Genomic DNA, 72,089 nt, shown 5'->3' on the forward strand with positions numbered 1-72,089 from the left:
TTTGTAATGTAAACAAACCATTTTTTGGATGCAAAAAGCACAAAATTTTTTTTAATATACTACATAAAAACTGGATCACAGTTTTGATTTTTGCAGCCTGGCACATGTCAGTGATTAACAGCAACAGTGGTTAACCCTTTCATGCATAGTGGTCACTACAGTGGACAGTTATTCAAAGCTGTTTTTTGGTATGTTCATGGATTTTATTGTTTTAGTTCCATATCAGCCAACACAGTGGATCATCTCATACACTGACATTCACACCATTACTGTAACTTTCCTGTTCTTGATGAACCTCATCTTCACTAACATGTTTTAGTGTAAATTAATTGCTTGTTGTTATTATTATTAGACTGTATTTAACAGGTTTTTTTTAAACTAAAAGTTGTTTTTTTGCGTATTATCTCCATAAAGTGATTAATAACTAGTATTAGAGTATGTTAAAATGTGACATCCGAAAACATCAGATTAGCAGCATTTTTTAAAAAATTGTTCATAGTTTTCACACAGTATGCCAGTAAATACATGTTTCTTTGCTTCAAAAATTAAACCTGTGGTGTCCAGCTGAGTACACATTTTTGCAACTCCATGAAAAATAGGTTCAAAACAAAACGCTCAATTGCATTGTTTTTTTTCATGCCTAAACAGGAATAAAAACACTTAGGAAAAAAATCTTGATTAGGTTCTCATAATTCATGCATGAAAGGGTTAATTTGTATTATTATTTTTGGCGCTAGTTCAAATATACAAAAATACTAGCATCTGTCACCAAGTGTTCCAAAAAGGCACACCTATAAATCAAACTATTAAATATTATATATTGATTTATTTTTCTGATCTAATTTGATATTATTTTTGTAAATCGAGGTCAGCCCAAATCATACATATCAAATGGAAGAAATAGTGCGTTTTAGGCACACTTGGGAGACAGATGCTAGTCTTGTAATTTTCTTTTGTTTACAATGTGCACATTTTAGTTGGTGGCCAGAATTTTAAAGATCATGCAAAAATTAACAACTTTTGAATTCTAACCCTATTTAAATTGTGAAAAATAATATGAAGTTTTTTAACACAAAGTGCAAAGTGTGCCTAAAAGACGCACCCAGATACCAGAGGGTTAACTCGGTCCAAGTAGAGGCAGTGTTTTCATTCAACCTCTGGCCCAGTCTGTGGTTGTTTTCTTGAATCCGTTGTTACTCATTACACAAATGTGCACAGCCCTTATTGGATGGTTTCCCAGTGTCTCTGCCCTCCTGGTACAATATCAAGCCTACCTTTTATTTATGCACTGTAATCCTATGTAATTCACACTTTCGATAAGATCACTTAATCTTGACAGAACTTGTTTGAGCACATTCACCTTTATAACACAGATGTAAAGGACACACCTGATAGTCTGCATGCTTTCAAAGCCAGCGGAAACCTTTTCTGCTCACTTTATTTCATGCCACTATGTTGGTTCCACTAGTACTGCTATGGCTTTGCCTCTGCTTCATTTTCTTTCAACTCAAAACCAGGAGGCCCAAGAACTTTCCTCCTGGACCGACTGGACTGCCACTGGTGGGGAGTCTGCTGAGCCTGAACCTGGAGAACCCTCTGCAGGACTTTGACAGGGTAAGAAAACCTCTGTTGTTTTGAGTATTTGATCTGGAAAAATCTAAAAAAAAAAAAAAAAATGCATAAAGTGTATTTAAATAAACAATATTTTTGAGAATATGTGAACGGTTACTGACACTAAGCAGTAGGTATATAACACACCTGCTGGATAAAAGTTACTCCCAGTGTTTCCATTTGGATGTTTACTGTTACTCATTTACTGTACAGAGTTGACGGGGCCTGTGAACTTAGCACTGGTGTTACTCAATCGCTGTTTCAATCAGTAAATACTTATCGTACTTTTTATCAACAGGTAACCTCTCTTCCAGTTCCCACAGGAGAAGAAGCCACTTATAAAACTAAACAGTTGTCTCATAAAAGTCCTAAAAATAAAAGGTCACCTCCCTGTTAAAAGAGGCTTCATTCCCATGAAATTTGCTCAGATACTATTTGAATTTTGCAGCTTTCGGTCCTGTTTTTTTTTTTTTTTCTGCCATTCCCAGATCTCTAGGTCCTATTTGTAGCTAAAAAAAAAAAAAAAAGATTGTCAGTTTAAGTGTATTGTCACCACTTTTAGTCCTTTCAAACTGACAGCTGAAGCCTTGAAGGTAAATTTAGTGGAAAAATATGATAGCAAAGGTTTATTTTTGTATTGTAGCTTTGCTTTGATCTAACCCTCCTCACCCTTACAAAGTTGTCTTCATGCTAAATACTTAACTATCCGTGGCTATAGCAGTGTCACAGCCTAAATCAAAGAACTATGCAGTGTTTTTGACATTATCAGTGATATTATGTGTCGGGAAAGTACATGCATTTTCGTCCTAATTGCATGCAACGGTACATATGTTGGAAGTGCAGCTGCAAGTAAAGAAGTATGCATTTTGGAGCTTCAGTGTGACATGGAGGACAGCTGCGATGGAGGCAGTGGAGGTGTTAGTCCTCAGAAGTATGCAGGGTGACACTCGGGGTGAGATGGAAGCTGATTTCAGAAGTGTGTGTTTATGAGGCTGGGCTCCATGTGATGTCTTTGTTCTTGTTGTTTTGTCTGTGGGTCAGTTCAGGACTAAGACTGGTTCACAATGGAACTGCATGGAACGATAAGATAAGATAAGACACAGGTGTCAAACATGCGGCCCGGGGGCCAAAACCGGCCCGCCAAAGGTTCCAATCCGGCCTGTGGGATGAATTTACAAAATGCAAGTTAGGGCATCGAACTCAAAAATAATATCATAATAACCTATAAATAATGACAACACCGATTTTTTGTCTTTGATTTAGTGCAAAAAACATTAAATTATGAAAATGTTTACATTAACAAACTATCCTTTAAAATGTGAATAACTTGAACAAATATGAACAACCTGAAATACGTGAAGAAAATTAAGTGCAATTTTACCAATATTCTGCCTGTTACTAAATGTTTTGTGCCTTTGTAGAACTGACCTATAATGCATATGGGTCAAGTCACGCGCCTGTTGACTTTGAATCAAAAAATTAGAATTGAGATAATGATTTCAAACTTTTTGTAGTTCAATAGTATAACATCTTAAGTTTCTAAATGCATTAAAATTTTTGCCAATAAAGGATTTTCAAGAAAATTACGGAACTTTTTATACAAACTAAATTCAGTCCCTCGGAAAGTTTTCTAAGAATGAATAATAACACAACTTATCACTGCTATAATTTGAAATCTCAATCATATATTTCTGTTTTCAATATAGTTTTATGACCTTTTACGCATCCTTTTATCATTATAAACATCATTTTGTCTGAAAAATTGGTGTGAATTGCTTTTTTAAGCATTTTAATTTCAGATGGTGCCGGTTATGTAGGGAATTTCACTTTTCTCAAAAAACATGTTTTTTTAAAATTACTCATTAATCAAATGAGCTAAACCAATGGAAATTTCTGAAAGAAAGCCTTTAGCCCTCTGTTTAAGCATGGCTTCATTGGAATTTAAGATTATTTTGTCACTAATCTAAAAAAAAGATTTATTTTTTTCCCTACATAACCAAAAATAGGTCTTGACATGAAATAGCTAGCTTGTGAAGGATTTTTTTCTTTCACTTTCCATAGATTCAACTTTTCAGATCAATAATTATGATATTCTATTGTCTTCATATGGATTTGGTATACATGAATATTACATTCTCTGGAAAATATTTCCTCTTAATTGAGATCAAAGGGTAGTTATCACAGGATATTGATGGGACTCAACTTGAGCAGTCTGTCAGCTGGTCTGAATGGAGCCACAGCTAAGTTACTCAAGACTGGAACAGTCTCAGAGCTCCTCTCAGCTTAAGCCACCAGCATCCCTTACTTCAAGATGTGTTATTCATGTCTCTAGCTTAAATACTTTTTGAATTAGAGTATAAAATGTAGTCGGGCACTCCCTACATAACCGTGTGACTTGACCCATATGTGTAAATGATAAGTCGAGGCATTCATTCATTCATTCATTCATTTTCTGAACCCTCTTTATCCTCACTAGGGTCACGGGGGTCGCTTGGAGCCTATCCCAGCTACATAGGGGCGAAGGCGGGGTACACCCTGGACAAGTCGCCAGTTCATCGCAGGGTTAAGTCGAGGCATAATATTGATAAAATTTTATTTATATTTCTTAACAAATTCCTTTTTTTTTTTAGGTTATTCACATCCTTTTTGTTTGGATAGTTTGTAAATGTAAATATTGGCATAATTGAATGTTATTTTTTGCACTAAAACATTTTGGAGTTGTCATTATTTATTGGCTGTCATGCTGTTATTTTACTGGTCCGACCCACTTTAGATTAAATTGGACTGAATGTGACCCCCGGAAGAAAATGAGTTTGACACCCCTGAGATAAGACAAGACTTTGGGTTAGTCCATCTCAGTTCACCCAATGAGTTAAACCCCACCTCCTTCACTATTGATGACATTTGGTGTATGGGTAATGGGAAAACCCCTCCTATTTTTTTTATTTATATGTTATAATTGACACACAGGCCATTTTTCAAAATGGTGAGCTGGGGAGAGAAAGGTTTTCTTTGCACTGTTCATGGAAACCTGCAGCTTTGCTGGGAAAAGCATGGAGTAATCTGCCCCGATTCCTCTGAGCCGCTGCTTTGCTTCATTAAAGTCCTTTCACCGTCAAAGCACCGCAGCAGACAAGTCGTGACAGAAGGATATTCTTTTCCCCTCGTAGATGATGTTGCCGTTTGCTGTCCTACACCTTACTGCAGCCTTCACCCTCTCTTTTTCGGGAAATGCGTGGAAACAGATGATGACCGGGTGCGGTTGCTGATCAGAACCAGGCTTGGGTGCTAGTGAGCGGTGAGCCCTTTCCAGCTAGATATGGCCACCTTCGCTTCCATGCCAAGAAAAGAAGGGAGCCATTTCTCAAAAAAGATCAGACTGTTGCTTCCCTCTGTATTTTCCAGAAGGTTAAAGATGCGTATATTTTTTTTCGCTGCCCTCTGTTTTTTTGCTCGCCAATGTGTTCAGTTATAGATTCAACTTTTTTTTTCCGTTGTTGAGATCTTAGCCACTTCCCAGATAGCAAATATTTTGGCAGTATTACGGCATACATTTGGCATTTTTATCTTTCTTTTGGTATTATGAAAATCTTTAGGCTTAACTGTGGTATGATTAAGGTTATCCATAATAGATATGGAGGCACCAGCAATATGTTGCTGAGTTATGGCATATGTGTGGTTAACCAAAAGACTGGGCAAAGAGCGGGATCAAGTATAGGGATGGTATGGCATGTTTTGGCTACTTTTTGGCTGGATTATGGGGATTTGGGGCTTTTCTGGGACAATTATGGTTATATTTTGGAAGGCCGCAATTAGTTTTGGGTGAATTTTGGCTTCCTTCTGGTTTGAGTTTGGCTTGCCTATTTTGGGCCATTTAGGGCCCATACATCCGCCCAGAACTTTGCCAAATGGCATGCCAGTTTTGGGCCAGATTTAAGCCATAATGATTTTGCTATCTGGGTTAAGGCTTGTTAGCAGTTTCTAGCTGCAGCCTCATCTAAGTGGTGGTTAGTCTCAAGTAGCTCTTTGGAGTGTGAGAGAATTGTCTCAGCCGGAGGATTGAGTTTGTTTTTGATAGCAGCCATTAATCTGCTGATCATCAGTTCGAAAGCTTTAGTAAGACCACGTTCAAGCTCCATGTCATGGTCGTCTTCCACCTGTTCGCAGCCGCGTTGGACTGGTGGTTGGGCTAACGTTGCTGTAGAATTAGCATAGCTGGTTTGTTGTACCGTCTTTGCCTGGAATCTTATCTTCGACAATGGCATAGTTTGGCATTATTTCGTTGAGTGTTGTTTAAGGAACATATTATTGCACAGATAGCAGTAAGAAGGTCCGTGATTAAAGTGAGATTGTTAAAACAAATTTTGAGATGCTCACAGAGCTTCCCCAAAGTCGAAGTCTCCTAAGCCGCCATCATGTGACCTCCCATATTTGCTTTTTCTTTAGATTCAGCAAGCTGTAAATTAGCAGATATTGTCTTGTGGTGTTTCTGAATTGTCCTTTCAAATGATTTCCAGCATCTGTAATTTAAAACAGCTATCAATGTACTGTGTTTTCCATCAGCTGAGAAGGACTCATGGAAACGTGTTCAGTGTGTACTTCGGTTCTGAGCCAGTTGTCTTCCTCAACGGGATGCAGACCATTAAGGAGGCTCTGGTGACCAAGGCTGCGGATTTTTCTGGACGACCTCAAGACAAGCTTTTCAATATAGCGACTGGGAATAAGGGTACGACAGACATGAGCTTAAAGAAGTTAATTTGAAATGTTGGCCTAAGACTTTTAAGCTGCTTTCATAGATAAACAAGATCACATTAGTCAAAAATATTTCCGATTGGTTTTGAGGATTTTGGAGACTTAATTGTAATTTGCATGTGCTGTTTTTAATGTTCCAGGGGTGATTCTGTCAGATTATGGCCCTTCCTGGAAGGAGCATCGCCGCTTTGCTCTGATGACCTTGAGGAACTTTGGTTTGGGAAAGAAGTCCATGGAGGAGAGAATTCTGGGAGAAATCCAGTACACAATCAAAACTGTGGAAAACAGTATTGGTATGTGTTCTGTAGGTCCACGTAGACCTTCTGTAGTAGACCACAGAAACACAGTTATTTTTATTAAGGCGTACAATGTGTAGAATGTAACTTCAAGTACTTTTAGATAAAGAGTGTATTAAAGAACAAATTAAATACTTGTACTATACTTGAGTATTTCCATTTTATGTAACTGTACTTCAGCTCTACTACATCTGACTCCTGGCTTTGCCTCCTTGTCTCATTTTAGAAACTCTAGAAAGCACAAGTAAACCTACAAAGTGCTCTGTTTGGTGTGGTGTTTTTTTTTGTTTTTTGTTTTTTTTTATCTCTAAATGTGCAAAGGTGTTTGTAAGAAATGAAACAAATATTATAACTGACAGGATGATGCACTGTAGATTAACCCTCATAGACCTAACCTGCCACAAATGGTGTAAAATGTTTAATAACTTTTGAATGCTCAAAAGTTGCTCACTGTCTTGCAATGTATGCGGAAATTACCAAGAAATAGTCACTTGCCCAATAAAGGGTTAAGAAAGGTTAAATGCAGAGAAACGTTAACATGAAAGTTGCTCCAAAAATAGTTGTAGGTCTTTAAGGGTTAAACTACCAACAGTTTATGAAATAGTTCAACTGTATCCGTGCCTTAAACCTATAACCAAGGCAGATTAAACTGTGCTGTACAAACTGTTTCTCAAATGTCGTTTTTCTCTGTTGTCTTTAACTCTTTTACAGGTAAACTTTTGAGTCCTCAAGTGATGTTTCACAACGCAGCCTCCAACATAATCTGCCAGGTTCTGTTTGGTACACGCTACGACTACGACGATGAGCTAATCAGAGTGATTGTGAATTGTTTCACTGAGAACCTGAAGATCGCCAACGGACCGTGGCAGACAGTGAGTTTCAACATGTTCTCAATTATGTAAACACTGGCACAAAAAAAAAGAAGAGAAAATTGCTCTAATTCCTTATACAGTGCCAGTAGATCTTCGATGTGTTCTAAAACTTGTTTTTTATTGCTGTGCTGTAATTCTAGAGTGCACCATTTTAATAATTTTTGCAACATTTGATTGTTGTATTATGATATTTTTACTATTTTAAGTGCTTTGTACTTTTTTATATTATTTTTCTAATTTTATTGTTCAGGTGTTTTGTTTTTTATTGTCCTTTTCTTGTTTATTAATGCTCACACACCTACCTTTGCATACCATTAGCCTCATAGCATAATTGCCTAAGTCATATTTTTGGCCAAATTGTGATATCTGTGTAACTTTACTTTCCTGACGCTGCTTCATTTTGTGCAGATATCACAATTTGGCCAAAAAATATGATTTAGGCAATTATCCTATGAGGCTAAGGATATGGAACTGGCTTGAAGTAGCCTAACCTAAAGTTGAGTCCATCAACCATTCAACACACTGATCTTTTCTTACAGCTCTATGACTCCATTCCCATGATTCGTAACTTGCCGCTGCCTTTCCAGAAGGCCTTTGAGAACATTAAGGTGCGTTTTCTCTTCCTGGAGGACTTTATCATAATTAATAGTTATTAAAGCTTCAATGTAAAAGATTTACTTGTTCTCACAATCTTGTGAAATTTGTTTAGGAATGTGTGTTTGTGCATAGTGATGGTGGGCTCTTGATTTAGTACACAAATCTAGTACTAAGAGGAGCAGAGGAGATGCACTGAAAAACATGACAGCGAGTACGAGGATTTTCACAGACAGACAACCAAAAGAACTGGTGTGGGAGAGCAATTTCTCTTATACCAGTGTTTTTCAACCTTAGGGTTGGGACCCCATGTGGGGTCGTCTGGAATTCAAATGGGGTCGCCTGAAATTTCTAGTAATTGATGAAAATTAAAAAAATAAATAAATAAAAAAAATAGATGTATATATGGTGAGTTGACAGAGACAATCCCAATCCATAAAAGACATGACAAGCTGAAGCTGAAGCTGAAGCTGAAACTGAAGCACTGTGGTACTGTTTATCTTTCAAATGTTCATTGTGGTCGGTTTCAGATGCTGCAGCTCTGTCATAATTCATAGTTTGAGTTCTTGTTTGTTCAGTATTAATTGTCAGCCTTGGAAATCCAAGCTGGACTGACTGTACATATCCTGACCAAGGAAAATCAAATTCTCACTTTGTGCAGTAATCTACACCTGGCTTTTCTGCCTCCATCCATAATAATGTACATTGTATAGACTAAATGTTGTCTAAAATTAATATTTATTTGCAAAAACAAATTAATTTTAGCAAAAAAAAAAAAAAAAAAAAGTCTGTCTGTCTGAAATTTGTCAAAATGGGGTCACGAGCCAAAACAGGTTGGGAACCACTGTCTTATACTGTTTTGCAGCACCATGTTGCTCCAATAGTTCCAAATGATCTTTTTTTATTCCACTTCAAGACAATATTACGGTGCGTTCCCATCACCAGTACTTTTCGAGGACCAGAGTTATCCCCTAAACCAGGGTTTCTCAACCTATTTTGAATCCAGCCCCACTAACAGCATCATGACCCTACTCACACCCCGCTACGCCTAAAAACATTTGTGAGACGGCGGGATGTAATTCTTCAAGTGACGTGACGGACCTTATGTGGAGGCCGTGGTGGCTTATATAGCTCTGTAAAGAGTATGTGATCTATAATGTTGGGATGTACAACAGTAATCGCTAATGCATCCGCACGCACGTTACATTTAGACAGGTAACGTTATATAAACTAAAGTTTAGGGCTAGTACTAGCTAGCTAATGTTAGCTGCTGACGCTAGCCTACACTAAGCTGTATTGTTCATTTGAGATCCAACTGACCATATCAGCTTCAGCCATCTTCTCTTCTTTTCGTTGGAGGAAAGCGGCAATAAGAGAATGTTTTATTTACAGCATTTCTGTTGATGTAACATGGGACACAACACTGCACCATTTTACAATGTTTTGAATATTCCGCGATTGGACACAGAAGTCCGGCAACCGACTACTGCGACACAGCCGGTCAGACTCCTAGACAACTACCTAGCAACATCCAGGCATATCTGCAGATAAAGGTAGAAGTGAAGATCCCCGGGGAGCTCCGGAACCTTTGCCACCTTCACATGAGGGGAAAAAGCATTGTTAGGCAGTTGTGTATGACTGTGTTGAAGTAGTCGGTTGCTGGCCGTCTGTGCACGTATTTGCCAGAGCTGTCAGTGTCTGTGCAGAAGCTAACAAATTATGATATCACTGTTTCAGATAAATTGTTTGCTGACATCAGTACAAGCTGGGCAGTGCCTGCAGCAGTTTAATCTTCTGGTAGCCAAATTAAACAGGAAATACATCAGTAAACAAAATAAAACAGAAAATACACCAGTAAACAAAATAAAACAGAAAATACACCAGTAAACAAAATAAAACAGAAAATACACCAGTAAACAAAATAAAACAGAAAATACACCAGTAAACAAAATAAAACAGGAAATACGCCTATAAACAAAATAAAACAGGAAATACGCCTATAAACAAAATAAAACAGGAAATACAGCAGTAAACAAAATAAAACTGGGGGGAAAAATCTTCTGGCTCCTGCTTCTCCAGCTGCCGGTTCAAGGGAAATGACTTCCTGTTCAAGTAAAACATTTATGTTTGAGATAGTATTTCACATGTGTGTGCATTTCATATATGTGTGTGAATGGTAATTCTGAATAATGTCCCACACGGCCCCTCATAGATATGTGTCTGTGAAAAGGAAATAGAATATGTAAATGACTACATATTTTTATTGTTGTTCGCGTTTCTCAGACTTGTGAAAATATTACTCTTCGTTTGATAAATGAGCACAAGAAGACCAGGGTTCCAGGACAACCACGACACTTTGTGGACTGTTATCTGGATGAACTGGATAAGGTCTGTAAGAGACTCAAATAATGTCCTGCACTGTTTTTGGACTCATAGACTGTTTGGATTTATACACATTTTAACAAACCTTAATTTTTTTTTCCTTTTTCTAGAGAGGTAATGATGGTTCGTCCTTTTCCGAAGATCGACTTGTGATGTATGCTCTAGATCTTCACGTCGCTGGGACCGACACTACGTCCAACACCCTGCTGACTGGTTTCCTCTACCTCTCGACCCACCCACACATACAGGGTATGGAAACCTTTCATATTTATCCTCCACAGCTCATCTTTATGTGGCTGGGACGTTTGTTTGTCTACGGTCATCCTCTGCAGATAAGGCTTGTGGAATCAGTGACATCTTTTAAATCACTTCTTAAAACACATTTTTATAGACTTGCTTTTATGTTTGTCCCTTGTAATTTTGAATGTTTTTTTTTTTTATTTGAATTTTATCCTGTTTGATTATAATTTATATTCTCATACATGATGCTGTTTTATCTCACTCCTTCATTTTTACATTGATTTGACAGCATCATGTTATGTTATCCCTGCCCTCTTTACTCCAATTCACTTAATTTATTCGAAGTGTCATGTTTTTGCATTTGTTGGACACATCTCTCTTATTGGGGCGACACGGTGGTGCAGTGGTTAGCACTCGTGCCTCACAGCAAGAAGGTCCTGGGTTCGATTCCAACACCAGTCGACGGGGGGTGGGACCTTTCTGTGTGGAGTTTGCATGTTCTCCCCGTGTCTGCGTGGGTTCTCTCCGGGTACTCCGGCTTCCTCCCACAATCCAAAAACATGCACTAATAGGTTAATTGGTTAATCTAAATTGCCCATAGGTGTGAATGTGAGAGTGATTGTTTGTCTCTATATGTCAGCCCTGCGATGAACTGGCAACTTGTCCAGGGTGTACCCCGCCTTCGCCCCATGTAGCTGGGATAGGCTCCAAGCGACCCCCGTGACCCTAGTGAGGATAAAGCGGGTTCAGAAAATGAATGAATGAATCTCTCTTATTGTGTTGCTTCTGTTTTAGTGTTTTTACTTGCATCTTGTATCCTGCTGTTGTGCCCTCTGCTTTGTCTGTCAAAAGCACTTTGTAAACTTTGTTTTTAAAAGGTGCTATATAAATAAAGCTATTATTATTATTATTATTATTATTATTATTATTATTATTATTATTATCATCATTATTATTTCTACAGGCTTTGTTTCACTGTAAAATGTGGAAATCAGTGACTGTTTTGTGCAGTCGTACAGTAGTTATTTATCTTTCAGAGCGCTGTCAACAGGAGATCGACCAAGTGCTGGAAGGGAAGGACTGTGTAAGTTACGACGACAGAAACAACATGCCTTATATGCAGGTACTTTATCAGTCTGGTTTATTCATATTATTCATCTCTTATTTTACATGTCAATGCAACTTGTTCTATAAAACTATTATTTTCTTCTTCATAGGTTTAGTGTTCTGCTTTTCTGGTGAAAAGCTGTAATGTGTTTTTCTTTTTTTAATCATAAGATTCTGTGTGTCAACTGATTTTTTTTATCCAGGCTGTGATCCATGAAGTGCAGAGGGTCTCCAACACTGTCCCACTCAGTGTTCCCCACTGCGCAATTAGAGACACAGAGCTCAAGGGATACTTCATTCCTAGGGTAAGAAGCAAGTAGTGTCAAAGATATGGAAGTAAATCTGTGTCATCAGATTTTGAATTATAAAAGACATTGAATTTGTAGCACACTTTTTTTTTTTTTTGCGTTGAAATTAAGTATCTGAATTTTTTGCAACTGAATTTTTTAAATTCTAAATTCATGAATATAGTTGAATTCAGAGACAAACAATTCAGATACTTAATTTCAGTGCAAAAAAATTCAGATACTTAATTTCAGTGCAAAAAAAAATTCAGACACTTGATTTCTGTGCAAAAAAAAATTCACTGCTACAAATTCACTGTCTTTTATAATTCAAAATCTGATGACACAGATTTACTTCCATACAAGACAGCATGTGGAATTTAACATTTACCTTCTCCAAGGACGTTACATGATGACTCAAATCCACTGCGCAACCCAAAATAAAGTCACACATGCAATATTAGACTGCCAAACCTTTGGTTTGGATTACAGGAGACATTCACTATCACATCTTTTTTTCCCATAATGCTTATGTCGTGTCAGAATAAGGTTCATAATATTTTTTCCATCCATAGTTGCATTAATTTTTGATAACTGATCATGGAGAATTGAACTGCTTCATCAGCTGCATCAAGTCTTCATCACATCCCAAACTAGAAGCACTCGGAGAGCGCAGACCTCCGCCAAGGCTGATCAGTGGCCCCCCCCGTGGGCCCCCCCACGCCAAGGAGGTTATGTTTTTGCCAGGGTTTGTTTGTTTGTTTGTCTGTCTGTTTGTCTGTCCGTTAGTGTGCAACATAACTCAAAAAGTTATGGACAGATTTTGATGAAATTTTGTGGTCTGCGCCCCCCCGTGGGCCCCCCCACCCCCGATCACCCCCAAAATTTAATCATTTCTTCCTTATCCCATTTCCAACAAACCCTGACAATTTCATCAAAATCTGTCCATAACTTTTTGAGTTATGTTGCACACTAATGGACAGACAAACAGACAAACAAACAAACAAACAAACAAACCCTGGCAAAAACATAACCTCCTTGGCGGAGGTAATTAGAGTCTGGACTTTATGGAGGCTAATCCATGTGTGGAAATGATGTGTCATTCTCCCTGAACCATTCTGTCACAATGTTTTAACTAAATGTTCAACCCTTTCATGCATGAATTATGAGAACCTTAGTCAATATTTTTTTCTTGAGTGTTTTTATTCCTCTTTAGGCATGAAAAAAAAAGGGCAATTGAATTTTTTTTTTTTTTTTTTAATGAATCTATTTTTCGTGGAGTTACAAAAATGTCCACTCAGCTGGACACCATGTGTTTAATTTTTGAAGCAAAGAAACATGTATTTAAAACTCATCAGAAAGTGATGTATACTGTGTGAAAACTATGAAATAAAAACATTTTTAATGCCACTAATCTGATGTTTTCACACATACTCTAATATTAGTCATTACTCATTTCATGAAGATGATATCCTCCTGAGACCCTGAGGAAATTGACAATTTTAGCTTATTTACATTAAAAAAATTGTCTTGATTGGAAACTGCATAATGCAACGGTTTTTTCAGATACATTTTTAAAATAATTTTTATTTATTGATTGATTTTTTTAATGGAATGTCCTTTGTAATGAACAGCATTTTTTGAGTAAAACTGTCAAACTTTTGTCCCCTACAGAGGACAAAATGCATTGCTGGGTCTCAGGAGGATATGCAAAAAAAAAAAAAAAATAAAATAAATAAATAATTTGTTTCAGAAAACCGTTAATTACAGTCTAATAACAATTAGCAACTAATTTCCACTCAAACATGTTAGTGCAGATCAGGTTAATCATGAGCAGCAAAGTTACAACTAGAAGCACTCGGAGAGCGCAGACCTCCGCCAAGGCTGATCAGTGGCCCCCCCCGTGGGCCCCCCCACGCCAAGGAGGTTATGTTTTTGCCAGGGTTTGTTTGTTTGTTTGTCTGTCTGTTTGTCTGTCCGTTAGTGTGCAACATAACTCAAAAAGTTATGGACAGATTTTGATGAAATGTTCAGGGTTCGTTGGAAATGGGCCCCCCCGTGGGCCCCCCCACCCCCGATCACCCCCAAAATTTAATCATTTCTTCCTTATCCCATTTCCAACAAACCCTGAAAATTTCATCAAAATCTGTCCATAACTTTTTGAGTTATGTTGCACACTAACGGACAGACAAACAAACAAACAAACAAACCCTGGCAAAAACATAATCTCCTTGGCGGAGGTAATAATTGTATGAATTACAGTGTTTGGGATGGTGCATAAGTGTCCACTATGTTGGCTGATATGGAACTAAAACAACAAAACCCATGAATATACAAGAGAACAGCTGGAGAAGAACTGTCCACTGGAGTGACCATTATGCATGAAAGGGTTACGTTAACTACTTGAAGAAAATCCATTTAACAGAATGACAGTAAATTTGGTTTTCTTCCTTTTCTGCTCCATTTGTCCTCAGGGGACCATGATCATCCCTAACCTGACCACAGTGATGAATGAGGAGGGACAGTGGAAATTTCCCAATGAATTCAACCCTGAAAACTTCCTCAATGACCAGGGAGAGTTTGTCAAACCAGAGGCCTTCATGCCGTTCTCTGCCGGTAAAGGAACTTACATCTGAGTTAAATGAATATGTATGAGTCTTTTTCATGCAGTGAATTCACGTCTTTGTGGACTGGCTCATGTCTCAGGTCCTCGCGTTTGTCTCGGAGAGGGTCTGGCTCGCATGGAGCTCTTCCTCATCACGGTGACTCTGCTGAGGAAGTTCAAGTTCACGTGGCCAGAGGATGCAGGAGAGCCGGACTACACCCCTGTTTATGGAGTCACTCTGACCCCCAAACCTTATAAGATGAAAGTCCAGCTCAGAGCTTCATAAAGAAATGAATCATAGATACAAACATGTCATCCTTTTGCTAAAGCTTTGAGTTTTCATCTGAGATTGATGACTTTTGGACCGGTTATTTTTTTCTATGTATGTAACTGAGCACAATTAAAACAAAAATAATAATAACTGGGATGTCTTGTAAAATGCAAATTAAAAGTGAAACCAGTGACATTAAAATATATTTTGACTTCTATTTTGTTTGTTTATTTTTTTATTTTGAATTTAAAACCAAAGTCAACAAAAAAAAAAATGAACAGAAAAATGAATAAATAGATTGGAAAAGGAGCAGAATGAAATGCAACTTATATACCACCCCACCCCCTTAACCATCCTTTTCTACTAGCCTTCAAGTCCCATGGCAGCTCCACAATATCACTTCAAAAATATATAAACACAACATGTTTCATGGGTGGTTTTGTCAGCTTTATTTCATTTGTAAATATAAAGAATGTAGTAAAAAAAAATCATGGGAAGGAATGCTTCCAGGACCAAAAAAGAATTTGTTTGAGGTGCATTTTGGAAAAAGGTATTCATAATAATATGACCCATTTGGACGTTCAGAGGCTCTGTAGTGAACATGGAAACACCGTCATCTTCTACAGCATTAATTCACCAGTAAAACCCATGGAGTTGGATCAATGACAGTGGACAGGAACACTGGGTTTATATTCAATATATGAGATATTTTGTTGAAAAAGTCACTTTTTCTTCAGTTTTCTCTGTTTCTGATGGAAAAAAATGCAACTTTAATCTGAGCTTTTATGAACATGTACATGATCGGAAAATCAAATATAAAAAAATCCATGATTTATACAGAAAAAAAACACAAAATACAGATGATATTATAATATTATAATAAATTGTGATAAATCAGTTAAGAATGATTAAATAGATAGAAAAATTCATTTGGTAAGTGCCACAGAAGAAGCACTGGATCTTTACAGGTTTAACATGTAAAAATACAACACACAAAGAATAAATGAACGGACAATCTTCTTATTTACCCTTCAGAAAAGATAGAAAATCCTTATAGTTTTTGGATAAATGCTAACAAATGGTGATGAAAACAATCTCCTTATTGGTGGTAATAACCAATGTCTGATCTGATAATGTGTTTAATTCTGTCAAACAGGGCCGTTTCAAGATATCTGGGGGCCCTGGGCAAGAAAGTAAACTGAGGCCCCTAATATCCAAAGATGTGGTGGTCAAATCACTCAAGAAGAAAAATAAAATCCAGATGCGATTTCCTGTTTTCTGGTGCATTTAATGAGTCATGAATTACTCTGTATTACGCTACACAGAGAATCCACTAGAGTGTAGTAAAGGACACAGTGTCTTCAAATAGGCATTGGTGATGGGAATGGCACAATTTGGTTATATTAATGTTTATTTTTGTTAACAAGTCAAAAACATGGTAAAACATTATTATTATTATTATTATCATTATTATTATTATTATTATTATTATTATTATTATTATTATTATTATTATTATTATTATTATTATTATTATGATTTTTATTATTATCATCATTCTTAAAAAGAACTATACATGCCAAGACTTTTTTGGAACAAAGTGCTTTTTTCTTGAACTACACCATATATGTGTTAAGAGATGTATTAAAACAGTAAAATAACACACACTGTCTTCAACAACATGATACAACAAGGATTACTGTTAAAGAATAACCATCAAAAATTAAGAGTTTTAGAAACGTTTGCGGACTTTAGCTCGCACAAAAGCAGTGACCAAATCTTCCATGTTCAACGACTTCCTGATGTTGCGCTCTATTGATATAAGTGCCAGCCATATAGATAATTACAGAGTTTAAAATGTAGGATTGTAATTACATGGTTCACAGACACCGCCATCCATTTTCTTTATGTTGTATTTGAATATTCTGAATATTTGACGATTTTGTAAAGTGTTGTAATTTCCTCATTATTCTAATTGTTCCTGAACGCCTCATGTGTTGTTTACGTGTGCCTCCTTGAACGTGAACACAACTCAGTTCCGCAGTGAGGGCACAGAGCTGATGTGAGGGACTGAACTAATGTTGGACTGAAAATCCAAACTTTTGCTGCAGTCCTCCTCTAGTCCTCTTCTGTTCCTAAACCAGCTGACACACAAGGAACAGACGTATGGATGAGACGGACAAACGCAATGGAAAAGGGACATTTTTCTCCTAATGGGATGGACAGATCACCAACGGAAATTGCTAGCTAACCGAAAATGTCCATGGAACTGGATGGATTATTTGTCCAAACTGGATGGGATTCATAGGAGCAGACGATTCTATTTGGAATAAAGTTGTGTGGGTGACCGCAGCAGGAGCAGACAACCGTCCAGAGTAAGTGAAAACACTTCAGTAGGCTTAGCTTTGGCTTTTCAGGACTAAATACTGTTAATGCTGTCGTACTTCGGTCCTCCACATCCAAATTATTTAACTCCAGAGAAGTTTTGGAACGCTGTACAACAATAGAAAAGGGCGATGGAGAAGTTGTGTTTCTTCTCTCCTTAAATTCTTCAACAGAACACAGTTGTGTTGTGTGTATATGATTAGTTGTTGAACTGAATCCTCTCCCTCTCATGCTAACATCTGTCTGTGTTTGGTCACTGATGTGAGGGCTTTTGTTCGCACACTTTCAAACATATCACACAGTTGTAGTCTATTTGGAGAAAACAATGCTTTACTTAATACTTACCGCTGTGTCGTTGGCGTTTTTCCTCTTCTTTCTTTTTTGTCTTTTTTCAAACCCTGAAGGGTAGGAGCTCTTCATCATTGCTGTTCTTTTAAAATGGCTGCCGCCGTGCTCAGTGTGGACAGACCGTTAGTTCCACTGACAGCAAGTGGGGGGTGTGATGGGGGGTGCGCGAGGGCGGAGGTCACTTCTACATGACCCTCATAGTGTTTGTCATTGCATAGGGGGAATCCCTCTAGTTTGGGGGGCCCCAGTCACAAAACAGTACAGAAGAGGGTTAGCGCTGCCTCACTGTGGTGGTTTGTTTACAATGGATGGTTTTAATAAGGTGTACAGATAAATGACCATGCAGCCATTGGGGGCCCTCTTCAGCGAGGGGGCCCTAGGCAGCTGCCTACCTTGCCTACGTCATTCCGACGGCTCTGCTGTCAAACCCACGTATTGTTTAAGTTAAGTTAAGTTAAGTTAAAGAATCTTTTAATGTAAAAATTCTCATTCTGCACCAGATGGAGGAAAGTCAGTCCCACCTGTGTCAGGACTAGCCTTGGAAAAGGTGTGATTGTTGGTTGTGATCATCTGTGGAAGTCGATGAAATTCTGCACAGTTTAGAGCACAGGTGTCAAACATGCAACCCGGGGGCCAAATGTGGCCCGCCAAAGGCTCCATTCTGGCCCGTGGGATGAAAGTGCAAAAATTAACCTGAACAGTCCAGGTTGTCAAAATCATTTTGGTTCAGGTTCCACATACAGACCAATGTGATCTACAGTAAAAAATAACAACACAATAACCCATAAATAATGACAACGACAAATTTTCTTTGTGAAAAATTATGTGGAAAAAATTTAAGTGAAAAAAATAACATTACACTGAAAATATTTACATTTATAAAACTATTCTTTCACAATAAAATGCAAATAAATACAGAAATAAAAACAAAGATGAACAACCCAAAATGTGCAATTTGAACAATATTCTGCCTGTTACTAAATGTTTGGTGCATTTATGGATCCACTGTGATCTGGAGTTGTGTTAATAATAACAGATGGAATATTGTAGAAATTGTTCAAATTTTAGTTCCAAACTCCAAAATTTTAACAATATTCTGCCTGTTACCAAATGTTTATGTAACATTGTGTGTAAATGTACATGTATAAATAATAAGTCAAGGCATATTATTGTCAAAATTGCACTAATTTTTCAAATGAAATTTCTGTTTTTCAGGTTATTCACATCTTTTTTTGTAAAATGTAAATATTTTCATAATTTAATTGGGATTTTTGTACTAAAACAAAAAGAAAAACTTGGATTTGTCATTATTTATAGGTTATTAAGTCATTATTTTACTGGTTCGGCCCACTTCAGATCAAATTTGGCTGAATCTGGCCCCTGAACCAAAATGAGTTTGACACCGGTGGTTTAGAGTCTGAAACCTCAGCTGTGAGTTATCTCTGTTTATGAAGACTTTGACAGTAATTATGAGTAATTGGTTGTTGTTGTTTTTTGTTTGTTTGTTTTTGTTTTTAACTTCATGCCTACATTTTAAACCACCTAACTGCTCTCCACATGGGTCAGTCCTGTATCAACACCTGCAGTTCCTCTGTATGAACACAAGATGGCGCAAATGTTCTTTGCTCCTTAGAAAACAAAACTCACGTCATCTGAAAAGAAAAAAAAAATCATTTTGTTCTACATCTTGTCCTGTAATTTAACATGTAGGAAATTAAGTGCTCCCAAATAGTAACTATGTGCATTTTTTCAGTTTGTTTATGGTTATTTATGTGTTTATTTACACATTGGAATGGATTTCAGACACCACGTTTTAAAAAAAAAAAATAGTGAAGGTCATGATTATAAATCTTATTTACTGGTTGAAAAATATAGCCATAGACTGGAGTCAATGAGAAATTAATGTGTTATTGTTGCAGAGGATTATTTAATGGAGTATTCTGAGTGGATCAGGATTAATACAATAATTTAGGAGTAGAATTGTCATTTCAAAACATCAGTATGCACTTTAATATATAAAAAAAAAAAAAAATTTCATAAAAAAAAAAAGAAAAAAAGAATGGACTTCAAACATGGGTATCTTACCTTTAGAAAATATTTAGGTTCTAATTCTGAGTGTTTAGCTACAGTAAAGTCCATTTTGTGCTGGAAAAGTTAATATATCAGGCCTAAATATTTTCCTGTATAAAAATGCTTCAGATTCCCCTATTTAATAATCACAAGGTGTAACATCAGCCTAATTAATTATAATTAAATGGCATATAAAGATGTAAAATGAATAGATAAATGGGGTAAAATGAAAAACAAGAAGCAGAGCCACTTTTTGTATAAATAAGCAGGTTCATTTATTTGTCATTAGACTCACTCGGTTTTCAGATGTATAAATATAAAGTTTAAGTTTAACATTTCTCACAACAAACAAAAGCACATACAGACAGAAACATTAAATACATAATTAATACTTTCAGTTGGAACAAATCAGCTCTTATTTACATAATATATACAAACAGAAAAATGGTCCTCCGCTGTAAATGTATGAAAATGATGTGAAAATCAAATTTGACTTTTCCCCGACAGAGAAAAAAGAAAAACCACAATATTCCTGTAAATCCTCCTCCTTGTGATATAAATCTGTGATAGTCTGAGGGATCTGGTGTGACGTTTTACAACAGAAATCTACATTCTGTCTAGTATCCCTTTAGATAGAATCTGGGGATGGCTGCAGTTGGTTTTGTCCTGAGGGAATTGAACAGCTGGGGGTTTTAGGACTTCAGATGGATGAAAGTGGAGGAATGTAAATGGATGGTGTTTGGCCTCCGTACTTCACCAAATCGACTACACACAGGAAGAGAAAATCCATCTGAACGACTCAGCTGAGCCTTTAAAATATTTCTATAACTTAAAACTAAATAAAAATACAGCAAGAGCTGAACTGTTTTATAGTTGTCAGAAAACCTGTTGATAAAAATGTCTGCAAAAAAACTCCCAGTATCCACGCTGTTTCTGATCTACATCTACGGGTTTCTCAATTTTACAAGCAAGGATTGTGGGTGTCTATAATATACAGAAGCCCATTTCTGCCAGGAAAATAAATTAACACATGGATAAATTTGAGATTTGTATTTAAAGGTGTTCGTCTAAGCTTCCAACTGCATCTCATGGTCTTTATCAGCTCATTGAGTTTAGTGGACGTATAAAAGTGTATAAAAATTTTGAAGCTTTTATTAAAAAAATAGGTCAAAGTGAGTTGCAGTTGGAAGCATGGACAGTAAATGCACCTTAAGATTTCTCTTTCACATCAAACTTTTCATGATGAGCTTCCATATACCAAATAAAATCATATAAAATAAAAAAGCAATGCAACTTGAGATTGTTCTGGATTAAACTACACAATTTACAAACAGGTTGTGAAAACTCAGTTCAGCCGACATCATATATGACACAGGTGTCAAACATGCGGCCCGGGGGCCAAATCCGGCCCGCCAAAAGGTCCAGTCCGGCCCTTGGGATGAATTTATGAAATGCAAAAATAGATATTAAGAAATTAACAATCATTTTAGCTCAGGTTCCACATGCAGAACAATTCAATCTCCAGTGGGTCAGACCAGTAAAATTCTATCATAATAATCTATAAATACTCACAACTCCACATTTTTCTCTTAGTAAATGTAAATATTTCATGTATTTACACTAAAAACAAAGTATAATTTCACAAAAAATGTGAATAATCTGAAATGTCTTAAGAAAAATAAATGCAGTTTTAACAATATTCTGCCTGTTATTAAATGTGTGTATTTGTAGATCCACTGTGATCTGCACATTATATTGAACATGTGGAAATGATAAACTGAGGCAGAATATAGCTAAAATTACACTTATTCTTTCAGTTTGTTCAAGTAATTCACATTGTTTGAAAGGAAAATTTGTAGATGTAAACATTTTCATTGTTTAATTTGACTTTTTTTACTGTAAAATATAGAAAAAAGTTTGGAGATGACATTATTTCTATATTATTACGTTATTATTTTACTGATTCGGCCCACTTCAGATCAAATGTAGCTGAATGTGGAACTGAACTAACATGAGTTTGACACCCCTGATATATGAGATTATTACTGTCACTTCATGTTTGTGCGATCTGTGTTTCATAACTGGATAAGTTACTGTTTGGATTTTAAGTCCCAGGTGAATAAGTGTGAGAAGTGTGTGAGGGTCTATAGGACTTGGTAGATCAGGTTGGGGTCCTGGCTGGCGGTGGGGGAAGGGACCCGAATGGGCCCTGTGGCTGCCGTCTCACTGGCTGGATCAGCTGGAGGGGACGCCGGGCCCTCAGCGGCCGGCAGCAGGCTGGTGGTGTCGGTGGAGATTCGCTCTACGATGCTGGACAGACAGTCCAGACTGGAGACCACCGAGCTGCGTTCACTCTTCAGACCACCTGGACATGACAGGATGCATTGAATTTATGGTTTAGGATATACATTTTTTTATTTTCTGACCATGATAATCTTCAAAACAACTCTGATTTACTGCAACAGATAGAACTGTTAGAGGCCTCATTTATCTAAATAATCCTAATTCATAATCTCTAACCTAAAATAATCTTCATTAAATTACCAACGTCTCTTTTTTTTTTTTTTTTACATATAAAGACACTGATTTTTGTGTATTTAATTGTATTTCCTGAAGGTTTATTCTAGCAGAGGGGTTGACATTTCATTTTATTGTTTTGTTGGCCTCATTAGTCTGCTTTTATTGCTCCTCTTGTCTGACTTTCTCCACCAGTTCTGTTTTATAACCCAAGGTGAATTGGTTAATTACATGGTCACTGGTCTAATAAACTGCTTCTGTTATTGTAAGCAGTGTCTACTTAAAGGGTTCTTACCGTTTGGAGTCTCGGAGAAATAAGAGCTGTTGTCATAACTTCCTCTTCTTGTTGACTGACAGGTCGGCCCGTTAAAATCCGTCTGTGATAAAAATAAAATAAATAAATAATTTAGAAAACATGTTTTACAACACAAACCAACGAAAACAATCCGGTCACTGTTCCTTTATTTATAACAGACACGTTGGGTAAATGTTTCAGCAGTAGGCCTCTGAAAATAGGACAATAAATTAAGATCAACAAATTTTTTTTTATGTTAAAATAAAATGTTCAGATTTTTTTTTCTTAATAGCTCGTGAAATATTAATGATTAATACATTATTTCGGATAATTGATTACAGGAAATAATCACGAACTATACTGATTCTGGCAGCCAGTTAAAGTCTCAAATCCGCAGATATTTTCCGCTGGTCTCCTTATTTCAGCAACATTTTTTTTCCCCTTTCAGTAATAACAAAAAATGTATTTATTTAAAATTTTGCAGAGAAGAAACATAAACATAAACTGGTTCAGGTAAAATTTATTCATTGCAACAGGTTAAAAAGTGAAAAGGGCTAAGAAAATATTTCAAAGCAAAAAATAAAACAAAACAAACAAACAAATAAAAACAATTCTACACAATGGGATAAACGCAATTCACAGTATAAAAGTAAATTAAATACGGTAAAAAAAAAAACAAACAAACAAAAAAAAACAATTATACACAATGGGACAAACGAATTCACAGTATAAAAGTAAATTAAATACGGTAAGAAAAAAAAAGTAAATTAAATACGGTAAAAAAAAAAAAAAAAAATTATACACAATGGGACAAACGAATTCACAGTATAAAAGTAAATTAAATACGGTAAGAAAAAAAGTAAATTAAATACGGTAAAAAAAAAAAAAAACAAAAACAAAAAAAACGAATGGTTCCTTTTGAGGGACCTATTTCTCCGTGCGTATTTACGCACCGGAGAACCCTATGGACACATTGACACGCTTTCCCAGGATCCCCCCTCTTGTACTCTTTTATTAAACACCTGTCGGTCCGTGAACTCACCATGCCGTCGGAGCAGTTGGAGCGGGGGCTGGAAGCGTCGGAGTCCCCGCTGTAGTGCTCCAACACCGGGTAGTATCCGTCCTCCTGGCCTCCGCGGAGCAGCGCCTGCAGGGACTCTATGTAGCTGATGGCGTTGCGCAGGATCTCCACCTTGGGCAGCCGCTGGTTGGGGTTGGCCGTCGTGCACCTCTTCAAGGTCTCGAAGGCGTCGTTGACCTTGCTGAGCCGCCGGCGCTCCCTCAGCGTGGCCGCTTTCCTCCGGTCCGCGTTGGTGGTCTTCCTCTTGCAGGCCTTGCAGGCCCACAGCAGGCACCGGCCCGCCTGGTGGTGCCCGCTGGGGGCGCGCACATGCTCGTCGTCCTCCACCTCCGCGTGGTGATGGAGGTGCAGGAGGGATGACGGGGAGGAGGAAGAGGAGGAAGGGGAGGATGAGGTGGAAGAGGAGGAGTCGTCCGGCTTCAGCAGGCCCACATGGACCAGCCTCGGGTCCAGGTCCTCGAAGAAGTGCATGTCACTGGTGTTGAAGCAGGGGTCGTCATAGAAATCATCAGCGGCTGGGATGGGGAAAGAGATATCCGACAACTCCATGGTTCAGTCCCAAACACAGCCAAGAGCAAGAAAAAAACAAAAAAATCCAGCAGGAGATCTGAGCCAAAAAACAAACAAACAAAAAAAAAAAACTACAACTCTGGACTGGAGTGGAAATGCGGGTTGTGGGTGAGTTCAGGGGGAATGTAGAGTCCTGTCACAAACTGTTCTGTCCTCAGCTGTTGACCTGGAGCTTCTTATACCTGGGACATCAGCTGGAGGCGGGTCCGGCCTGTGATGGTCCCCCAACTCTGACCAATGGGCTGGCAGCAGGAGGGGTTTACAACTTCACGGTAATTAGTGTACAATTACCCCTAACAGAGCAGTAAGAGCAGGATAATATACTGCAGCAGGGTGGGAGTGGGACAAGCACACGTGGAAGACGAACAATATCATCTAGACTAGTTCTTAATGCAACTCTAAATCTATATTTGATTCCCTCTTCTGTCTGTATGGGCTCAGTCTCCTTAAGATGTTGTTTATTAGTAAATTTTAACCCTTTCATGCATTGTGGTCACTCCAGTGGACAGTTCTTCTCCAGCTGTTCTCTTGTATATTCATAGGTTTTGTTGTTTTAGTTCCATATCAGCCAACACAGTAGACACTTATGCAACATCCCATAATACACTGCAGTTCATACTTTGCTGTTCTTGATAAACTTGATCTGCAGTAACATGTTTAAGTGTAAATCAGTTGTTATTTGTTAGACAAAAAGAGTTGTTTTTTGCATATTATATGAGATAATAACTAGCATTAGAGTATGTTAAAATGTGAGAAAACGTCAAATTAGGAGCCTTAAAAATGTCTTTATTTCATTGTTTTCATTTTACTTTCTGATATTGGGTTTTAAATACATATTTCTTTACTTAAAAAATTAAATGCATGGACATTTTGGTAACTCCATGAAAAAAAAAACTTGATTGCAATTTTCTTTTTTATGCCTAAGGAGGTATAAAAACACTCCAGAAAAAAAAAAAAATCTTGACTAAGGTTCTCATAATTCATGCATGAAAGGGTTAATAATGTGCATCAGTATAACTTTTACAGCAGATTAAGGTTATGTGTGGAATGGGCAGCAGGAGTGAGGCCTGTTTGACTATTATATGTTTATATTTATTTTCATTATTTACTCTGTCCTTTTGTGCTTTTTTTTTTTTTTTTTTTTTTTTTTTTTTTTTTAATAAAGTAACGATAAATGCCTTGTTTTTTGTCAAATATTATTAACTGGGAAAATGTATAAAATTACAACCAAGAAAAATTTTTTGCAATATTTGATCCAGCCCAATGTAAACAGTTCTAAATTGAAATGTTATTAGTTAATCTAGGCTTAAACTGAAACTAAACTTAAAATTAATTCAGTTGTTTAATAGCAGTTTAACTAATTCTGCATTCACAGCCAGTTTATTTTTAAACTGGGAAAATTATATAACGTGTAATAGTGTTTAATAGAGATCATACAGCAGGGTTTATACCAGGGGTATATGTTTCTGTCCAAAGCTGTGACCTCTAACCTTGGATCTCATAACTATTGGCTGTTGTGTAAAGTCATAGTAAAACCAGTTTAAGTTGGTTTAAGTCAGATGGAAAGTGTAAAATGACAAACCAAAGCAGTAAACAAACAAAAATAAACATCATTTTTTCATTTGGTATTTAGTTTAACTTAAGAGACACACTGAGGTATAGGCCTAATTTGCAATATTAAAAATAAATAAAAGATCTTGTCAAAGAAGAAGCTGACCCCCCCCTACACAAAAAAAGTCTGGATTAATTCTTGAGAAGTGCATCAGATCAATAGTGAGCAGAAATGACACACACACAGCTCATATTTCCTGTATCTGAATGAGCTGAAGACCATTTCAAAGTGTAAATACTGCATTAAAGTGTGAACTCAGTAATCAAGTTAAATGTCAGGGAGGTTATTTTTAGTCGTGGCTGTGGTCGGTTGGTCTGCGCTCACATCCACCGACCTGCTGCCCTCCTTGCTGCTCCGTCCACAGACACTAAAAACAATTTTATTTATTATCACACTACCTACACAAGATTTCCAGACGTTTCATTGGTGCAGTTTGAGGCTGATGCCACTGGGGGGTGCTGCAGAGCAGACCCAGACCCTGATCAACTGGTCTGGATCTGTACCTCTGAAGTACAACCAACTCAAGTACCCTTGAGTTTGATGCCCTGAGCAGAGTCTTGCAGGTTGTGAATTTACCACTGAGCTCAGCCAGTCAAACGTGACAGATGGTTATAAGCTGTGACTGCTTTAAATGTTTGAGAAAATATTCTAAGACTTTCCTTAAAGGATTATCACTATCACAATCAAAAGTGACTGACAGGTCTTTTAATAAAGGCCTAACTAGATGACAGCTAAATCTACACTTAATGTGTTTTACTGCTGTTTGTTAGCTCTACTGGTTTTCTACACTACAGGAAATAGACACTGTATTTTGTATAGTTGACAAACACATATGGGTTTTGCATTAAGGATGTAAAAAACAAAAGAGTAAAAGTAAGAGTTGCACAAAATATAAATATTTTTTCACTTTATTTTACATGTTCACAACAACTTTGATGCTATGTACAGTTATAGTAGGAAAATCGTGAAACAAAAAACTAAATTTCTTCACCTTTCACAGAAAACAAGGATATATAGGAAAATAAAGAATACATATTCAATAAATGGTGAATAATGACAACTTCAGATGTTACATTTTAGTGGTGAAAAGTAATATACGACTTTCTTGTTGTGAAATCAACATAATTTAACCCTCAAAATGTATTGTACATCTGTGTCCTCTACTTTAGTTTAATTTATTTGTCTCAAAATTTGAAGAAAAAAAAAAACAAAAACAAAAAAAGCAAGAAATCAATTACATATGCACCCATCAATGGTCATTAATCACAGAAAAAGGAACGAAATACAGTAAATTTAACATAAATGTACATTTGATACTCTAATTTTATATTAAAGAAAAAAATATCAACGGTTGGCAAGAGGAATAAAATTCCTGTTTGTTTTTTTTTTTTACATTTTACTATAATTTGCAGTGTTAAAACATATATGAAATTCTATATTTTCTTAAATTAAATGTTGTATGTACAGAACGATATACTAACCAGACAGGCATACTTTTAGCTAATATAATAAATGAAATATATTGTGGGAAAATGAGACAAAAAAAAATCTCAACTAAGCAGAACTGAAATAGACCAAACAAACCCAACAAAATCATCCAAGTAGAGAAACGGGTTCCTTTACCTGCTATTTAATATACAAACGCAAATAAAGAGATACCTGACATTGAAACAGCAGCTGACTGGAAAAAGGATTTTTTTGTAGAGTGTTGTTGTGTTCACTGCTGTACATAATGAGTTATTTACCACAAGTGGTCATGGTTTTAATAGAAGAAAGTAGTTAATTCCAAAATGGTATTTCTAGCTTTTAGAAAAATGTCGATAAAATAATTAAGACTACCTAAAAATCAATTTAAAGTAAATTTATCACAAAATACTAATTATTCAAACAGATCCAAATCCTGTCAGTCTGTGGATGTTCTACCAGTCTGTGGATGTTCTACCAGTCTGGATGTTTTATCAGTCTGTGGATGTTCTACCAGTCTGGATGTTCTACCAGTCTGTGGCTGTTCTACCAGTCTGTGGATGTTCTACCAGTCTGGATGTTTTATCAGTCTGGATGTTCTATCAGTCTGTGGATGTTCTACCAGTCTGTGGGTGTTCTATCAGTCTGTGGGTGTTCTATCAGTCTGTGGACCTCTTCTATCTAAAAACACTCCTCCATTCTGGACAAACTGACCAGGTGGACCGCCTCTGTGGTCAAAATGAGGCTGGACTCTTTGGTGACAGTTGCAGAGAAGAGGACACTCACCAAACTCCTGTCCATCATGGACGATGCCAGTCACCCTCTGTACAGTTATCAGCGCTCAGAGGAGTGTGTTCAGCCACAGGATACTCCTCTCCAGGAATAAAACAAACAGAACTAAAAACTCTTTTTTTTTTCCCAGAGCCATCAAACTGTACAACTCTGCACTCAAGGGGAGGGGGAGGAGTAGCAACAGGACAGAGGATGAGGAAGACGAGATAAGGATGGAATAGAACAGTAGACATCTGCTCTATGTCTGCTCAGAGGAACTGTGGAGTTCTGTGGTGTAATGTCCTTTATTGTTGTTCTATTGTGCAATGTTTGTTTGCTGTAGTTGGCAATTTAGTTTGAGTTTTTTTGGCTGCTTATTATTATTGTTATCTATCTATCTATCTATCTATCTGTCTGTCTGTCTGTCTGTCTGTCTGTCGTCTCTCTCTCTCTCTCTGTTATTAGCTTTTATTTATCTACTTTTCATGCAGCTATGTGCATAATTCTGTATAAACTGAGGAAAATATACAAATATTTTCTGAGGGGATCAAAAACAGCATTTAAATTTGATGAAAATTCAAATGGTGTTTTCCTTTTTTTAAATCACATATTTCAACTTGCTGCTGGTACAAAAAGAAACATGCCAGTCTAAAAAGCCCAAACCATATCTACAAAAGACTGAGACAAATATTTTATATTATTAGTTTCTAATTTTAATCTATTTGACTGGTAGTATTTTGTTTATTGATCTTAAGCTATGTTGTTGTTGTTGTTGTTGTTGTTGTTGTTGCTGGTATTGGCTGTGTGGTCCTGTGCTGTTTATATTTGTGGTTTGGTTTGCAGAGATAAACTTTTTGCCTTCACATGTTCAGAAATTTATCAGAATTTACTCCAAAAAAAGATGACTGGATCTGAAGGGAGGTCCTAAACTATATTAACAGGCAAGTCCCAAATTGAATCAGAGTAATAACGATTAAGAACTTCCTAAAGTCACGACACTATTTTCCAGAAGTGCCCAGGACAAACCTATACTACTGACCGTCTGAGAATGTGATAAAATATGTTGAAGCTGAAATCTATCTATCTATCTAGCTATCTAGCTTAGGGAGGTTGTTTGTTCTGTAGTTTGTTTTTAGTTTTGGTTAGTAAAGGTGTAATTTCCAGGGTGATCAGTTAATCAGTTCTTCCCTTTGACCTGATCAGTTGATTAGTGAGCTCCTCCTGCAGCTCATTTAGAACATACTCCCCAAACCTCATCATCATTGATGGTGTAGTCCACTCAGTGGCCCCTGGTTAGCTGGTGTCCCAGTTGTTTGAGGTGATCCACTTATGGGTTCAGGAAGTGTCTCTTAACCATGCCGCTGGTGTGAGGGTCTCCGTGGTCCTAGGGCAGCTAGCTCAGGTCGAACCAGGACGCTGACCTCCTCCTTCAACAGGTACAGAAGGATCTCCAGAGCCGATAAGATGGTGGAATCTGACCTACAGCCCAGCTTCCAAGAATTTGATCATTATCTGATTTCTGGAAGTATGAGATTATTCAAGTGATCATGTAAACAACATAACATGATATGCTTTATCAGATAACAGTGGATTAACACATCTAGATATCTAGTGGATACTCTGTCTTTGTGCATGTATACACATTAATCTGATTAATTTTAGTCTTTTACATCTTCACGTGTTAAAAGAAAAAAAGTAGAACATGGAAGTGACAACGTGAGAGGAAGACTATGACAGGAAGTCTATGTACGTACACATTCCAAACGAAATATGATAATGGACTGAAACATACTAACCAAAATTCTTCGATTATTGTATTTCAGAAGTGCATGTAAACACTGAAGATCTGAATATTACAATTATCTGCTTAGTCTTAGTTATCAGGTTTTTCTGGTCATATAAATGGGCTCAGTGATCAAAGTTTTCAAAACAAATGCCAATTTATTTTATTTTCTTCTTTTGACCTAATTTTTTGTGGTGATTTTCTAACTGAGATAAATATCTATTATTTGGTCTCATAGCTATTTTTAGATATTTTATAACATCGTGTTTGTAAGATAGATACACATTAAACAGCAGGTTTGAGAGTTCATCAAATGAATCAGGAAACTCATGAAAGGTACCCAGCACTTGAGAGATGGATAACAAGGTGGGCCAAACTGCTGCTGAGTGGACCAGGGCCTCAGTCCTGAAACGATTTTACACGACTCATAAACCCGTGGCGGCGGTCGGAGGCCACGCTGCGACGCGCCAACGCCACCACCGCTGATGTCGTTGGCCATCTGGAAACGCCATCAGCGCCACCGTCCTTCTGCCACAGCATTAATCTCGACAATTTTCCGGAACTCAGAGGGGAAATGTACACCCTGACCGGCCTTAAGCCAGAGCTGGGGGCAGGTCTCCAGGGGGTTCGACTCCCTCCCTCTCCAGCCTCTTGGTATCTCAACCCCCCCTTCACTACTGTCATATCTCTAACTCCTGGCCCAAATGAAGAGCTTCATTCCAAAATGAAATCTCTGCCATTTGGAAAAAAAAAAGAAGTAGAGATAGAGACACCTGCTCTGACACAATGACAGATTGCACAGGAGGAAAATAAATCCTCATGGTCGGACGTTTTGGGAGGAACGTGAGGTCAGAGTGAGTAAAAGGAGAATGCAGTTACAGACTGAAGCTTCTGTGTCTCACAGATAATGTTCACATCATAAATTTAGTTTAAAAATGGATCCACAAATCAACTCTTCATTCTTGTTCATCTATATACACTCAAGGAAAAAAGAAACGCACCATTTTCATTTTCTCGATTTTTTTCAGAAATATGACAGTTATTGCAAAATTGCAAACTACAATGAGTCCAGAACTATTCTGAGTCAAAATGAAATGATTGTTTTCCTGGTTCCGGTTGATTGATTTGGATTCGCAATAAGAACTGTATTCTTGTATTCCTCACCCTTGTCTGCTCAGGAGTGAAACTCAGACATGAATTGGACCTCTCCTCAATTGTGCACAACCATTCCCTATAAAAAGACACCAAAATGGAGCAAAAACACATTTGTCCACAATGCCACGACTACTGCAACCGGAGAGAGATCGGGCCATCGGCATGCTTCAAGCTGGACGGAGCAGACGGGCTGTAGCCAGGGTGTTTGGAGTCCACCACTCTACCGTTGTATGCCTTGCTGAGCATTACCACACCACCGGCGCACACAAGGTTCAGCGTACCGCTCATGACGTCTACTGTACACTTAGTCTCTGCCATCTGCCCTGAAGCACTGGAACTTTTTCTCGTCACTGAAAACGACTTGGGACCATCTCTGCAAAGTCCAGCGACAATGTGCATTGCACCATTGGACTCGAGCGTGACAATGTTGTGGAGTCAGCGCTGAACCAACATATGGGCGATATAGCCTGATACTGTCAGCTCGTAAGCGATTACGAATGGTTCTAGCAGACACTAGCCTGTGATGTGTCCCACTGGTCTCGACTGCAGTTCTTGTTGCCGACCGAAACCTGTGATGGCGATGTGACAGCCGGTTGGCACAGTCCTGTGCAGCGGTGGTAACACGTGGTCGACCAGATCTGGGACGGCCATTGGAGGAGCTGGTGGTGTGGTAACGCTCAGTAAGGCGTACAACGGTAGAGTGGAGGACTCCAAACACCCATCTGGTCCGTCCAGCTCGGAGCATGCCAATGGCCCGATCTCTCTCCAGTAGTTTGCAATTTTGCAATAACTGTCATATTTCTGAAAAAAAAAAAAAAAAAAAAAAAAAAAAAATCGAGAAAATTAAAATGGTGCTTTTCTTTTTTCCTTGAGTGTAATTTTCAGAAACCACAAGGACCCAACCAGGGGGATTTGACCCCCTCCCCCACCACGCTGCAGTGCCAATGGGCAAAACCCTACATGCTCTTGACCCTGAACTCTGACCTTCGTGTGTTTGTGAGATTGCTGAGAAGTTGCTAAAGTAGAATTTAAGATTTTTTTTTGAAGAAGTTCATTTTGTTTTTTTTTTTAAGTTGAGACACAGCAGGCAAACACATCAATTTTTCATGCAGTGGTCAATTTTGAGATTTTGGGTAAGTTTACTCCTTCAATATTTGATCTTTCAAGTTGCTATAAAGAAAATAAAAATATACATTAAAATGTTGGATGATGGACAATGCTGCAATTTACAACAGCTGCCTGATGAAGGACTTTTTCCAGGAGAATAACATTGCTCTTTTGGACCATCCTGCATATCCACCTGATCTAAACGCCAAATGAGAATGTTTGTGTACTTGGTCGAGCAGGGCAGCGGCAGTGGCTCAAATGGTAGAGCGGTTTGTCCATTAATCGAAGGGTTGGCAATTCGAATCCCGTTCTGTCCCAGTCATGTGCAATTGTGTCCTTTGTCGGAGGGGCCGTAGGCGTGAATTGGCAGCCACGCTTCTGTAAATCTTCCCCAGGGCAGCTGTGGCTACAAATGTAGTCTACCACCACCAGAGGGAGAATGTGAGAGTGAATGAATAATGGATCCACTGTGCCCTTTGAGTGTGCGTTCATAGAAAAGCACTCTATATATATATATATATATATATCAAATCCATTATTATCATCACAACATTTAGTGACACTTCCACCAGCCACTTGGAATCACTTGTATCACTTGCCAGTACCAAAACAAGACATTTTTCTAGACAACAATCTTCCATTAATTGTTAAAACTTGAGACAACACCAATCTATTGATAAACTAGGTCCAAACCATGTCATGTGTTTATGGTTTCCTCTAACCTTACTCATCAGTGTTGTATTTGTTTATCTGAATTAGTATTGCTTCTATTGCTATCATGTACAGTAAAACTGGCAGGCGATCACTTGTATCGCAGATTATTGTCTTTTTTAGTAATATTTTTGGTGAATATGTAATCAGCAAGCGTGGAAGAGGGACAACATAATCAAGAAATGGAACAAAACTAAGAATGTAAACAAGTATTGGTATAACAGGTTGTGTAGAGGGAGGACCCAAGTGCACACACTCAAACTCAGAAACGATCTTTATTAGACCTGAGCACGTGTTGATAGTAACAGGGCAGGACTAACAAGAGCAATTAGAGTTCTTTCTTTCTTACTTACTTATTTACTTACTTGCTGGCTGGGTGGGTTGAGATGACTTCAAAGGAGCAGGTGCATGAGCCAGAGTCGTACCCAGGTCTCTGATGTGGCTGACAGGAAGGATACCTCAGGACCAAAGCTTATATTCTGGCCATCTGATTAGGTACAGGTGGGAGCAGCACATGCAAGTGATTATGGCTGATGAGGTGAAGCAAGGTGAGGGAGGAGACAGGAGCGAAGCAAACTGTAGTTGCTTTTCCATTGGACATCTGCACAAAACGTTACCAATATTTACAAAATGTTGAAAAAACAGAAGTGCGTAATGTCGGTTTTTCCATGAAGTCACAAATGCGATGATTTGTTTATTTATTATCGCGAGATGACATGAGAAGTCATTCCATAAACATGGTGACGAATGTAAATATAATGTTGATTTACAGATATATTCATTACACTGGGTTACAAAAAAATGTTTTTTGCAAGTTGTCTAGGTTTTTTCAACTGAATTAGGACCATTTTGCACCGCTAAATCCAAAAATGACATCTGTTTTTCTTAATCAGGTCAGGTTTTTTTGCTTATTTGATTTTGAAAAATTTGATCCTCTCACAAAATTGATTACATTTTTGTGACTTTATCAGTTGATTTTTTTATATAGTTCTCACCCAAAATAGGTTTTAAGAGAAAAAAAAAATCATTTCACCATTGTACCTGTCAGGTACAATTCACCGCAGATGTAGCAGAATACGTCAGGCTTATTTTTGCAAGATCTTCTAGTCGAAGCCATTTCATTCACCTGTAATATTAAAAAAAAACATTAATCATAAATTGGCAAAAGTAAAATCTTCAGAACTCGTTTATTGCAAGAAATATGAAATAATTTTGTATCATATGATGTGAAAATGCCCATAAATGTAAGCAAAAATGTTAAAAAGCTAATATGTAGCATAGTTCTGAAAGTTGACCTGATTGAGCAAAATGAATGTGATTTTTGGATTCAGCACACCAAAATTATCCTAAATCAGCTCAAAAAACTTAAACAATAAATTTGTTGTTGACCAGTGTTATTATTACATACAGTATAACCCCTCTATGTCGTCTTAAATTAAAAAATGATTGGGTTTCCTGGTGTGTCCACACATACCGCAACATGTTTCTTGTTCTTCACCTGTTGTAATGTCCGTCAACATGCGTTTTTTTTTTTTTTTTTTTTTATTCACCTGACTAGTTACAAAAAAAAAGGGCTTTCCATTGCAGTTTTGTGTGATATACTATTTGCACTACGCCCGAAAAACCACCTCTTGCCAGTGCAAAAAGTTTTGATCGAAAAATGAGACTTTTAGCAAAATTGTCCTTTTTCCATTGGTAAATTTTTATGCGCAAGTTATATTTGCGCAATTTGAACGTCAATGGAAAAGCGATTTATAACAATAAGGACATAAATGATCACCTCCTTTTAAAGGTGAGGTACTACTTAAAGACAAAAATGCCTCCTAATTCTATATTTGTCATGCCCTAAGAGGAATGAAAATAATTTGGGAAAAAAAATCTTGATTAAGGTTCTCATAATTCATGCATGAAAGGGTTAATGAAGTGGTAGAGGAGAAATCACCCATATCTTAAGCTTTTACTGTGTTGAATATCCCAGTATTTGAAGCCTATAGACCTCAGGAATTCAAGCAACTGGTTCAGTCACAGCTAATGAAGATCCAAGCAAATAAATACAATATAATACAATATTTGGGCAACACTGTGATACAGAACTTAGGTCATCCAGTCCTTGTTACAACCCCACTGCCTTGTTTGTGTTCCTGATCAGCCAACATGATGAATATTTTTCCCTCTCTTGTTCTGAGTTGACTCTCTCACTTGTTCATCCTCTCCTGTTTCAACTCATGAGGATGAGTGACAGGAGGGGCTGGCTGCTCCCCTAGGGTCAGCTGGTATAGGAGGAAAGAACCCCCACCCCCCAGGGTCACTGGGACTTATATCCTTGACATGACCCCCCTGACCCTCAGACACCTCAGTAGTCACCTGGGCTGGACCTCTCAGATCAGTAACAGATTACAGCCCCGCTGCAGGAGGCTGTGGACCAGGTCTGTGAATGGAAAGGTCCCAATGCTGCCACACATCCATCTCCTTCACCCAAAATGACCCACAAGTCACCTATGGTTCAGTATCGGTAGGATTTCACAGTCTAGATCTGGGAAAGTGGCAACAAACACAATATATTTCTCAGACAGGAGGGGTCGGACATTTACATACACCGTGGAAACATGCATTTGCCTTTACTATTGGGCAAGTGACTATTTTTGATAATTTCCACATACATTACAAGACAGTGACATCAGCAGTTACAATGAGGGCAGTGAGGCGACAATCTCAGGTCCAGTGAAGTCTACAGCAGGGGTGTCAAACTCATTTTAGGTCACGGGCCAGATTCAGCCAAATTTGATCTGAAGTGGGCCGAACTAGTAAAATAATAACATAATAATATATAAATAATGTCAACTCTAAACTTTTCTGTATTTTAGAGCGAAAAAAGTTAATTTACATTATGAAAAGGTTTACATCCACAAACTATCCTTTCAAAAGATGTGAATAACACGAACAAACTGAAAAAATAAGTGTAATTTTAACAATATTCTGCCTCAGTTTATCATTTACACATGTACGTTATATATAAATTACAGATCACAGTGGATCTACAAACACACAAAACATTGAGTAACAGACAGAATATTGTTAAAATTGTACTTACTTCTCTTAAGACATTTCAGGTTATTCACATTTTTTTTGCAAAATTATACTTTGTTTTAGTGTAAATACATGAAAATATTTACGTTTACAAAGAAAAAAATTTGGCGTTGTCATTATTTATATGTTATTATGATAGTATTTTACTGGTCCCGCCCACTTGAGACTGAATTGATCTGAATGTGGAACCTGAACTAAAAGGATTGTTAATATCTTAGTGTAATTTTTGCATTTTACAAATTCATCCCAAGGGCCGGACTGGACCCTTTGGCGGGCCGGATTTGGTCCCTGGGCTGCATGTTTGACACCTGTGGTCTACAGGGTCTGTAAGGTCCACCTCTGCATGAACAGTGAGTGTACCTGCTTTGTTAGGTACCATGAAGTAATGGTACTAATGTAAGGAATGATGTTCAAAGGGAGAATGTGGATGTGGTCAGGTGTCTGGATCAGCACTTATGATGTTGTAATGTTTTAAAAGCGATGTTCTAAAATACATGTTCTTTTCACAGTGCATTTGTTTTTATTTTATTTTTTATATATACATGTTGTTGTTGTTTTTTTGTTTGTTGTTGTTGCCACTTGTGTGTAAGGAACCAGGTAGGCTATGGTAACTTCACTGACCTTGATTTTCTACATCACGAAAAAATGTTGAAAAAATTCACAAAAGTAATAAAGTAATGTTATGTCCTCCAATAACACACTAAGGTTGAAATTTTGAATTTCACAGTATTTCTATGAATGCCCTATAAAGGGTTAAAATACTTAATTTCAATAATTCAACTAATTATTTTGTATCATCGATAGATAGATAGATAGATAGATAGATAGATAGATAGATAGATAGATAGATAGATAGATAGATAGATAGATAGATAGATAGATAGATAGATAGATAGATAGATAGATAGATAGATAGATAGATAGATTCAGCTTTAACATATTTTGTCACATTCTCAGACAGTCAATGTTGACTGTTTGTGGGATGTTCATGCGATGGGTCAGTGTTTTTCTTCTTCTTGTACTGCTGCTGTTGTAACAAAGCAATTTCCTGCAAAGGATCAATAAAGTATCTATCTATCTATCTATCTATCTATCTATCTATCTATCTATCTATCTATCTATCTATCTATCTATCTATCTATCTATCTATCTGTCTGTCTGTCTGTCTGTCTGTCTGTCTGTCTGTCTGTCTGTCTGTCTGTCTGTCTGTCTGTCTGTCTGTCTGTCTGTCTGTCTATCTATCTATCTATCTATCTATCTATCTATCTCAATAAATAGTGTAGGTTTGTCCTGGGCACTTGTGGAAAATAATGTCATGACTTTAGGAAGTTCTTAACTGTTATTGCTCTGATTCAATTTGGGACTTGCCTGTTAATATATTTTAGGACCTCCCTTCAGATCCAGTCATATTTTGCTTGTTGTTATTGGAAAAATCTAAGTAAATTCTGATAAATTTCTGAACATATGAAGGCAAAAAGTTTATCTGTGCAAACCAAAGCACAAATCGATGGCCAAAAAACAAAACCTCCTATCTGCAAATTTTTAGATTTCGAATTTTCACATGAAATGGTGAGAACAAGGATGATATTGTTAACACATAATATAGAAAGAGAGTCTGAGAACAGTAGAATATGCTTGGATATCTTTAACAAAAACCATACTATAATGAAACTAAACTTTTTTTTTTGTTTGTTTCCTGAAAAAAGTGTTTTTTTCAGGTAGGAGGTTTTGTATTCTGGCCATCGAAATATAAACAGCACAGGACCACACAGCAAATACCACCAACAATAACAACATAGCTTAAGATCAATAAACAAAATACTACTGGTCAAATAGATTAAAATTAGAAACTAATAATATCACATATTTGTCTCAGTCTTTTGTAGATATGGTTTGGGCTTTTTAGACTGGCATGTTTCTTTTTGTACCAGCAGCAATTTGAAATATGTGATTTTAAAAAAACAGCATTTGAATTGTTATCAAATTTAAATGCTGTTTTTGATCCCCTCAGAAAATATTTGTATATTTTCCTCAGTTTATACAGAATTGCGCACATAGCTGCATGAAAAGTAGATAAATAAAAGCTAATAACACACAGAGAGACGGACAACTGAGACAGACACGCAAACTCAAAGCACTTAATAAACCTAAAATGTGCAGACTGACAGCGGAGGTGTCAGCCTTCACACCTGCTGCCTGCTGTAAACCACTAACACCACAACGACTGCATTGTCCTGCACTGGTGGCAGATTACTTTACACACACACACAGTCAGCTGGATTAGCCGGCAGTAGCAGATTTATTGCTTTGCGGACAGTTGTGGGGTTTGTTGTGTTTGTGGACTGAAGGCTTGGGTTCAAACCTCTCTGCTCTGAATGTATCACAACAGCTTCATACTAATGTTTCAGTGGATTTACTTTGGAAACACTGAAACACTTGTGTGAGACTTTTAAAGCTGCCTCACTTCCATGGTTATTATCGTTAACGAAAACTAATGAAATGACGAAAACTAGAATTGAAAAAATATTTTTGTTAACTGAAATAAAAACTATAATTAAAAGAAAAAACGATAACTAACTGAAACTGTATTATGTGTTTAGAAAACTAACTAAAACATATAAAAATTGTGTAAAATCCCCTTTGTTTTCATCTTTGTCAATGTTGATATAGGATAGAACATGAAAATAAAGGTATAGAAGTTGAGAGGCCAACGGTGAAAGTATGGAAAGTTTCAGTTTTGTTTTCACGTAAATGACGTTGTGTATGGATCACACCCCCACCTATATTACCCCCTCCAACCTATATATATAGTGAATTTATACATGGTACTGTACATATGTTTGTGCCGCCCTAACCTGACCTCCAAATAAAGTGTCCAGGGTAACCTCACCTATTTCTTTGAATAGGATGGCGAGGAAGATAAAATATATGAAAAAACTGGAACTAATACTAAAACTAAACTGAACTAAAACTAAGCATTCAGAAAAAACGACAACTAATAAAAACTAGCAAGCCTGCTGTAAAAACTAATTAAAGCTAACTGAATTAGAGAAAAAAACTAAATAAAACTAAACTATAATTAAAAATCCAAAACTATTATAACCTCGCTCACCTCCCCCCCAGTTTGGTATAAAAATCCTAAAATAACTCACGAGTGTCACATGTTGAAAATGTGGTAATCACAGTTGGAGGAACTGCAACACAAATAGTCAAAATTAGGGACGCACCGATACTGATACCAGTATCAGGTATCGGGTCCGATACTCAGCATGTGTACTTGTACTCGTAAAAGTACTCCGATACAACCACACCGATACCACTTATAGCAGCGTGACATTCACAGTTAAGTGCTGCAGGTACGCAGCAGAGGAGTAATGTCAGCAGTGTGGAGATTTTTCTAAATAAACGACGATGATAAAAGTAACGCTGACTGTAAGTAACGCCAAAGACACAGACGGATACAGACGGATACAGACGGAGCGTTCTGTCCGGCGTCTGCGTACATTCCATCTGTTTTTCAGGTGTGTACCCAGACAGAGAATACCACCGAGAACCATGAAGGTAGATCACAGGTGTCAAACATGCGGCCCGGGGGCCAAATCCAGCTCACCAAAAGTTACAATCCAGCCCGCGGGATGAATTTGTGAAATGCAAAAATGACTCTGATGATATTAACAATTAATGGAGTCAAAATCATTTTAATTCAGGTTCCACACACAGACATATACAGTCTAATTAGATTTCAAGTGGGTCAGACCAGTAAAATATTATCATAATAACCTATAAATAATGACAACCCCAAATTCTCTCTTTGCGTTTTTTGGTGTAAAAAAGTAAAATTACACCAAAGTGTTTACGTTACCAAACTATACTTTTACAAAAAACGTGAATAACCTGAACAAATATGAACAAACGGAAATGTCTTAAGACAAGTAAATGCAATTTTACCAACATTCTGCTTGTTATTAAATGTTTGGTGCGATTGTAATGCACATGTGTAAATGATAAACTGATAAACAGAGGCATAATACTGTTAAAATGTTAAAATTGCACTTGTTTTTCTTAAGACAATTCAAGTTCTTCATGTTATCCAGATTTTTAAGGAAACTTTGTAGATGTAAACCTGATCATAATATAATTTTACTTTTTTTACTGTTATTATTTTACTGGTCCGGCCCACTGGAGATCATATTGGGCTGAATTTGGCCCCTGAACTGAAATGAGTTTGACACCCCTGATGTAGAGGATCTGTTCAAAGAGTGACTGTGTGAGTTAGAGAAAAACTACTGACATATTTCTGACAACTACCCTCATCAACATCAACATTAGTATCACATTAGTGTTAACTCTGTCATCTCCATGTTTGTTATTAATGACTTTCTTCTTTGTCTCAAAAAACTTTACTCTTCTTTGTGGTATTTGTCCAGTATGGTTAATTAAGAGCGGCGCCCCCTGGTGGATTAATTGCGAAACACTCATTCCAACACATTAAATGTCAGTAGCAGCACCTTGTTCCAGTCAGACTAATGACAACGACAATAAAGCACATTTACAAAAGGAACTAAGAACTGGAATGGGATTATTAAGTACTCAAATCGGTACTTGGTATCAGCAAGTACTCAAATGTAAGTACTTGTACTTGTACTCGGTCTGGAAAAAAGTGGTATCGGTGCATCCCTTGCCAAAATGACCTTTTTTTTAACCCAACTTGTTTCTGTGGAGTTATTGGTTAGTGTAATATGATCTGATTAGAGAAATTGAACTCAGACTAGTCATGTCTGTGCATACAGTACAGATGTTAACGGAAATACTTTTTTTTTTTTTTTGTAAACTGGGTTGACACCAAGCAAATGAGAGGTATGCTAGAAAAATCATGACCTTGTATAGAGAGAACTGTCATAAAAAAAACATATAGAAATGTCTTTCAGAAGTCCAAAAGTTGCAATTAGTGCAACACAGAATCATCTGGCCGGTTAGCGAAACTGACCGGTCACTAACAGTAAATCAGTCCATATTCTGATTGGATTACCTTATAACATCATACCTCTATAATGAGCATAATAAAAATAATTGGCGTCACACTTAACCCATAAGGATCCAGTGTGACTTTTGTGTCAGTTCCCAAATGATTTTTTCTCTCTATTTAACCTTTCCTAAGTGATTTATCACCATTTATTTTAATATTATAATCTGAATTTTGCATTTTTTTCCAGTGAAAATCATTTATTTTCCTATGGTTAATTGACTGATTGTGTAGATGTTCATTAAAGCTCAGAGTAAAGTCAAAGGTTATTGTATCAAAACAGAAAAAAAATAAAGAAAAAGGGACTTTTTCAGTAAAGTCTATCAATAAATGAACATAAACCAAGTGTTTCCATCCACTGTCATTGATCCACCTTCATGGGTTTTACTGGTGAATGTTGTAGAAGACGACAGGGTTTCCATGGTAACTACGAAGCCTCTGAATATCCAAATGGGTCATATCTGATGACCATGAAAAGATGACAAACTGCATTTATACCAATTATTTACTTGTATTGATAAGATTAGTGGTTCAGATGTTATTTAACATTTTAGATCAGTAGATGGTTTTGGTCTCTAGTGGCTGTTTCAGTCTTTATGGGTTAGTGTCAACAAAGTTACATATCTGTAGCTTAACTGTCTTAAAATAATGAGAAAAAAAAGACAACATGAGCATTTTTAACCCTGAATATATTTTGTTGACTTACATTTCAGTAGAACTGCATCCCAGAATGATTTTTTTTTTTTTTTTTGATCTGCTGAATATGTGAAACTAATGATACGTTTAAATCTTGATGGTGACTGAAACAACCTTGTTTCCTGCTCACTGATACCCTGCCTTCCCAGGGATTAGTTCTGAGCCTTAACTTTCAATCTTTTGAAAAATTTTTCAAAAATGTGTAGGTTGAGATAAAAGCGCATGTAAAACATGTGACAAATTTGAAAAGAATTGGGTGAATAGTGTCTGAGAAATGGATTGGATTAAAGGTCTAAGTTGATGGCAGAATTTCAGTTTTTGTTTTTTTGTTTGTTTGTTTTTTAAAAATATATTAAAAAAAAAAAAATCAAACTGGGCACTTCTTCTCTCCAAATGATTAAGTATATATGTGTGATATTGAAGAGAATCAGGTGAATACTGTCCAAGAAATGGGATGGACGGACAGAATTCCTGCCCTCTGGGGCAGGTGGGGGTATAATTGCAGTTTATGTTTTTACGGTATTAACTGTATCTAAGGATGCACCTGAAAACAAACACCCCCACTAATGCCGCTCTGTCCATTGTTTTAACACATGGCAAAAAATAAGAAGGTTGTCATCTTTGTGTTCCACAGTCAGGATCAATCCAACAGAGATGGCAAGAAGCGCAAGTGATTTTTAAATCTCTGTGCATGTTTTAAATTAACAAAATAAAACTCACTTAACATTGTTTGATGCAATAAAAAATGTTAAAGGCCCTCAAAGACGCTCAGAGCAGCCTCTGATGTACAAGAGTTCACCAGATAAAACCTTTGACCTTTATTAAACATGTTTGGCTCTCTGTGCTGCTGCAGCTTCTTTCCACAAACAGAAAAGACAAAACGATGTCGGCCATGTTTGCAGGATCCCAGTGGACGTTCAGTTCTGCATGTCTTCCGAAACACTGTCTCTCATTTTGGATTCTTGTCTCTCATCACATGACCCGCCTTATAAATATGTAGCTGCTCTGGCCTCATGTCTGTTCCTCATGCTTCAGACAGCTGGTCCACTAAACAGAATAAAAAACAGACCATCTGACTCCTGTAGGGAAACAAAGACTCATTTGACAAGGTTTTAAGAATGACCTGAAATTCATCAGTTCATCACAGTTATAATTATAAGTTTAACTTATATATTAATGAATACTATAAAACTAATGTTATTTTATGCACCATTAAATTTATGTTGCTGCAGTCAGGTGGCGGCGCGAGCCTTCACTTCCCACGATGCACATCCCGAAAAAATTCCAAAGATGCCCGAGGTATCTCCCGACTCTGTTTGTAAACACATGGTTTGTTTATGGTGGATGGCACTTCGAAATTATTCACCGTAATGCAAGAGATTCAGGTGAGTAATCACAGAAAGACTTACAGATTCATGATACTTAGGTTATGACTGAGCTTTTACAGATTTGATGAAAAATTGGTCCCGAAAGTCTCCCGCACCTTTAACAGTTCTGTGTACATCACACACTTGTTTTTCTGTCCTCCAAAGCCATCACATCCTCCCTCAGCAGCTTGTAGTACAGAGGTGCACATCTATCTCCCATTACATTCTCTTGATACACACACACACACACACTCCGACTAGACACAGATCCCTTGGTATAATGAATGACATGTGATATCCATCATATAGGTTATGTTTTCATCAGGGTTTGTCTGTCTGTTAGCAAGATAACTCAAAAAGTTATGGATGAATTTTGATGAAATTTTCAGGAAATGTTACTGGCACAAGGAACAAATGATTAAATTTTGGCGGTGATTGGGGGGGACTAATCTGCCTTGGTGGAGGTTTGCGCTCTCAGAGTGCTTTTCTAGTTTAACATGAACTGAATATATGTTATGATCATTAACATATGATTTTAACCAACTATTCCCCCAAACATCATCAATAATAGTCATTTTCGTCATCATCACCATCAGTCGTAGCCATTGTTCTTAAAAGCTGTTGTCGTCATTGTCATCAATTAGAGCCATTGACAGTTAATAATGATGATGACAGTATCTTTGTACATGTATATTTTTAATCATGAATCATCCACTACACCTTGGTTACATGAGGAAATGAAGCGTCCTTTATCCTTGTTGAATAACTTATTTTAACACCAACCATGACTTTTTCCTTCATTTAACCCAGTTGTTTAAGAAAACCTCGAACATAACACAGTCAGTTAGTGATATAATGTGTGTTGGTTGTCTGTTAAGACAGTCATTGTGTCAGATTAGGTGTTTACAGACTCATAAAATAATCCTCCCTGATGAATTGTCACTTGCTGTCATTTACAGTGTGACATATTTCACAGACTTCCAGGAACAACAAATCAATAATAAATCTACTACAGGAAAAACTAAATGTAGCTTTAGTTAACCACCATATGGTATTTCATGATAAACAGAGGAAAGTCAATGTGAGTGAGGGACATTGCGATTTTTTTAACCCTGTGATATATATTTTGCGATATGAAAAACTACTCAGGAGGATATATTAGCTGTGTGGTGCCGACGTAAATGGTCAAACCAATTAGTTGTGTTTCCTCTCATTGTGGCGACACGTGCAAGGCACTGTCGACACAGACAACGTGTTTCAATATCATCTTTCTTGGAGCTGAAATAATTCCAGATAACTGACGTTGCTTTTCTTTTTGGCACCAAGTCTTCGTTTTCAGTGTTTTTCAGTGTTGTTACCAGTGACTCACTCCATGTGCAGGGGCGTGGTCTGCTTTGGCAAACTGATTAAGAACGATTGTGATTGGTGGATGGCTGTGCGCAGTGTGTCAGGTACCCAGGTTGAAATTAGATGACAACACTTTGAGTTCATTTGCCTCCTACATTACAAGACCTGCAATGTGACTATTGCATACACGTACATTGCAATGACGACGTTCAAATGATATATTGTGCATCTCTACCAGTGGTGAACGTTACAGACATGAAGGAAACTGTAGTTTAAGGGCAAAGATCATTCACACACCAGCCCTTCTGTTGGGAAGTGGCCTGGAAACACTGTACAAAATAACAAACCTGACCTGGTGACGCATCCGCCAGGTCAAGCTACAGTTGGACTGAATTTAGTTAAAACTGTGATTTCTTAGGTTCTCATTTGCCCAGGTCATCATTCTTCTCAGTAGTTCTTCTCAGTTCAACTGGGCTGGTTTAGCTCTTTTGAAAATGTTTTGTCTCTCATTAACCCTTTCACATGTACTGGTCACTACAGTGGACAGCTATTCAACTGCTGTTCTTTTGTATATTCATGGGTTTTGTTGTTTTAGTTCCATATCAGCCGACACAGTGGACGCTCATGCACCATCTCATACATTGCAATTCATACCATTACTGTAACTTTGATGTTCTTGAAAAACCTAATCTGCACTAACATGTTTGAGTGTAAATCAATTGCTAGTTGTTATTAGACTGTAATTAACAGTTTTCTTAAACAAAAAGTTTTTTGTTTTTTTTTGCATATTAACTCCATGAAGTGAGTAATAAATATAGTATGATAAAAATGTTAGAAAACATTTGATTAGCTGCATTAAAATGTGTTTACATCATGTTATTGTGTTTTAAATACATGTTTTTTTGCTTCAAAAATTAAATAGCTGCTGAGTGGACATTTTTGTAACTCCATAAAAAATAGGTTCATTAAAAAAGATTCAATCATGTTGGTTTTTTTTTTGTGCTTAAAGAGGAATAAAAACACTCAGGAAAAAAAATCTTGACTAAGGTTGTCATAATTTATGCATCAAAGGGTTAAAGAGACTTCTTCAGTTCTAATAACTGGTGGGTGATTTCCGGATGGTATCTGCTGATTGTCTCATCTGAACTCTAAGGAGACACAAACAGAAACTACTCCTATGGGTCGTATCAGAAAGAACAGATAAATCACCTGTGTAATCCACGTAATATATAGGACTAAATTAAGAAAGGGAATATGAGAAAATAAACAAGAAAAGACACGTATATTATTAATAACTTTGTTTTAAATGACAAGAAGAGTGTCAAAGGAGAGTTTTATTCAATCTAGTTATTTCTCATGCAACTTCTAACCCCTAAATGTTACCTGGATTGAATGACGGGTTAGTTCAGCCAATCAGAAAAAGATGTGGTGGGTGATTTCTTACCTTTTTGATGGTATCTGCTGCTGCATATCTCATCTTAATTCTAAGGAGACAAACAGAAAATACTCCTATGGGTCATATCAGAAAATCACCTTCAATAATGTCAATCTTTTAACTTCAACTTGCATTAATATTAAAATACTTCCATTAATGAATGAAATGGTAACGAGGTGATAATGAATGGTATTGTTTCTATCTGATTACTGTAACTGCAGCATTCCCACATGGACAAACAGGTCCAAGATGGTTTTATTTTCCCTGCCAAACATTGCTTTTACTGAACTATAAATCATTCAGTTACTGTTACTCTTACTCAGACACATAACATCTCTCACTTTTATCGTACTTTTTAATCTACTTTTAATGGTCTTAGTTTATATATTGTTTATGTATATGTGTGTATAAACTTAGAATTTATAGGTCATACCACAGGAGTCAAGAATATTTGTTTAGCTACACAAGGCAAAAATAGAATTGTAATTATATTTTGTAGCCTTAAAATAAAATACTTTGTAGATGACCCACTATTCTGGATTAAAATCTGTTGTATGTCTCACTTCAGAAGGTTGTCTACAGCGGGTCACAGCTGTCAAACAGATCAGCAGGGCTTCTCTTTACACCGAGCCAACAGCTGTCTATTAAGAATCCTCCGGATCGTCATCAGCGACAAACTGCTCAGCTCACAACTCGCCTCATTACCGCCCTTAATGGAGGGAAGACAGAGACAAGGTAAATACAATTACTGATCACAACGCGGGACCCCCGAGCCCTGGGTGGTGCCCCGTTTCACTGCCAGTACCTGACACCAGAGTCTGCCTTGTTACAGGAGCCGTTACCCCGTCACAGCGCTCCGCATGCTTTCATGAGCCTTTGGTCACTTATTTTGTTGTGAAAGTCTCATCGGACCGACAAACTCGGCCTGTTTGAAGGATGCTGTTGCCCACTGAAAGACTAAGAAAGTAAATCCGAGTTTGGGGTTGAGGCCCTCCGAGACCTCTGGATGCCTTGTGTGCCAGACGCAGTGATTACCCAGAGAGCCTCTGGAATGCCCCCTTCCTCATTAAAGAGACAAATATAGCCCGGTGTGGTCCAGTGAGGGATGGAGGGTAAATGGATGCCACAGTGTTATGTGGCAGAAATTAAACAATGATGAATGACGATGCTTAGAGGAAAGGGAGGTTAGAAACAAGACTATTTCAAGCGATGGAAGAAACACATTCTTTACACACATGAGGAGTTCAATGTCTGTGGGAAAGACCACCATGATGGAGGAAAAGGGCTGTTTGTAGGCCTTTTTGGTGTTTACCATAAGTTAACAAAATCCACTTACACAACAGATTCACCACTAAGACACCATCCTCTGTAGCTTCTGTTCAACAAACTACTATAGAGGGTATGCACGTGACGTCACCGCTAGCAGAAGCCACCTCGGTTCCGCCCACTGAGTGGCAGAAAGAGGGAGATGAGTGACAGCGTTGGCTTCAATACCATCTAAACTGAAGAACAATATTTAATAAAAAATGGGGAAGAGCTGTTGTGCGATTGATTGTAAGAACAGGTATGAAAAGCAGTCGGAGCTATCGTTTTACAGGCACCAAAAGACAAAGAAAAGAGAAGCGGATGGATCCACAAATCCAGGAACCCAAACCTGGATCTGTGGATCCCGTTTGGTGTCAGGTAACATTAATTTATGCTGTATTTTTGGGTAAAATAATACCTTAAATGACGTATTGTTTTGGCTAACATTACTTCTTTGTAAAGCTCTTGGTTTCATGATCAGATCTTTCATGGTTTTTGTCTTCATTTTGGGATTATGAACCTTGTGCTCCTACATGATTAGTAAACTAACAAACTGAGGCTAACCCAGTTTTTCAAATACAGGGGAACTGGAGAATAAAACTACAATGGTGTATTAGGGCCACATGAGAAAATAAAAGCACTGTCACTATGAGTATAAAGTCATAAAATATCGATATAAAACCTGTAATTTTATGATAAAGTCAAATACAAAAAGAATCACAATGTTATGAGAATAAAGTTGTAGTTATAAAAACAACCCTCATGATTTAATAAAAACGTCCTTCGTTTATGAGATTAAAGTCATCATATTCTGACAATAAAGCCATAATATTACAAGAATAAAGTCATACCCTGCTGGTCCACAGCAGTAGTATATGTGTTGTATAAAGTACTTGATATTAGCTAGACATAAATCTCCTCAGTACCAGTAGATCATACATATATTCACTGGAGTCAGTACACGGTCTACTGTAAATGCACTTTGGATCAGCTGGTTCTGGGCCCTAGTTTTGGGCCCTGGTTGTCAGTAATGATGAAACCATGTATATTTGTTTCAGGTAAAAATAGTGATGATCCCTTGCACCCTGGATGTCAGGATATGTGATTTCTGTCCGTGTCAATGTTCGTAGACCACTTGTTCTTTGGTAGCTCGTATGGATCCATGTCTAGTCCAATTGTCCTTAATTTAATTTCATATTTCACATTTTTCCCGGTCTCACTGTGTTTACTGTTATACTCCGTCACATTGAGCAGGTTGGTTTTTGCCACTCAGTCTGACTTAGAGGGGCGTGGCCTGGGGGGGGAAGTGATGTATGTGCATACCTTCTATACCATGCCTCTTCATCTGTCATTCTGGAAGCATGAAACACATCCCTTTCCATATTCTAGGATTATTGTAGCTTTTGCTCAGACAGCAGGGAAATCTGAATTGTCTCGTAAATATCTTTGGAGTCTCTTACACAGACCCTGTTACTGTTATTTGCAAGTGATGAGAAAGGTTTGTGCATCCAGACTTCACCAGCCTATCTGTGATCATGGTGTCAGTAACTCCATAACTACATCAGTCATGTGGGTTTCCAAAGGCTTTCCAGCTTTGCCTGTACAAATAGTTAATACTGACGAACATTTATTTTGACATGTGTCCACAGAACCCATTCTCGCTCCAGGTCCTGCTGCTTGGTCATGATCTCCTTGCACCAATCTTCAATAATTGGGATACCACTATAACTTAAATTTTTAATGCTCGGGGTGCCACATAGAAGTCTATATAAGTCTGCAGATGTCGGAAATTGACAACATGAGTCGGGTGATGTCAGTATGTGGGCGAAAATCTCAGTGTGGGAGGTGGTTTGGGATGTAATGATGGATTAGTTAATACACAGGACACCAAGATTTGTTCCTATTTGATGTTATGCTGTGTCTACTTTTGCATTTTCTCTTTTGTCTTTATTGTTTTAACCCTTCCCCAACTCCTTTTCTAACCTTAGCCAAGTTATTAGGCCTAAAGTTACAAAAAAAAAAACGCTAAGGCTAGGTGCTCTCATTTCCAAGGCAGCTTTTAAAGCTCTTATCACTGATCATTTTTTTTTAGAAAATGTTATTGTCATATAGGTTGCTAGCCTGTCCTGTGGACTCTTGGTGCCTTTATATGTGCATTTTAGCTGTGTCTTTGTAACTGTCTTAATATTTTCAGTTAATCTAGTGCTTAGATGGTCATGTTTGTTATTGTGGATAATTACCTCCATCAGGGGGTATTGTGATCACTTTGCTTTGTGTGTTTGTTTGTTTGTTTGTTTGTTTGTTTGTTTGTTAGCAAGATAACTCAAAAAGTTATGGATGGATTTTCATGAAATTTTCAGGAAATGTTGATACTGGCACAAGGAACAAATGATTATATTTTAGTGGTGATCGGGGGGGGCAGATCTGTCTTGGCGGAGGTCTGTGCTCTCTGAGTGCTTTTCATTTATCAGACAGAGGTAATTGTTTGTTTACCTTCTTTACTAGTTTCAGCCACTTCCTGTAGCCTTCATCAGAAGTGTCACAATGATGTTTCTGTAACATGTCTTATAGGCTGCTCAGGAGGGTTGGCCAGACAGCATGGAGGGTTTATGCCCCTTGCTGTCTGACATCTTCTCCAGAGAGGCCATTGAGATATGGATACGCACGCCAAAGACAATGAACAGGGATGACGGTGCATACACCTTATCACACACCTGGGATGCGGCCCTATAGAAGACGTCAGACAGCAGGGGGCATAAACCCTCCCTTCTGTCTGGCCAACCCTCCTGAGCAGCCTATACACATCACAGCAGCATCAGTGTGATGCTTCTGACGAAGGCTACAGGAAGTAGCAAAGCAGGTAAACAAACAACCACCCCTGTCTGATAAATGAATTATCTGCAATAATTATGTATGGAAGACAGTATGAAACTCTACCAGGTCATGTTTGTTTCAGTTTAATCTTGTTTTCTTCTACAGCCTCCTTTTCCCAGTCCCTCAAAAGACCCTGCCTTATGCCAGACCACAGTTGTAACTACAGCAGATCAGACTGACATACAAATGCAGAAGTCCATTGCGAAGTTAAACCCAAAAATTCCAAAAATCCAATTTCATGTAATTTCTTTTTGCTGCCAGTACTTTGTAAAAACAAAAGTTTTTTCCAACAATGTATTTTTAAACCCTAACGTGTCTGTGCTGCTCGTTCTGAACATATGATTTATTTGAAATATTCGTAAAACTTCAACCAGAAAATTTTTATAAAGCACTGATAGAATAGACCTTGTGCGTTCTGTAGACATCTGAGCATGCTCAGCACACCCCCCACCATCTGTGGAATGGGGGCAAAACACAGCAGAGAGTGAGGCCGACTCACTTTAAACACCATTTTCCTTGTCGTTTTTTTGTACTATTGTTTGCAGTGTTGTGATGGTTTTTCTTCTTTTTTTTTTACTGTGTTTTTTCTGAGTTTTGACTGTGTAACTGCTTTTTGGAGTTAAACCAGGTGCCAAAAAACAACTGGATTGATTTAGAAAAAACAGAGCCCCAAAACAAAAACTACTGGGCCAAAAATCTAATACTTGCAGTTCAGTGTGTTGCAGTTCGCAGTTCATGTTCAACATCCTAAATCTCTTATTGATGTACATTCTGCGTGTCTCATTTAGTAAAAAACTGTCAAACTTCAATTCCTCTCTTTGTCTTTTTCTGTTATTCCATTCTGTTTTGACCCTAAAACACACAGTAAAGCAAAACCACTGAAGAAAAAGAACACAAGCACATACTCACAGCAGCTTTAATGACACTGAAAGACACAGATTGACAGCTGCATGTTTACCTGGATTAATGTCTCAGGGGTTAAAAAAATTTTAATATGAAGAAACTACAGGTGCAATGACATTTCTTCACATATTTACACACAGCATATTCACTAACTTTATTATATCGTAGCTTCTCTTTATCATTATTCCATGTGTTCAAACTAACTATGTAATGCAGTGTTTTTCAACCTTGGGGTCAGGACCCCATGTGGGGTCACCTGGAATTCAAATGGGGTCACCTGAAATTTCTAGTAATTGATTAAAATTAAAATAAAAAAAAAAATTACGACTAAAAAAAAAAATGACTTGAGAGAGACAATCTCAATCCACAAAAGACATGACAAACTGTGAAGCTGAAACTGAAGCACTGTGGTACTGTTTATCTTTCACTGCCTTAACCCTTAAACACTTACAAGTATTTTTGTGGCGTCTTCCAAATTATTATGTTTTTCTACATTTAACATTTAAATAATTTATTACAATTTACTTTACTATCATCCTCTGTATTTTGCATATTTTAGTGAAAATCCATTATCCTCCAACATTTAATATAGTGATTATGTAGATAAGAATGTGCAGTTTATTATATCAAAACAGAAAACTGAATAAAAAGCAAATTTTTCAGCAAAATATATCATTAACTGAACATAAATCAAGCATCCAATGACACAGATTTTACTGTAACATACGTTTATTTGCAACATAGTAAAACTATTATATGATCAAAAACAAATTAATTTTAGCAAAGAAATGTCTCTGCTTTGAATGTCTGAGGTCACCAGAAATTTCTGATGTTAAAATGGGGTCGGGAGCCAAAAAAGGTTGGGAACCACTGATCTAATGTCTTCTGGCAAATTATATTGCAGATATAGCCATTTTTGTTTTAGGGACAATTCTACATATTCATTGTCCCATATGTACTCTATCAACCTGCAGATAGTTCATGCATAACATGTAGGGCCTCTTTAAACAGCAAAGAAAAAACATTGATATAGCATCAAAAATGAAATGTGTATTATTATTATTATTATTATTATTATTATTATTATTATTATTATTATTATTACTTGATTAACTCAATAAAAAAGAAACTAGTTTTTGAATGGAGTTTTTTTTTGTAACTAGGCATTCTAGTTTAATTTCAGCTCTCTACTACTACTGCTCTGTAGATTAATGGTTTGGATAGTTCATATAATAGATTTAGTTTCATTCAGTGAGCAGGTTTTAACAGGTCATGTTTGATGATCGTGTTGAACTTCAGCCCTGCACATGTTTATGTCTCCTGTTTCTGCACATTGTGAGAATAGTGATGATGACGCAGATATCATTTGTGGATATGATCTGCGTGGGCATCATCGCTTAAAAACCCACTGCTTCTACACTCACGGCCAAGAAAAGATTCTATTTCTTACACTGAAGCTTAAACACAGTCGGAAAAATCCTGATTTCATTATGTGGAGGACGTGATACTTTCATTACTAATAATAAAATTTCAGTGAAAGTAGGAAATGCCCAGAAAATTAGCCTATGTAGAAACATTGTAATTTTACTTTTGACTATTTTTTTTTCGTTAAAGCCATTACATAAGAAACAATACTGGTTACTATAAGGGTATACACAAGGAAACATGAGCGATGCATAACTAGATTTACGGCTGAAAAGAATTCATAAGTAGTTAAGTGTACACAACATATAAACACATTTACACACATCATACTCAAGGTAAATGTTTGTGTGAAATTTGGCGTCATTGCAAAGATAAAACGTCTGAGCTCACAGCAGTGACAGCAGGGGATTGTGGGATTGCTGGATAACACAGTGTTTTTGGCAGACTGTGTGTTTGGGCCATTTAAAGGCCGGTGTGTAATTCTATGAGCTCACAGAGTGAAACTGAAGCTGCTTTAAAAAGACACACACCATACCCTCAACAGTGGGCACAGTTTGTATGTATGTGTGTGTGTGTGTTCAGTCTATGTGTTGTCGTGTGCTTTATGTGTGGTTGTAAATGTGACTTCTTAGCCGTACAGCGAGGGAACTAAGTATTCAACACGTCAAGGAGGAAATGTTATCACCCACGCCTGTTGGTTTGTCTGTCAACAGGATTACACAAAACCAGTGCGCCGATTTTTCAGGACACTTGATGGGAGGTACAAGCTGAGGACGAACCTATTAAGTTTTGGAGCAGATCCATAAAAATGGGCGGATCCTTCACCATCAGCTTTTCTAACATTACAAGATTGACTTACAGGACTGTGTGGCCTTAGTGGAGGTATGTGTGAGTCCATGAGCGCATACTTGTTGTATCTATGTGCAGGTCTGCAGGGTGCGTCTTGTGTCCTCACTCCTGTAAACTTAAAAACACAAAATCCACCGTCACTATGTGTTTCTGTAAATACACTACAATTAATATTTATCAGCATTTGTAGAAATATTTTTATACAATCATGGACAAAAGTTTGGGAATGACACAAGTTTTGTTTTCACAAAATTTGCTGCCTAAGTTTTTTTGTTTATCTATTTATTGATGTATTTATTTATTTATGTTCTACGTGTTTCTGAGGTCCACTGAAGAACAATTACAAGTATTGTATAGGTTTCAAAAACTTTTACTGACGAATCACATTTAAGCCAAAAATTTCCAAAACTTTTAGCGTGATATGTTTGAGGATTTTTGGTTTACAGCAATTTTCTAACTCCATCTCAATATTTTTAAAGAAACATCTCAAACACTGAAACTGCTGAGTAATGAACATTAAAAGCTAAATTACATGGGAAGTTTCATCTTTTATGCATAGAGGAAATACTTAGTTGGAATCTTTGTGAGTCAAATGCAATTTTGATGTAAATGAAGAAGAAATCGACAAATGAGTCAATGATTAGCAAGAAATTCAAACACAAGCCTTATGTCTTTTGGGTGGTCTAACGGTTTGCATATTTGCCTCACAGCTAGAATGATCTGTGTTCAGTTCCCAGTCAGAGATTCCCAGTTTAGATCCAAATCCAACATAGGTATAAGTAAATTAGATTAATTTTTCACGTCAGTGTGTCCTTGACCAAAGTACTGATGGAGATCTGCAGTTCATGCACCTCTTCAATGGCAGCTTACTGATTTTAATATACTAATTGCTAATGCTAATGCTAGGTTGTGTGTGCATTGGGATGGGTAAAATACAGAGACTGAATCATCTGTGAGGATAATAAAAATGTGTTAACCATAACCTTTCATTATATGTGATTTGCTTCTTTTTGCCATAAGACTACAGTAGCTGTAATTACACTGGTCTACAATTTTTTTAGAAATGATCTGCTTCAGAGATTAAATGTGCTAAATGTTACGTATTTTAATAAGATTAATTGGAAAATAAATGACAAAAGTGCCGGTTTGCTGATGTTTTCAAGGTATATGATTAAGTGTTATTACACATATATATTGGTTTATGTACATTTATATAATAGTTTTATAAATCTTCCACTAAGTAGAACCTGTAAAGTGAATGTATTCTAATGTGCAGACAGTGTTTTGAAGTAGATCTTGTAGCTCTGAGACAAATATTCCTTTTGAGTCAAACCCATTCTCTCGTTAATTCTTGAATTTCACATTTTGGCCCAAGGCTGTATCTTGGAAAGTTCAGCCAACCAGCATTTTTGACTTAATTTTTCTTTATCAGTGACTCTCATGTGGTAAAATTTCATTACTTTTATTCTGGAAGCATTTTCCTTGTAGACCAGTGTTATAGACAAAACACCAGAATCTGAAAAGACAGACGTTCTTCCACAGCTCTCACCTCTCAATCCAACTCAAAACCTAACATGCTGTGTACTTTTAATACCCCTCGGCCAAATATAGTATCAGATTCTGTTGAAAGCTACTGCCCTATAATTTAGATTAGATTGTCTTTGTGTAAAATGTATCACATACATATTTATATTTGAAAGGACTCAGATATTATAACTGCACAAGGCCATTTGACCTTGAAAAAGTAGGTCAAGGTCACCTATTTTCAATAGCCTTCTGCTCTATGCCAAGATACATCAACAGTATAAATCTGGTGCAGATATCTCAATGCATTTTTCAGATAAGGCGATTATGTCATTGAGTGAACAGACAGACAACAAAACGATTACAATAGCTCTTCTGCCAGAAGTTGGCCGAGGGGTAAACGCTGGAAAAGAAATGGCACTTTTTCAATCTTCCATGATGAATCACATAGTGGAATATAGCAAAGCTACATCTGACAGATTCTAAACAGCTTTTGTTCATGTATTTAATGCTGCGGTCCAGGCGATTTATGCCAAACTGCCTGAGGGCAAAGAACTGTGGTAGCTAGTTGTAAACAAACCAGTATGGCGGACCATATGGGGCTTATGCTCATTTACAGTCATTTCTGTCATCAGAGGTGCTTGCTGCTTACTTATTTGAGGGAAACAGGAGGAAGAACGGTGCATAAGTTAGGAGAAGCTGTTATACCTTTTATGTTACATTATTTGTATATTTGGATACATATTTGGTATTCATTTATTCTTCCACTCAATAGACTGAAGACTAACTAAAGCTAAAGTAGCTGCTGGTTTTGCAGAACATTTGTGGAAAAATAACATTACAGTACTACCTTGTTTTAATAAATAATTTGCATAAACACGACATCCATGGGGGCTGCTATTGTTGTTTCACGGGCTACGTGACGTTAAAGTGCAGAACTGGGAGTACATGGATCTAGTACGAGTTCACGGGTGGAAAGTCAGGGGTTTGACTGCCATTCCAGTGCATTTTCATTGGTAGAAGGTTGGAAAAACACAGGTTAGCAGACATACCAGACAAAATAAATGTTTGATAACATCCTGAACCCATTCAGTAATGGAGTTATACCATTACAAATGCTGTTAGTCTTCACCAAAACACATCACACTAAAATTTAGAACATTTTACTGAACTGAGGTTTACAGGTTTACAAGATTCAGGACGAGGATGGTGGAAGGTCATATCACTGTGAAAGGAATCAACTTATGGAACAACTTAAATGATGAAACAAAGGCAATTAAATCAAATAACACATTTAAAAAGACAATTAAATCCAATATGTTGAGTAAATATGACGGAATGGACAAAGTTTAATTTGGAAATGTATATCACTGCTAAGAAATGGAAAGTTTGTTTTGACTGGGTATATTGTTACGAAACGGATAGTTTATGTTGTTTATGACATGTGTATCATTGTCAAGGAATGGACAGAGTTTATTTTTGTTTTGTTGTCTTTTGTTTTTGTTTTTTCATATGGGTATTATTGTTATGAAATAGACAGAATTTATTTTTGTTTTTTTCACATGGGTATTATTGTTATGAAATGTAAAGAATTTATTTTTGTTTTTTATATGGGTATGATTATGAATTGGACATATTTTATCATTGATAAGTACGTTACCGCTAAGAAATGACAGTTTTTTTTGTGCATTATTGTTATGAAACGGACAGTGTACTTTTGTTTTTGATATGTGTATTATTGTCATGAAAAGGACAGAGTTTTTGTTTTTGATATGTGTATTATTGTCATGAAAAGGACAGAGTTTATTTTTGGTTTTGATATGTGCACTATCACTGCTATGAAAAGGACAGAGTTTAGTTTTATATGAAATGCTGCTGCAAAATGGACAGTCTATCCTTGATTTGTGCAGCAATTTTGTGTTTTTGCATAGTCAGAATTTAGTCTGATATGTGAGGATTTTTTGAGTTACTTATGGAATCTGCCATGGGAATTAGGAATAGGTGAAGGATGGGGTAAGGGGAAGGGAGATTATAAATTAAACTTCATCCTGCTCTTTTTCAAATGTTTGACTTTCTTTTTATATAATTTTTTTGTTGTTTGGTTTTACTGCAATATTCGAAGTAAATAAATAAACAAACAAACAGGTTTTGATGCAGGAGAGGGCATAGATTAAATCATTTAACAACAATAACCTATATAGAACAGGAAAAACAAAGTAATAACCAGACATCAGTCTATCAGTCTGTCCAGTGTGTGTGTGTGTGAGTGTGTGTGTGTGTGTGTGTGTGTGTGTGTGTGTGTGTGTGTGTGTGTGTATGTGTGTGTGTGTTTAACACAGAGGTAGCAGTAAACACACTTGGCTTGTTGTGTGTTAAACAGCAGTCAGTGTTGTGATGAGCAAAGAGCAGATCACAGTAATCCCTCACAGACTAATGAGACTCCGATTACAGTGTGTTTGCGAGTGTTGTCACGTCTCTGTGCGTGAGTGTGTGTGTGTGTGTGTGTGTGTGTGTGTGTGTGTGGTCATGAAGTGGACGGCCTCTCTGTGTGGTCTTTCACCCTTTAACCTGAGGCCTGAGGAGCCTCTCCAGTCTGAGTCAACACTCTCAGGGTTGTTCTGCTGCTGCTGCTCTTCACGCTTTAAACACAGAATCCATGTTCACCTTTTAGCTCCGGTCACCACCAACAGTTTTGTAGAGTTGTAGTAGAAAAGAAGGTGACAAATGTGTAAACATCCACACACTGGAAGGCAGGGTGAAAAGCCAGACGTCACAGAGACGGAGAAGATGTGAGAGTCACACTGCAGTCTGAAGCTCTGATGAAAAGGAACAGAAATAGTTTTTACGGAATGAAAACAGAGACCTGGTCAAAAAGTTTTAACCTGAGATCATGATGACTGTGAAAGCAAACAGTAGTACATTCATCCAATTCAGGCAAAGTAAAGAATGTCTTATTTTTCTGCTTCTACCTTTACTTATTGTCAAATTTCCCTGTCTTCCCTTGTCTTCTCTTCTCTTCTCTTATATTATCTTATCTAATCTTTATCTTATCTCATCTCATCTTATCTTATCTTATCTTATCTTATCTAATCTTATCATATCATATCCTAGCTTATCTTATCTCATCTTATCTAATCTTATCTTATCTCATCTTTATCTTATGTTATCTCATCTTATCGTATCTCATCTTATCATATCATATCCTATTTTATCTTACCTTATCTCATCTTATCGTATCTTATCTCATCTTATCTTATCTTATCTTATCATATCCTAGCTTATCTTATCTCATTTTATCTAATCTTATCTTATCTCATCTTATCTCTTCTTATCTCATTTTATCTCGTCTCATCTTATCTCATCTTATCATATCTCATCTTATTGTATCATATCCTATTTTATCTCATCTTATCTTATCTCATCTTATCTCATCTCATCTATCTTATCATATCTTATATTATCTTATCTTATATTATATTATCTAATCTTTATCTTATCTTATCTTATCTCATCTCATCTCATCTTATCTTATCTAATCTCATCATATCATATCCTAGCTTATCTTATCTCATCTTATCTAATCTTATCTCATCTTTATCTTATGTTATCTCATCTTGTCTCATTTTATCTCATCTCATCGTATCTCATCATATCTCATCTTATCGTATCATATCCTATTTTATCTTACCTTATCTCATCTTATCGTATCATATCTTATCTTATCTTATCTTATCTTATCATATCATATCCTAGCTTATCTTATCTCATCTTATGTAATCTTATCTCATCTTATCTCTTCTTATCTCATTTTATCTCATCTTATCTCATCTTATCATATCTCATCTTATTTTATCATATCCTATTTTATCTCATCTCATCTCATCTTACCGTAGCTTATCTTATCTTATCTTATCTTATCTCGTCTCGCCTCGCCTCGCCTCACCTCGCCTCGCCCACTAATTCAATCCACTCATTTAAGTCAGTATTTAGTGTGTTCTCTGACCTCATGGTAAGAAGCAGCACAAACAGTTTGGAACATCTAACGTGTTGAATGAAACCTGGTATAAAACATCAGATTAATGCAGTAAATCTCATATTGTCTGAACTAAAGGGTTAAAGGCATGTTAAGTGCAAAGGGACACATTAAATATGACCACTTTGATTTATAGAAGCTGTTTTTTTCCATGAAACTAGTGTTTTTCCTGCAGTACAAACTTCCAGAATGGATCTTAATGTAGAGACTGACAAATGCATATGTGTGGTCGTCAGAACTTTACTAAACCAACAAACCTAAAGTTGGACTTTTGTACAGTGTTATGAGATAAAACAGAAAAGGTAAAACATGCATGGAGGTTCAATATAAGAGGTCATTCTCACTGATGCCCAAAGAAAGTGAAATTAGTTCATCCGCTTTAAAACATGCGAAAGAGGTTGTTTTAAGTTGAGGACATTTTCATAATCCGAGCATCTCATTATGTTCAAGAGAATCTTTAATTGTGTTTTAAATCCTCCTCTGTGAACTCAGTTTCTGATGAGCATATATTTAATGTGTTATTTACTCTGTTATCATCTGATTCAAACTAAAGCGAAGGAAAGCGTGTTCTAACGCTGCCTTCATGTGCTATGGGAATTATGGTAAATATTGCTTATGAACTTGGAAACTGCACATGAACGCCCCACCATGTTGTATTTTCCACTGGAGAACTGGGAAAAAATTTTAATACATAATTTGCTGAGATAAAAATAACCTTTGAACTTTTCAACGTGGTGGAGAGCAATCATGGATTAATTGCGAATGATAAACACTGCTTTTATAAACGTTCACCTGCTGTTTGCTGATGATTAGCACATTTATAGTATAGAAAATGTGCACAATAAAAAATATTTTATGAGAAAAAAGAAAAGAAAATGGAGTTTGCATGTGTTCCCCATGTGTGGGTCCCCTCAGGCTTCCACAAACATGCATTAATAGGTTATTTGGTTAGACTAAATTACCCATAGGTGTGAATGTGAGAGTGGTTGGTTGTTCACCTCTATATCTGTCAGTGTATACATGTCACCGCGACCTTCTCGAGGATAGTGTGCAGAAGATAAATGAATGAATTAAAAAACAAGTGGTGCCAGGCACAACAAACCCCGCCCCTCACACATATTGTAGCTTATTTTGGCATCGATCCAACTGATGTCATCATGTTTATGCATGTGCTGATGTCAGCGTATCAATTGCCTCTATATATGTGCCAAGTTTGAAGTAAATTGAAACAAATTTATGTTTTTATAGACATTTGAAATTTCGCCCATTATAAGTAAATGGGAGAAGAAAAAAGATTTGAACTTTGACGTACTGCTCCAAAAATGTAATGACGTGTATTCTGGGTTTCTGGCAATCTATAAACCTAATTTGATATTAACCCTTTGATGCATGAATTATGAGAACCTTAGTCAATATTTTTTTCCTGAGTGTTTTTATTCCTCTGTAGGCATGAAAAAAATAATGTGATTGAAATTGTTTTAATGAACCTATTTTTTATGGAGTTACAAAAATGTCCACTCAGCTGGACACCATGTGTTTAATTTTGAAGCAAAGAAACATGTATTTAAAATGCAATAACAGAAAGTGATATACTGTGTAAAAACTATGAAATAAAAACATTTTTAATGCAGCTAATCGGATGTTTTCTCACATTTTAACATACTCTAATACTAGTTATTACTCATTTCATGGAGGTAATATGAAAAAAAAAAACTTTTTGTGTAAGAAAACTGTATCTGTTTATCAAGAACAGCAAAGTTACAGTAATTGTATGAATTGCAGTGTATGTGATGATGCGTAAGCGTCCACTGTGTTGGCTGATTTGCAAATAAAACAACAAAACCCATGAATATACAGGGTGTCCCATAAGTCTCCATACGTATGAAAAATAAATGTTTCTTGACATAAACCATTTTTATTTATATAATATGCTCTATATGACTGCCATTTTGTCGGGAACAAATTGATCCAAAACACTTCCTGTTTTTTTGAACTTGACAATAAGTTTTGCCACAGTGTCGTGTGTGATACTTGTCCCATGTTTTCTGTTAAATGCGCTTGCAACCATACGACTGCTTGCTGAACCGGCCATCAGGATGATTTCAATTCGTTGCTCTTTATTCAAATGCATTCTTTGGGTTATCTGAAATATAAAGAAATACATGTTAGAACCATATATGTATGGAATGTATTATGTCTCCTGTGTATGGAGGCTTATGGGACACCCTGTACAAGAGAACAGCTGTAGTATAGCTGTCCACTGTAGTGACCAGTATGTATGAAAGGGTTAATTCAGCCAATAGTTTTGCTGCTACAGACATGTGAAATTTCACCCATTGTAAGTAAATGGGGAAAAAAAGTTTAAAAATTCATAAAAAATGTAAACTTTGACCTACTTTTTCCAAAATGTAATCAGATCTCTTCTGGGTCTCTGGCAATCTATAAACCCAATTTGGTAAGAATTTAACCAATACTTTTGCTGCTGCTAGAGTGTAAACAAGCAAACAAACCAAACCAAAAACAACCCCCCTTGCCTCCACTTGGGGGCGGGGGGGGGGGGTCTGTAGCAAATTAATTAACATGTCCAAAACAGTTTGGCCCAAGTACCAGGTCACAATAAATTGTGTCAGCCAATTTTTATTTCACAACAACAAACGTACTTGAACTCATCACACTGGTAATTTTGAATTCACTCGTGGAAAAGGATTGTCTTCCCAATAGCACGTGAAGGCAGCATAAACAGACAGTTTGTGCATGCAGCTTAATTTTCTAAATATATACAATATATATCTCAATATACACAGTAGTAAGAGTGTTTTTGCATCAGTGTGGGTTCATTAATGATATAATGCATAGTGGTTTGGATGGAAATGACCAGTGAGACATTAGACCCTTCACAGTGTTAAAGTGACTAACAGGAAAACAGTCTGAGAGGTTCAGGGGTGTTAAGGGTCCTGATTGCAGCAATTCAGAAACAGTTGAACTCCTGTCAGACTCTGAGCAGGTTAAACACTCTCCTTCATATTTTGACAGTTGGTGAGTAGTAGACTAGCAGACTGTCCTTATGTAAAAATAAATAAATAAATAAATAAAACAGCCCATAAGTTGTAATTACAGCAGTGTTTTAGAGCCCAGAAATATTTTTGGTTGCAAGCATCTATTCTGCAAGTTTTTCAAATCCTTGTAGCTTCCATTGTTAAACAAATATCAGCATACAAAGTCAGCAGAGGCAGGAGATCAGGGCGGATGGATGAAGGGGTCAGTGAAATATTGGACCCAAGGCAGTAGACTGTAACCTTTCTATCCTGTTTCACAGTGTGAATGTTGTATCAATATATAAAATCTTTACATAATTATAACAATAAACATTCAGTAAACTTAAAGATTGTTATTTCAACAGTAACCATGATCTGTCTGCAAACTTAAATAACCAATCAGTTTACAACAAAGGTTTGTCACCTTTAGATACAACAACAACTTATTTATCTATTTTACAACAGTGACTTTTAATATTTTCACGTCTTCACCACGACAGGCACTGATTCTGGACGGTTGCCTCAGAGGCTACATAACAAGCTGGAGTGTGTATGTTAGTGGGTTAGAGGGATGAAGTAATAAAACATATAATGTTGTTTAACAGTAATGAAAGTTACTGTTGCAGCATACCCAAAGCCATTATTTAGCTTCCTGTTCAGCCAATATATATTTTTAAAGCAGAAATTACTAGCACTAGTTTGACTGGTATCATTTTGGGTTTTTGTCAAGAGTTTTCTTAAAATTTCTCAACAAAGGACTGCATCAAGAATGTGAGGAGGATGCTTTTAGAGAAGACATCCCTCAGAGTAAATATTGGATTTTAAGTCATGAAAACCCAGTGCTACTTTTGTGGCAGTTCCCAAATGAATTTTTCTCTATAAGTAACTTTTCTTTAGTGATTTATCACCATTGATTATAATATTATCCTCCTTATTTTGCATGTTTTTCATTTTGAATCATGTATTTTCCTATATTTAATTTACTGATCATTTAGATGTTCGTACAAACTCAGATTAAAATTGAGGATTATTATATCAGAAATGGAGAAAAGGCTAAAGACGTTCATTTTGTCTTCTGTTTATGTAATTATACTTCTCTTTTTTCCTTTGTTCAGACAAGGTATAGTTTTTTAGATGTTACCTGCTTGGTAACAGGTAACATCTAAAAAACTATACCTTGTCTGAACAAAAGAAAAAAGAGAAGTATAAGAATTGGAGAAAACTGAAGGAAAAAGTGACTTTTTCAGGAAAAATATCAATAACTGAACATAAAACAAGTGTACCCATTCACTGTCATGGATTCAACTCCATGGGTTTTACTGGTGAATCAATGCTGTAGAAGATGACGGTGTTTCCACGTTCACTACAGAGCCTCTGAACGTCCAAATGGGTCATATCTGATGACCATGACAAGATGACACACTGTATAGTATGGCAGTACAGTGTATAGTTTACAACAGATTATATTGTATTGTATTGTATTAGATTAGATTAGATTAGATCAATAGATGATTTTGATCTATATGGGTTGAACTATATAAAGTGGGATTTATTTCTGTCTGCTCCTAATTTCTGTCCTAAGTGTCAAAACTGAGATTTGTTGGGGAAGAAACTTTTCCGAACCACCTCAGGAATGTTTGGTCCAACTGTCAACGCTCATCTCATCAAATGGTTCGACGGAGGTGTTGATGTTCGACAGATACTTCACCATTTGTACAGAACAAGAATGTAACAAAGTTTGTGGACCACCAGGATGGAGGGGACGGGACACCTCAGAGCCATCGTTAGGACCCTCGGCCTCTGCTTTGTCGTCCTGCAGGTCTGACCCTGCGCCTCCCGGTGTTTGGGTTGTTTTCAGCTGCCATCTCCGTCAGAGCCGCCGGGCTGCTTCTCGCTGTGTGTTCACTCCAGGAGCTCAGCTGGACGTCCAGGAGGACACAGGGACTCAAACGGCCAGGGATGAAGGTAAACACGGAGCTGCTATGATCTAAGCTGAGGTCTGGTGGTCTCCTGCAGGGCGGTCTGTAGGGACCACACCGGCACCCTGACTAACGCTAAGTACACCTTGTTTATTATTTGACATGTCATGACGAAAATTTTGTTGTAAAATAGTGAAATGTTTTACATTTATAGAATACTAGAGAAGTGAAAATTTTCCCCTCACCATATTATACAGGTTTGTTATCAGTGGGGACTGTTTTATTTTATTTTATTTATTTTTTTTACACAACAGTCACTAGTGGAAGAAGAATTAACGTGTTTTTCTTAAAGCTGCAGTGCTTGACAGTTTTTGGTATCACTGTGAGAAAAAATTCTAACATTTTACACATCTTTTAGCATATAATTCAAGTAGACATCTGAATACTCTTTGTTTCCAGACATGATTGACAGCTGTAATAACCAAGTTCTGATTAGATTCCATTAGATGCAACCTGGACATTACAGCACATGAAATGCCATGAGTTGTAGGATTCAGCTCCTGCAGTTTTAAGTGTAAGGACAAATTCAGTAATGTAACACTACTCCATCACTAGTAAAAGTCCTGCATTGGTTTCGCTGGTAATAACTTGTAGACATCTGAAATGTGACCTGAGCACAGACAAACAACTTAGAAAGCACCAGCTATATTTTCAACAATGTGATGTATTTGAAAAGCTTGTTCTGTTACCCATTGCATTAAATATTTATATTTCATAATGAAATAAATGCAAGAAAAATCCATTTAATCTGAAATATAGTTTAGTGGAAGTATAACGTAGTATTGAATATAAATACTATTACTACTGATGATGATGATGCTAATAATTATAAGTCCATATAACTGTAAACTGTACCTGTAACTGTAACAGCAGCAATAAATGTACTTATAGATGTCCATGTGACCTTTGCCTGTGAAGGCCTAGTACTTTAAATGTGGTCTGGTTAAGGGGGCAGGACATAAACACCAGTCATCCTTTTACATGTCATTCTTCTACACATTCCGTCTCTCTCTACTGTCATCTGTTGAATGAAGACACCAAATCTCCCAAAAGTAACGTAAGAGGTTAAAAATGTCAAAAATGAAGAAGGTTGCCTGCTGGTTGATGTGTTCCTCTCATCACTCACTGAGGTGGAAATGCGACTCAGCAGAGCTGTTTATAATCTTTTACATGGCTGAAGAATTTCCTCAGTCATGGAAACCAAACCCGGGTCTGATCCAGCTCCCAGCATCCTCCAGCTTCCTGCCTTCTTCTTCTACTACTTCTTCTTCTTCTTCTTGTGTTTCCTCTGTCAGCACGGAGCGTAGCTGTGACAAAAGCAGAGGAATGCTCAGCCCGTTGGCCGTAAAGATCCGTCTGGCTTCGGCCGGGGCGCTGTAACCATAGCACGCTCGCCATAAACGCCAGGCGGCGAGGGCGAGGGAGGCCCCAGAAATGAACAGAGATCGAGTTTCAGCATGTGCACCATGATGAATTTTACATCCTGAGGTTTAAGAACGGAGACACAAACTGCTGTTAACAGCAAATAAACCAGCAGCCAGAGAACATGAGCAGGAATTTAGAAGAGAAATGAAGTGATAGTAAAAATGTGGACAGAGGTCTGACTGACTGTCAAGAATCAAACACTTTACTGAACTGTACTGTGGTTTTGTAAGCAATTAAAATCAACACTGGCAGTTTTTATGTTATTTAACTTTGTTCCAGGTTTACAAATGAAGTTATATTTCTTTTCTTCACCCATTAAGTTTGTAAAGTGCCTTTACATTTCCACCCAGGAAGTCTGTACATCTGTACTGTCATAGTGGACACACACAGGCTACAGCACAGACCAGGTGGACCGCCCCATGGAAAACTCATCATATTTCTCTGGACTTCATTTGTTGACATTTTTTATGGCAGCCATTATTCAGCAAGTCACCCCAAGCTGTGAGGATGATAAATTGTATATATTTGTTTTCTGATTCATACATCAGCCTCAGTGTCTGTCAGATGGTCTGAAACCCCCTCCTCCACCCAGTAGGATTATAGTGGAGGTTGTTGTGTGTTTGTGATTGTGTTCCAAAATGAATTTAAAGGATACTTTAGGTCTTGATAAGTGATGCAAAGGTGAGAAAAGCCTCATTGTTTCAACATTTTCCTCTCTATTTCCATAAATATGCTTTCCGTCACTTTTTTTTTATAACTTGCTATTAACTTGTTATAACACTTTTTATAATAACTGAGTGCAGATCTATGCATGTCATCCAGAAAAGACAAAGGCATATTTTGGTCTGCAAAAGAGAGCTATTCAATGTTCTTTGGAGGAAAATACATAACTGCTACTGAATTTGTTGTTGGACCACAAATAATTATTTAATAAGAAGAATAACATGTGTGAATGTTCAGTTTCCTAACACAAAAATGGCAATATTAAAAATGGGCAAGTATTATAGGAAAGCATCCTACATGTGTCATGACCAAGAGAGTTCTACTTGTACTGACTCAGTTAAATATACTATATGTATAATGCAGATACTATACTAGACACCTGTAATATACTGCTCCAAAACACCCACAATTTCTTAGCAGTAAAAATTATTAACGTGAAGGACTGCTGTACTTGTAAAAGTGTGAATTGCATTCATTATCAAAAAGTACCACAGAGTTAACTTGGGTTTGGTATGACAGTGATCACATAAATAAGAAAATCATGAAATCAAGAAAACCAATCACTCATCAAAGTTGTCTGATCTTTAACGGGTAGGAGGTCATGAGTCTTACAGTGCACTAAGATGAACTGTCTGAGATGCACACTGGTAATACATGCTCAAATATATATTATATATATATACTTCACACTATCCAAACAGAATTTGCTCTTTGAATATTTGTGTGCATGTACATGTTGTATGGGCTTTTTGACATGTTAGCTTCTCTGCATAGTGTTACCTGATTATCAACAAACATATGACATATGAATAACTTTCATATATAAGAGTTCTATGATGATGATCTGTGCACTGAACGCTCATATGATACAGTTGTACAGGGTTCGCTCACAGGAATAACAGCCCTCAGGGAGTAAAACACAGTTATTGTGGGTTTAACCTGTGACTGTTGTCCAGAGGAAACTTCCCCCTCGATGAGCTCATCACTCCTCTGAGGAGACTCACCAGAAGTGCGCTCAAACACACTGTGTTCCTCTGGCTTTTTTAGGGCTGCCATTAGGCTCTTGGCACACAGTGGTCTCTGCGTTATGGAGTTTATCCATATCAGCACCTGCCTGCCTGCCAAAATCTGCCCTTGGCCAAACAAAGGTCTTTAAGTAGCGCTGGGTCAGAGCAGGACGGATACATGAAAGTTGGAGAGCGCTGGTGGCTCTCTGAGAGGTGAAACATGAGCTTGTGTTTTTCCAAAACAAAATTATGGAAGACGGAAAAAAGAATGGTATGAAGGTGGAGAGGATTTTAGTGTGTGTGTGTGTAGATGGCGGAGGAAGTGAGGCCAGTTGGCTGTCAGCTCCATTTGGCTCCTGTCAGACTCTCTCCATTTCTCATAGAGAGCCATAAGGAAGGCCTCAGCAGGACCAGTTCCCAGAATGCCCCTCTGCTGTTCCCAGTGGCAGCCATTCATCTCCTCTCTTACCCCCACCGCCACCCCCCACCCGACTCACCACTCCCCAGAGCCCTCATTTAAACCCATTTAAACCCTCTGATATGACTGGGATCAAGTGTCCTGTGCAGCTCGACAGGCGTAGCAAGGCACTCTGACTGTAGAAGTTGAGGGTTTGATTCCCTCTGGGACTGCAAACACCACAAATATCTGCACTTGCTACTGCAAGGTGTTTCCTATAATGTCAGAAATGGAATGTAGCTTTACACCCTCACTGTGTTCAGTTAATTACATAGTAAAGACATTTAAAGCTATAATAAGTAACATTTCTTAATATATAATGTTTTTTCATCAAGCTACTCAAAACTGACAAGGTATCTGTGACTTTTTTTCTTGACTTGTGTATGTAATGAATGTCTAGGGAATGTCTTTTAAATGGTGAATGTGTTTTACTTATGTATGTGGTTTTATGTGTCTGTTTTTATTTATTTGGTTGTTTTTTTTAGATATTTTTACTGGGACCTGAGTACACATTTTGTTTTTCATGTGCTACATTGAATGAATGACAATAAATGACCCTTGAACCTTGTAAACTACATGAAATGTTTCCAGCATAATCAAATTTGCCTAAAAACAATATCATTGTATCTACACTGAACAAAAATATAAACGCACCACTTTTGTTTTTGCTCCCATTTTTCATGAGCTGAACTCAAAGATCTAAAACTTTTTCTATGTACACAAAAGGCCTATTTCTCTCAAATATTGTTCATAAATTTGTCTAAATCTGTGTTAGTGAGCACTTCTCCTTTGTCCTTTGCTGAGATAATCCATCCACCTCACAGGTGTGGCATATCAAGATGCTGATTAGACAGCAGGATTATTGCACAGGTGTGCCTTAGGCTGGCCACAATAAAAGGCCACTCTAAAATGTGCAGTTTTACTGTATTGGGTGGTCCAGGGGGGTCAGAAAACCAGTCAGTATTTGGTGTGACCACCATTTTCCTCACACAGTCTTCTTCATGAATTCTCTGAAACACCTTTGGAGATGGCTTATGGTGGAGAAATGAACATTCAGTTCACAGACAAAAGCTCTGGTGGAGATTCCTGAAGTCAGCATGTCAATTGCATATTCCCTCAAAACTTGTGACATCTGTGGTATTGTGCTGTGTGATAAAACTGCACATTTTGGAGTGGCCTTTTAGTGTGGCCAGCCTAAGGCACACCTGTGCAAAAATCATGCTGTCTAATCAGCATCTTGATATGCCACACCTGTGAGGTGGATGGATTATCTCAGCAAAGAAGAAGTGTTCACTAACACAAATTTAGACAGATTTGTGAACAATATTTGAGAGAAATAAACCTTGTGTGCACACAGAAAAAGTTTTAGATCTTTGAGTTCAGCTCATGAAAAATGGGAGCAAAAACAAAAGTGGTGCGTTTATATTTTTGTTCAGTGTACTTTGTAAATGTACCACTGGTAAATCATACTTCGTTGTCCTTTAAAATGTTTATTTGAACAATCCACAGTTTAGTGAGTACTGGTACTTTCCTGTGAAGGTATGACAATTTTTTTTTCTTTTAGGCAACATAAAATGGATTGTTTTTATAACTTGTATAATAATAAAGTGGGTGTGAACTTTTCCCTTGGAACAGATAAACTTATATACATCTTTCCTAGGCTACATTTCTGGTATTTAGCGAGTATATTTTATAAAGGACAGATACTTCTATATTAGCCATGAAGTCTACTCTAGAGCAAATTAAAAAAACACAACACAACTCACAATGAGATCACCCTGAACCTTACACATAGACTTTTAAATTCCAATAAAGTGCTGATCACTATCCACATGGGTTTTTATTCTGTTACACACGTTTGTTGATTTTATTGTGATATTTTTAGACATTGTACTCCATGTTAACACCAGTAGTAACTAGTGGGCACCTGGATTTCTAGTGATTCTATATTTGTGTGTACATATGACATTTTGAGAGAGCGATAAACTGCTTGTAATAGTACTCGAACAGTGATTATTTTAATTACGTGCAGAGATAATCAGGATTATAACTGACTACAATAGCATACTTGATGCAGATTCTTGGCTCTAGAGGTGCAGTCCTTTACTTTGTGCAGCTCTCCATCATTCTCCATTATCACCTCATCTAGAAAAGGCACAAAATGTCCCTAAAACCCAGTGAACAAATGCATATCAAATTAAGATTGTTTAATTAAAGGGTGGTTATGTTTTGACCAGATCAAACATGCTTTATTATTGAGGTCTCTATCAAAATAAGATCAAATTTCATTTCATTCATACATTCAACTGTTTATATCATTAAAATGTTTGAGTTTCAGCCTCATAAAGCTCCACCTGCTGCAGTCAGTGCACATCGCTCTGCTCTCTTGCCAGCCGAATACCTTAAATGTTCTGTAATCAGCCTCAGAAAACCACAGTGAGAGCTTTTCTTTTCCCTGGGTCAGTGGATTTAGACTAACCGCAGGATATAATCCCATTTTCCACTCACAGACGGTGCTGTGAACCCGGTGAATTTCGTCCTCTAAGTAGTGGAGGCGCCGTCGTGCCCTCCGCAGTCCGGCACTCAGCCAGGGCAGGGTGGGGGGTCCCGGCTTGAACCAACCAGAAACAGCAGGAGCAGGCCCACCAGGCTGTCTGAGAGAGTGGGAGAGAGGAGAGTGGGAGCAGTGTGGGGTCTGGATGATGAAAGAGAAGAAGAAGCTGTGAGAGCTGAAGGAAAACATCACATTTTTGCAACAGTTTTTGCCTTTTCAGACCCCAGACTCACCTCCTCTTTGCACAGTGTTGTACATGTATAGTATATGGGGGGAAAAGTATTGGGACACCTGTGTGTAGATCATACACTGCCAATAATGTGAAACTATACACTTTTGTCTTTATTGTGGGTGAGGTCAGAACTGTTGAGAACTTCTTTTTTTTCCAGTAATTAGTTGGTTTATTATAATGACTGTACCAAAACATAATATGATTAACCCTTTCATGCATAGTGGTCACTGCAGTGGACAGCTATTCAAAGATGTTCTCTTGTACTTTCATGGATTTTGTTGTTTTACTTGCATATCAACCAACACAGTGGATGTTTATGCATCATCCCATACACTGCAATTCATACCATTACTGTAACTTTCCTGTTCTTCATCAACCTGATCTGCAGTAAGATATCTGAGTGTAAATCAATTGCCAATTGTTATTAGACTGTAATTAACAGGGTTTTTTAAACCATTTTTTTTTGGCATATCTGAGTGAGTAATAACTAGTGTTATCCTCCTGAGACCCAGGAAAGGAAAAGTTTTGGCTTTTTTACATTTAATAATTGTCTTGATTGGAAACAGCATGATGCAACAGTTTTTTCAGCTAGATTTTTTTTTCATTATTATTTATGGAATTTCCTTTGCAGTGGACAGCATTTTGTTTTGTTTTGTTTTGTTTTGTTTTGTTTTTAACAATAAAGCTGTAAAACTCTTGTCCCCTACAGAGGACAAAAATGCATTGCTGGGTCTCAGGAGGTTCTAGTATGTTAAAATGTGAGAACAGATTAGCAGCATTTTAAAAAAAAAAGTATTTCATAGTTTTCACACAGTATGTCAGTAAATGATCATCAGGCTGCCTTTGTAAATAAGAATCTGTGCTTACTTGCTTCCCTGGGTAAATAAAGGTTAAATAAAAAATAAAAATAAAAAATGCATGGTGTCCAGCTGAGTGGACATTTTTGTGACTCCATGAAAAATAGGTTCATAAAAAAAAATTCAATCACATTGTTTTTTTCATGTCTAAAGAGGAAAAAAAATCTTGATTAAGGTTCTCATAATTCATGCATGAAAGGGTTAAAAAATATTTTAGATTGAATATGAACTTTATTTTTTTTATTTTTCTGCCTGTATTGGCAGATTTCCCAAAATTATGTTGCTCAGTCAGGGCTCAGAAAAATATCAGATTTCTTTCATCTTTGTGGCCAACAAATGCCATTTTAATGTCAGGATGTTTAAGAGATATGTTGGCTGAGAGAAAACTGGATCCAGTGTTTACTTGCATGACTATGTGGTGAAGGAACCATAATGTTATTAATGCTTTTGAAGGACAGTGGTGTGACATAGAAACAACAAAGTGGACAAGACGGTCCACTGAAGACTCAGTCCATCATCTGTTTGAACTGTCTTTGATTAAACCAAATAAAACATAATTGTGGGTGGGACTTTTCTGTGTGTAGATTGCATGTTCTCACTGTGTCTGCATGGGTTCTGTCTGGGTACTTCGGCTTCCTCCCACCATCCAAAGACAGGCACTGATAGGTTCATCCAGGGCTGTCAAATTCATTTTTGTTCAGGGGTCCAATTTGATCTCAAGCGGGCCAGACCAGTAAAATAATGACTTAATAGCCTATAAATAATGACAAATCCAAGTTTTTCTTTTTGTTTTAGTACTAACAAAACCCAATTAGATTATGAAAATATTTACATTTTATAAAAAAGATATGAAAAACCTGAAAAAACAGAAATTTCATTTGAAAAATTAGTGCAATTTTAACAATACAGGGTGGGGAAGCAAAATTTGCAATGAACATTTAGTTGTTTTTTCTCAGCAGGCACTACGTCAATTGTTTTGAAACCAAACATATATTGATGTCATAATCATACCTAACACTATTATCCATACCTTTTCAGAAACTTTTGCCCATATGAGTAATCAGGAAAG

The 72,089-nt window shown here is 37.1% G+C and overlaps 2 protein-coding genes across 2 annotated transcripts; one reads left to right on the forward strand and one right to left on the reverse strand.

Moving 5' to 3' along the window:
- Positions 1 to 1,288: 1,288 nt before the first annotated feature.
- On the forward strand, positions 1,289 to 15,231 carry LOC115420466 (cytochrome P450 2F2-like). The gene is made up of 11 exons (XM_030135710.1): positions 1,289 to 1,614; positions 6,175 to 6,337; positions 6,504 to 6,656; positions 7,371 to 7,531; positions 8,071 to 8,139; positions 10,409 to 10,513; positions 10,618 to 10,756; positions 11,785 to 11,870; positions 12,058 to 12,159; positions 14,613 to 14,754; positions 14,845 to 15,231. Exons 1-11 carry the CDS (start codon positions 1,453 to 1,455, stop codon positions 15,027 to 15,029), a joined length of 1,467 nt encoding a protein of 488 aa, XP_029991570.1. The 5' UTR covers positions 1,289 to 1,452; the 3' UTR covers positions 15,030 to 15,231.
- Positions 15,232 to 21,746: 6,515 nt separating this feature from the next.
- On the reverse strand, positions 21,747 to 24,410 carry myod1 (myogenic differentiation 1). Its single transcript, XM_030136739.1, has 3 exons — positions 23,672 to 24,410; positions 22,630 to 22,711; positions 21,747 to 22,182 (listed from the first exon to the last, which is right to left on the reverse strand). Exons 1-3 carry the CDS (start codon positions 24,257 to 24,259, stop codon positions 21,962 to 21,964), a joined length of 891 nt encoding a protein of 296 aa, XP_029992599.1. The 5' UTR covers positions 24,260 to 24,410; the 3' UTR covers positions 21,747 to 21,961.
- Positions 24,411 to 72,089: the final 47,679 nt, after the last annotated feature.

Source organism: Sphaeramia orbicularis, chromosome 6 (assembly GCF_902148855.1).
Source record: "Sphaeramia orbicularis chromosome 6, fSphaOr1.1, whole genome shotgun sequence".
NCBI classification, from domain to species: Eukaryota; Metazoa; Chordata; class Actinopteri; order Kurtiformes; family Apogonidae; genus Sphaeramia; species Sphaeramia orbicularis.

What these genes read in the sequence shown, in the direction of transcription:
- myod1 (XM_030136739.1), bottom strand. Translation starts at nt 24,259, where the DNA reads ATGGAGTTGTCGGATATCTCTTTCCCCATCCCAGCCGCTGATGATTTC. An exon ending in CCAACTGCTCCGACGGCATG is followed by an intron (nt 22,712 to 23,671) that starts GTGAGTTCACGG and finishes TTTTTATCACAG; the next exon opens with ACGGATTTTAACGGGCCGAC. An exon ending in TTTCTCCGAGACTCCAAACG is followed by an intron (nt 22,183 to 22,629) that starts GTAAGAACCCTT and finishes TGTCATGTCCAG; the next exon opens with GTGGTCTGAAGAGTGAACGC.
- LOC115420466 (XM_030135710.1), top strand. Translation starts at nt 1,453, where the DNA reads ATGTTGGTTCCACTAGTACTGCTATGGCTTTGCCTCTGCTTCATTTTC. An exon ending in TATAGCGACTGGGAATAAGG is followed by an intron (nt 6,338 to 6,503) that starts GTACGACAGACA and finishes TTAATGTTCCAG; the next exon opens with GGGTGATTCTGTCAGATTAT. An exon ending in GACCCACCCACACATACAGG is followed by an intron (nt 10,757 to 11,784) that starts GTATGGAAACCT and finishes TTTATCTTTCAG; the next exon opens with AGCGCTGTCAACAGGAGATC.